General features: G+C 44.4%; 1 protein-coding gene across 1 annotated transcript; it reads right to left on the reverse strand.

Annotated features, from left to right (window-relative positions):
• Positions 1-11,919: 11,919 nt before the first annotated feature.
• LOC110592628 (POU domain, class 6, transcription factor 2) lies at positions 11,920-40,415 on the reverse strand. The gene is made up of 5 exons (XM_044920212.1): positions 40,395-40,415; positions 37,782-37,988; positions 21,136-21,217; positions 15,829-15,997; positions 11,920-12,424 (listed from the first exon to the last, which is right to left on the reverse strand). Exons 1-5 carry the CDS (start codon positions 40,413-40,415, stop codon positions 11,920-11,922), a joined length of 984 nt encoding a protein of 327 aa, XP_044776147.1.
• Positions 40,416-72,089: the final 31,674 nt, after the last annotated feature.

Genomic DNA, 72,089 nt, shown 5'->3' on the forward strand with positions numbered 1-72,089 from the left:
GGTTAGTGTTTCCTGTGAAACAGACATTTTCCGTTCTTGTCTTCTTGGAGCCTTCATTTTTCTCTTTTGGTTCCTCCCGAGAGGTCTGATAGCTCTAGAAGCAGGCATAAAGAATACATACAATCATACATGGCAAGTGCTTGAGCCACATTCGTTTTTGGGAAGACAAGTTATACTCTCACCTTCCAGAAGGAGGGCCAGGAGCCTGGGCAGAATTTCTCCCTCCATTTAAAGCAGAAGTAGGAGCTGAGCATTGATGGCATAGTGGGAGTTGGAAGGTAAGCATGAAGCTTGTGTCATTGGAAAGAAACAATTAAAAATATTTGATGTGTGTGTGTTGGGGTGTGTGTTGTTAAATCAGACGTCAGGGAATGGGTTTGGTGGGTTTAAGTTGTCTTTCTATGCTGTTACAGCTTAGACTGGCTCCCCATGGGGTGCATGATATGGTCTTCCAAAGTGTTGATATGGTTTGGACTTGTTTGAAGATAAAACCTTTTTTTTTTTTTTTTAAATATAAGGCAGAGGGTCTCATCCTATGAAGGAATTCATGATGTTAGCTACTACAGTCCTGCCAATACCTGGGGACACCTGCTTTTCTTCACGACCACCACTTGACTGGTTAGTAAAGCCTGCTCGGAGATGGCCTCAGGTATCACATCTCCCAGACAACCAGGGGCTGTTGTGTTTTCCTCCCAGATGAGCTGCGTGATAGGTCTAGTTAAAATTCTGGGTGAAGAATGACTAAGTTTGGACAACTCATACAGCTGCAGTGTTTAACACAGAGATGGGATTTTAAGATACATGAGTTCTATTTTTGATTTCCTAATTTGCCCTCTGTCTCTGTAGTTCAAGACAATCATGTAAAGAAGTTCATACATGTGAAAATAGAGCAATATAAAGATAATCAGTTGACAATGGAAGTATCTTTGTTTCTTGGGATTTTCTGATTTTCCTCCAACAAACAGATTAACTTACAAAATATAAGATATCAACAACAAGAAAAACTGGAAGCAAAACCAACAAAAATGTTTCCCAATTGGCATCTTGTCCTTCATCTGTAGTCATGATGTGGTGACCAGAACCACTGGATCCAAAGTCAACTTGTCTGAGGGCACCTGGATGGCTCCATTGTTGGGCGTCTGCCTTCGGCTCGGGTCATGATCCCGGGGTCCTGGGATCGAGCCCCGCATCGGGCTCCCTGCTCGGCGGGAAGCCTGCTTCTCCCTCTCCCACTCTTCTGCTTGTGTTCCCTCTCTCGCTGTGTCTCTCTCTGTCAAATAAATAAATAAATAAATAAATAAATGAATAAATAAATAAATAAAATCTTAAAAAAAAAAGAATTTAGTCAGTCTGGATGTAAGTAAGTCTTGATAGATCTTCCTCTATGAGAATGTTTATTGGTAGCATAAGTAAGTCTAAGCAAGACTGCGAATCTCAGATAAGCGTGCATAGTTATATGGTAGGAATCTAAGAAATGCTGTCTCTTTTCTGCTTATATCCAGCATCTTAGTAAGAGCATCTGTGAAGGACATCACACCTGTGAAGTACAGCTCACCACTACTGTTGTCATGGCATACGGGGGGTGTCTTACTCTTGCACTAAAGTTCCATTTTTGGAACTACTTCCCTTCTGGATCTGTGTGATTATATTGGCCTCCCTACCATGGTATATGTGCAAATGGCCCAACATCCTAGACACATGGCCAATTTCAGAGATCATGCCCCTGATAATGAAGCCCATTAACACATACAAAGGCTGCCACACAGATGCCAGACTGTAGTGATACAAATAAAGCAGAGAGTGTGACTTGCTCCTGAAGGACCAATCAGCACGTCTGGGGAAGTTAGAAGCACTTAACAGCTGGGAGCACAACCAGAATTCTTAAGGGTAACAACGGGGGTATCAAAGAAAATTCTGGAGTGGACTCCCTGCCCTAGGTCCGAGGCCAGCTTCCTGATTCTACACTTATTCCACGTTCTTCACTTGCTGATGGGATTAGTTAAACAACATGCGGGATTTAGAAACTTTCTCTTTCACTTTTCAATTGGTTTCAACACCTTTGCCTTTGGAACAATTAGAATTCTGTATTCTTACCTGGAGCCCCTGACTCTCGGTGATAATGGAACGGCACAACATATAGAGGCATTTCTAATTTCCCTTTATGTATCTTACTGTGTCTGCCAAGCAGCAGTAATCATTCAGGCTATATTCACCTGAATCATAGTGGACTTGGTAATGAGATCTTTGGAATTTATTTTCAACACAGCCTTTCCTGAGCTATACCAGAGATCAGACACTGGACACTGGTGGGTTAGGGACATGGTCGTGTCAGATGCTGTTTCACTGGGGTTCAGTGTGTACCCACCTTGGTGAATACTCCAATTCCCAATACATTTAAATGCTAGCTCTGCTCATGAAGTCTGGGGTCTTGGTCAAGCCCATTAACTTTTACGATTCTTAGTTCTCACCTATAAAATAGGAATTACTACACTTTCAATGGCTTATGTTAGGAGCAAATGAAAAAAAACATACAGTAATCTCCTCTTCTCCACGGTTTTGCTTTTTGTGGTTTCTGTTGCCCGTGGTCAACCATGGTCTGGAAGCAGATGAGCCTCCTTCTGACGTGTCTTCAGAAGGTCAGGAGTAGCTCAATGCTATGTCACGTAGGCATTCTATCATCTGTCATCATCACAAGAAGAAGGGTGACTACCAAACAATAAGATATTTTGAGAGAGACCCATTCATATAACTTTTATTACAGTATATTGCGCTAATTGTTGTACTTTATTGTTATTGTTACTAATCTCTTACCATGCCTAGTTTGTAAATTAAGCTTTATTATAGCTATGTATGTATAGGAAAAAACATAGTATATATGTAAGATTCAGTACTCTCCACGGTTTCAGGCATCCAAGGGGGGGGTGTCTTGGACCATCTCCCCTGCGGATAAGGGGGGACTGGTGTACATGAAGGAACTTTGAAAATTATACAAATATAAAATTATTGTTACTCTTATCAGACAGGAAGATCTGTCACATACAAATGACAGCTGGCTAAAAGAATATATTGCCAAACTACAAGTCCATAGATCAGCCAGATCTGTAGGCATTTGAAGGTCCCTGTCAGTGATTCTGTAGCATGTAAGTGGTGACTGATAAATACGCAGACTCAGGGCATGCTCTGATGAAGGCAGCACAATGCCCAGCATACAGTAGAATAACTATTTGTGGAATTGAATAGAATTGAGTCTTAAAGAGTGAGTAGAAGTTGGATAGGCTGACGGTGCAGGGGATGGACATATGCCAAGCAGAAGCACAAAATGTTCCTTGGGTATTGGAGAAATTGGTTTGAGAGTTGATGAGAGATGAGACCAAAGAAGTAAACAAGGGGGCTGGGTCCTGAAAGGCCTTGTATGCTGGGCTAGATTTCCTTGTCCACTCTGAAGGCAATGGCAAACATTGGGAAGATTTTATTTTATTATTTATCTATTTACTTTTTAAGATTTTATTTATTTGTTCATGAGAGACAGAAAAAGAGAGAGAGAGGCAGAGGCAGAGGGAGAGGGAGAAGCAGGCTCCCTGCTGAGCCAGGAGCCCAACGTGGGGCTCGATCCCAGGATCCCGGGATCATGACTTGAGCCGAAGGCAGACGCTTAACCATCTGAGCCACCCAGGTGTCCTGGGAAGATTTTAAATAAAAGAGAAATATGTTCATATTGGCCTTGTAGAATGATTTCTTTGGTGGCACACGTATGATGGGTAGGAGCAGCATGTCATGGTGGTCCGGGTGAGAGGTGGGCAGGTGTGAGCTGCGTAGTGGCAGTGAGGCATGAGAGCAGGAGACAGAGTCGTGAAGAATTGACATGACTGGAGCCATTTTTAAATAGACCGGAAGTGGCCGCTGCAGAGAAACTGCCTTACCTGTCTGTTTGGCCTGGGCGAAATGGCAGTTGTTGAAGCAATTGCTTGAGAAGTCAGTGGAAGAATGGACATCCTGATCACAAGACCGGTGGTTGTGGATTTTCTGAAGATAGAATGTTTAACCCAAGCAGCTTAGCTTGTTAACACCTATAGAAAACCTTTTTCGACCCCCCTGCACTCATGTAATTGCCCCCATCCCTCGTAATAACCCCTTGGCTTCATCCTAAAAGCGGGACACCATCTGGGTTTCTATCTGTATCTATGCTCCCCGAATTGCAATTCTCTGACAACAAATAAGTGCTCATTTGCTTCTTATAGCTCTTCATTTTCGGGTTAACAGAGTCAAAAGGGATTCTTGAGGTGCAATTGCCAGCATTTTTGGTGACTTGGGGGTGTGTATGTGGGTGTGTACAGGGGTCAGGGTAAATTCCAGACCTCTGCTTTGGATGGCTGATGGATGAAACCATTAATAAGGATAAAGCAAATAGATGGAGAGTGTCCATAAAGAAGAGCGTAAATTATGTCCACCATCTGCTTTAAGAAAACACAGCAATATTTCATCTGTTCACCTAACATCCAAAAACCCTCCATAGGTGTCTTCTTCCTTTGACCATGACTTTCTTCGTGGTATTGCAGATAAGCTGAATGGTTCTCAAGGGCTGTCTGCTCAGACTCCTTTCAAAGGGCCGAAGAATGAATAAGGAGCCCAGACCTGTGTGTGTTAGTGAGGAGCTGGTTTCATCTACTTTGTGACAGCCTCCTTCTGAACTCTTTCCAACCATGGATTTTTGATTACATTCATCAGCCATAGTCCTGCTACAGTTGCCATTGAACAGATTATGTGCATATGTTTGGCTTAGTGGAAAATTTTATTGCAATAGCTTTTGGAATTGTTTAAAACAGATACTGGTGATTGTCTTGTAACAGAGGCGTGGTCTACCCATTCATTTACTGTTTCAAAGGCAGCCTCAGAACTGTGTTTCATCATTTTAATTCTGAAATTTATTTTATTTGTGAAATATTATAATACAAGAAACATGGGATGATTCTGGTTTCTGGAGAAGTATTACTGGTTTTTGCATGATAAATATGAGTTTCTTGAAAGCAAGGATTCATTTTGTTCATTTCTGAGTTTTCGCAACAAAAAGTTTCTGGCACATATGAAGTGTTTAGTACATATTTGTGGAATATGGAATGATTGAATTTAAGTGACGGGTATCTTTATTTTTTCTTTTCTTTTAAATTATTTTGTTGTCTCTTTTATTATATTTTGTTACATAAATTCTTTTTTTAAAAGATTCATTTATTTATTTGAGAGAGAGAGGATGGGGGTAGGGGCAAAAGGAGGGGGAGAGAGAATCTCAAGCAGATTCCCCACTGAGTGCAGAGCCAGATGTGGGGCTCGATCTCACGACTGAGATCATGACCTGAGCTGAAATCAAGAGTCGGATGCCTGACCGACTGAACCACACAGGTACCCTGTCATATGACTTCTAATAGGTAAAGTTTATTGGTACAATGATTCAGATATATAGTTACAATGTAATTATACTTATATCAGTGGTTGTTGCCCAAATATTGTATTATTATGTCCTTATTTTTTTTTAAAGATTTTATTTATTTATTTGAGAGAGAGAATGAGACAGAGAGCATGAGAGAGGGGAGGGTCAGAGGGAGAAGCAGACTCCCTGCCGAGCAGGGAGCCCGATGCGGGACTCAATCCCGGGACTCCAGGATCATGACCTGAGCCGAAGGCAGCCGCTTAACTGACTGAGCTACCCAGGCGCCCCTTATTATGTCCTTATTAAGAATGGAGACAATTGGGGCACCTGGGTGGCTCAGTTGTTAAGCATCTGCCTTCGGCTCAGGTCATGATCCCAGGGTCCTGGGATCGAGCTCCACATCGGGCTCCCTGCTCAGCGGGAAGCCCGCTTCTCCCTCTCCCACTCCCCCTGCTTGTGTTCCCTCTCTCACTGTGTCTCTCTCTGTCAAATAAATAAAATCTTAAAAAAAAAAAAAGAATGGAGACAATTATGACCCTGAGTTGCTATTATGCTGGTGTTTCTCTTCGGTCCAGCATGACAGTAGAACCCAGCTTTGCTGAAGGTGCAGAGGTTGGGTGGTGGAAACTATTAGATTTTTATTTTGACAGTTGAAATAACTGTGTCCTTTATAAATAACAAATTATTTATTTATTTATTTTAAAGATTTTATTTATTTATTTGAGACAGAGAGAAAGAGAGCACAAGCAGGGAGGAGGGTCGGAGGCAGAGGGAGAAGCAGACTCTCCACTGAGCAGGGAGCCCGATGTGGGGCTCGATCCCAGGACCCTGGGATCATGACCTGAGTGGAAGGCAGCCACTTAACTGAATGAGCCACCCTGGTGCCCAAACTGTGTCTCTTTAGGATATTAAGCATTCTTATAATGAACAAAGGGACAACACAGTTTATTTTTTATATCTTGGCTACTGTGAACGGTGCCATAATGAAGATGGAAATCCAAATATCTCTTTGAGATACTTATTTTATTTTTAATTTGAGTATAGTTGAGATGGCTACCTTTTTAAAGATATGTTATCCAACATATTTTATAATAATAGGTTTAATGATGGGCATGGCCTTTGCCCAGAGTATTTTTAGATGACTTTACGTGGAAAGAGAGCTTGACAAGGACTGTATTTTATCTTTCTCTACCCATGAGGGCAGAAGCATCAGCATCCTTTTGCTCTTCTTAAAAATCCATCCCGGAGCTTCCTGGCCACTTTCATTGCCTATTTATAATGTATGGGCCCTCCAATTTTTGGTTCTGTTGCTTGTCCTAAAGCACTTTTTTTTTTTTTTAAAGATTTTATTTATTTATTTGAGAGAGAGCATGAGAGGGGGGAGTGTCAGAGGGAGAAGCAGACCCCCCGCTGAGCAGGGAGCCCGATGTGGGACTCGATCCCAGGACTCCGGGATCATGACCTGAGCCGAAGGCAGTCGCTTAACCAACTGAGCCACCCAGGCGCCCCCTAAAGCACTTCTTATCAATCACAACGTGAAGTTGATATATGGACCTCCATGTAGCCTAAGAAATGTTTGCTGAAGGTCACTAAAAGTATGCAGATTGTGATTCTAATTAAAAAAACCTTTTACTGGCATTTTAGCAAGATATTCCCATCTTCCTTTTGATTAAGTAAATTATAAAACGACGTTAACTCACCTCTCGTTCTTCCATTACACTTCATCAGGAGCATATGCTAAATGCCTAAATGTTCCAGAACATGCAATGATAGGCGTTGCTTAGGAGCAGCAAAAGCTCTTTACCAGCAGAATCCTCTGCAGTACCTGGCACACGGCTGGGTATTCGTAGGAGACTCGGGGGGCTGTGGGTTCTTCTGTCTGCCTGCTATGATTTGCCATCTTCCGTCTTCAGGTTCTTGTAGAGACTTCCTCCTTCATCCTCGGGGGCCCCACGGGGTTGTCATCATGAAGCCCCATCCCCTGACCACAGACAGGGTGGGTCTGTGACCCTTAGTGGCCGATTCCAGAACATCATCCCCCAACATGGCGCCTCATTTAGAGACAGGTGCAAGACTCCACATCTGGGGTCTCCGTCTTGGAAGGAAGCGGAACAGGGGCAGGCTGGTGACGTCCTTGGAACCATCGTATCCAGCGGTGCTTGAGGTCCCCAGCAGGACTTCAGCGTCAGGTCAAATACCATTGGCTTTTTTTGTCTCCACAAGTTTAAGTTGGATTTCTGTAACCTGCAACCAATGGAGTCCTAATTTATCTAGTATTTTATTTGAAAAGTTAACCAGATATTAACCAGTCTGCCTGGAACCCTTTCCTTTTCTTAACACCTGGGGTTATAACACACGCTCATTTACATGCTTACAATTTCAATGACATATCTGAGTTCAAGACACACTTAGCCTAGAAGCTCATGTCAAACAATTCTTTATTTTTTACGGTACAAATTAAAAGTGACAGATCTGAAGCTGTTAAGAAATACACAAAGTGCAGCTTTACTGACCATACAGATATTGCTCTAGATTAAGTACAGTTTTGTCAGTTTTTTTTTTTTAAACGTTAAGCAACCTGTGCAGATAAATCAGCTTTGGTTTCAATGTCAGAGCAAGTAAGGAGCTTTTAAATATCCAGTTTGGCTTCTCGGTCACAAGTCCATCATATCAACTTCTCATCATGATGATTTTTTTTTCAAAACAACCCAGTAGGTTTTCCTGCCCTCCTTCCTGCTGCCTCCCCCATGCGGGGAGCAGGCAGCTCTCTGTGGGGCCTCATCAGTGACCCTGGTGACCAGTCTAGATCACAGCACGTAGGACAAAAAGAAAAAAAAAAATCACTTTCTTAACAACAAATAAAACAAATGTGCCTCACATAATTTCAAGTTGAAGACAAGCAAACCACATGACGAAAGCTCATTACAAAATGTTATCCAAACAGATTTTACACTCAAACATTGAAATGAAAATCAATTTCCTTTTTCTCCATTTTTTTAAGCTTGGTCATTAACTGGGTACAAGTAGAGTGCTGAGGTAAAACATTGATGAACAGTTTGTATTTCTTTTTTTTTTTTCTTAAAATAGGAACAGTTTAGTATTGCGAGATTGTCAGCAACATTTAAGCCGTATCTATACAATGTGCATATACCTACAAATATTGAGCTTTGGTCCAGCGTAGAGAAGATGAGCAAAGGCATTTTACAATTTCTTTTTGGTTATAGCTTGAGTTCTTTGATACGCCTCTACTTGGTTTTCTTTTTTCCTAGCTCCTTTTGCTTTTTTGTTCTCTCTCTTGTGGGGTGTGTGTGCGTGTGTTTGTGTGTGTGTGTGTTATGTGTGTGTATGCGTGTGTATGCGTGGTAGTGTTGGGTGATTACAACATATAGAAACCAAAACCTTGCAATACAACTAAAACCCTCAGTTGTTCAATATGGTTTTTGGTTGAAAAAAAGCCTACAAACAAGGGTGAAACAGAACATCAGTCCTTTCGCTTTTTCATCAGACAATGAAGGAAATGAACATGACCATAATTTAAGACTACGTAAGAAAAATATTGAAGCTTGAAATACAATCACATATACCCGAAGTGGCTTTTATTTTTTGTTAGTGGCAACTTTATCCTTCAGTTCATGGAAACATAAAAGACACTTAAGAGTTACTGGCATATACGAAGTTGTTTACAAGTGGAAATAAGAAATGTCATAATAAAATTAAGCAGTAGGTGAGGTCCCGAAGACTTACAAGTCACACAGTATAATTTATATTCCTAAGAATTTGTTCAGGCACCTTTTTATGCCTTGTAGCAAAAAATTTATCTGTAAAAAATTAATATAAGAAGCATTACACCACCTTATAAATAATTTATAAAACAATACAAAATTATAAAACTATAAAAAAAATCACTGCACATGAATGGTTTTACGACTGTGGGATGAATATATTTCTGTTTTATTCCACTCTGGAAGATTACTTTTCTTTTATATTTTCACTGTCCTAGTCATACCCTCCCAATTATAGATCTCCGAACGGAGCAGGCCTTATGTAACTGTTGCTGGCGTATGTTTAAACATTTAGCATCCATCATATGTCCTCTGGTTAACTTCTCTTCCTGGGGAGCCTCTCTTGATGGAATTTAGAGCAGGTCCGAGGGGAATACAAAATCTGTCTAATCGATACATTTTTGGATTTCTGGGTTGTTGGTCTTTGTGTGCAGTTTTGGAGGTGGTGAAATGTGTACCATGATGTCATTGGCATTGAAGATCAAGTTAGCTGTGGTCCAGTTAGCCTCAGACTGGTGGAGTGGAAATGCCTTTATAAGCAAATAATTCCACCCGCCGCATTTCCTTTTGAGTTTCCTTGCCGGTGGTCTCCTGATTGGCGCAGGAACCGTCCGGCGGGGGGGTGGGGGGGGGCAGGTGGGTGGGTGGGGACAGTCCTGCCATCGCACTGACACCTGCAAAGGGCCCCACAGAAGAAGAAACTCACACTCCCGGGGGGAGGGAGAGCATTAGGGGAGGAAGATGACATTTCTATTCAGCTGGGCAACTTGAGGGTTTAGTTTTTTTCTTTCTTTCACAATTTACTTCTAGAGAGGATGTGAGCGTGATTAGTAACTAGTGACTCGAGAATATTTGCATTGAGACAGCCGGCAGATCGGTGGTTCCCTTTGCCGGCTCCTTAGACCAAACGCATTGTGCCTGGCTCTGGGGGAACCGCTTGGCCACCTGCCCGGCCATCCTCATGTCTCACCTTTTCCTTCTGGCTCATCAGGTGATTCTGGCCCAAGTACCTTTCGAGTAAGTTATTTTGAAAACAGATCTAATCCCCTCATTCTAATGGTGAAGGCTACTCTGACGTGTTAGATAAGCCGCTTCTAGAATTTTCCTTCCGGTGGAGGTACTTCACTGTTACAACTTCTGTTCCCCTCAAGAACCCAGCCCCCAATCCCAATCATTTAAATTCATCTTCCAACTTTCTGCTCCATTTGTAAATGTATATCCCAAGAACAATGGCTCCCCCTGCCCTGAAAAAAGTCTGCCATCCCTACTGGAATGAAAAGAGTAGCCGAAAAGATGGGACTTACGGGATACATGATGGCCTCGAAGGATCCAGTTACCACCCCTTTCTTTTTGGCCTGTTGTCTTTGTGTGCGTGCATGTGAGTGTGTGCGTGCTATGTGTGTGTTTTGACTGAAATCTTGAGACATTTCTTTGGCTATCAGACTTCTGAGAGAAATTGCTTTGCACAGAAGCATAACATAGATGTAAGTATTGAACCAAATGTGCAGTTTATGTTTATATTACAAAACTAGTTTTGGTCAGCTCTCCATGTACATGGCCAGCAGACTGAGAAAAATCCCAAGCTCTGGTGTGGACAGTGAGTACAATTACAGCTTCTGCCAGTGTTGACAGTTCATCGAGCAAAGCCCTAGATATTTTGGAGTCTCTCCTGCATTTCGCTGGGATCTGAGTGGAAAAGACACCGTTCCCACTCGGTGGCCCCCCTGCAGACCCTGGAGGCCGCACCCGAGGGAGATGGAGAAATGGAGGAAGAATGAGAAATGCGAGCTCCATTTTCTTTTCTCAAACCCACAAGTCATAGTGAGAAGAAAGCAATGGATGCTTTGGCACACGATCCAGGATGCCCCCTCCCCCCCCCCAAAACAAAACCAAGACAAAGAGAAAAGAACCCCCCACCCCAAATGAAAACCAACAGTGAGCCTCAGAGGATGGCTTCAGCAATGACACCCACCTCACAGATGAGGACAGAGATGGGTAAGACAGGAGAAATCAGGCTTCGTAATTTTCCTTTACATACAAATGTAAAAATTCGTAACACAACTTTACACGCAGAGAAGAGTAGACCAACGATCGCGTTTGCAATGCCATGTTTCTGACTTTGGTTAATAGGGTTTCAGAGTGAATCAGCACTTAGAACCTGAAAGAACGCAGTTCCTCCTCCAGGTGGCAGGCTTGTATTCGCTTGGAACAGATGCAAGTTTTTTGTTTTGTTGTTGGGTTTATTATTTTTTTCTTTCTTTCTTTCTTCCTTTTTTGTTTGTTTTTTTGGTTTAGTTGTTTTTCTTTTTCCTTAAAATGTGTTCATATTTTCATAATATACAGAAAAAAGTATGTGGTTATTTGGTTTGCTTTAAGTCCATTAGAAAATTGGCTTTGGGGAGACGGGCGGACCAGGCGACTATCCTACCACACACACCTGCAGGTGCGGTGTGTGCCTTGTTTAAAAATTTTCAAAAATGTTTTTTTTTTTTCATTTTTGGAAAACCAAAGGACACGTATAAACCATTCTGTCCACTTGGTAGTTTTCTTAGTCTCTTTACTTACAAGGGTGACGACTGGGGCTCTCTTTTGACTTTGTTTTCAATGTAGTCTTTTTCTTCTTCTTCTTCTTGTCATGAATTCTGATTTGTGGCGTCCGAGGGCGGAGTTTAAGTTTCTGTGGGTTTTGCTTCTGCTTGCAGGCTAGGTGTCTCTTTAGGAGTTTTCTTCCAGAGAGTCTGTCAAGGGCTCCAGGGGGACCGCCGTGGCCGGCTCGTGCTGTTTTAAGCGCTTAATTGTGTTCTTCAGGGCTTGCCTCTTATTGCAGAACCAAACTCTAACTACTTCCCGGTCATAGTTCAGCTTCTCGGCAATCTCGGTCATTTCCTGCCCAGAGGGGTGTGTGTTCTTCTCAAAGTGGGCATTGAGGATCTCAAGGGCCTGGGGTGTGAAGGAGGTGCGCCGCTTGCGCTTTTTGGATGGCTCACTCCCGATAAACTCGGTCAGGTTCTGCATACCTGCTCGATGGCGGGCCTCAGCCTCAGCCATCCACCGCTCAAGCACCGGCTTGATCTTCTGGGCACTTTTAGGGGTGATGTCCAGCTTTTCAAACCTGGCAGGATACAAAAGGCCAGGGTTCAGTTTGGCTGTCAGACTGCTAGCTATAGTGTTCTCTTGGGCTTCCTGTGGTAGGAAAAAGTGGCTTCTCAGGATGGTGTGTCTGGGGGGAGAATTGAGAAAGAACAGTCTTACACTGAGTCCTCTGCCAGGGTGGGCCTCCTGCCTGCCTGCCTGCCTGACCGCCTGGCAGAGCGAATTCACTCCGGATGAGCAGCCAGCTGCAAGGCAGCCGTCCCCCCCCCCTCCCCGCGCTCAAGCCAGCGCCCCCCGCCCCCATGCATGTTCATGCCCCGCATGCAGCCCGCACAGCCACACGGATGGGGGTGGGGAAGGGTGCAGACGGCAGGACCCGCGAGCCACCACGATGGAAACAGAAACGACCCGCCCAAGGGGCGTCGGAGACAGCAGCTGTCACGTTCTTTCATTTAAAACGACTCTGTTGTATGGCTTCCGTTTGGTTTTCCCGAAACCCCTCCCATGGACTCCATTATGAAAATGTTGTAAGTTACCAGTCGAGTCAGGGATGACGCTGGGTCGCAGTTCTTTTCATCTCTGTTTAGTGTCTCATTTTAATCCCTCCCTCCCTCTCTCTTTCTCCGTCTGTCTGTCTCTCCCCCCCACCCCTGCTCTCTCTCTGGTAACAAACAATTTGCACCATATGTCAGTTAACAACTTGCCCGCTTTCCAGGTAAAACACGGCCTGTTGCTACTTTACTGGGGGGACTCAGCAGCTGGACACCTTGTAATTGCTAGGAATAACCCCCTCCCCGGATGTGCGAAGGCCACCTCATGCCTTTCAAACGCTGTCCAGCGTAATGGGGTACTTTGGCACCAGGGCATCAAGCTGTGATTAATGTGTGATATCTGCAAACAGTACTCCCATGATATCATTTTCTGTAAATGAGGTCTTCTATGTATCAATCGCCATCAGCAATTCTTTGCTACACTAATTTTAAAAAATATGAAGCATCTCGGGACAAAATTACATGGAGTGTTTTAAGAGGTCATCCTGGTATCCAGTTCAGCCTCACGCTCAATGAAATACACAGAAGTGCCAGTTGCTTTTATTCCTTCGTTTGTTTATCCTAAATCCAAATTCACGGCCCTCCCGTATGATGACTTCAGATACACAGATCTCCTCTTTGGATATACTCTTTTTAAGTGTTCAGTGTATCGGAAGACAACCGTCTGACTGCAGAGTGCATCTTATAGAGCTAAAATGAACCTGCTCTAGCCAGAATATGCTTTGTAAGGACGCTTGCAGAAGGACACAAAAGGATAGGCTTCCTTTATGGGCCATAATCTTATCTTTGACACAGCATTTTAGATATTGCGATAAGCAGTGCAAACAGTATCAAGTTTTAATGTGATTTCCATAGCATTGCCTTCCCTGTAGAGTTCAAGGGGTTATTTTTTTTATAAAACCCAACTTCCACTACTGATCAAAGGGGGAAGAAGTACATTTCGCTTTCAATAGAAAATGAACTAATCGTCTAATTTCATTTAATGAGCTTGCCACAAAGCTCTAACTGTGGTGGTAATTTGCTACCTACCACATTTTACCATAAAAGCTACAGAGCTTAAACTCTGGATAGTGTGACAACAGGCTTCACAGTGCCTCGGTGTGAGGGACAAAGCTTGCAATAGGGATGGTCAGCGTGTTGGTGGTGTTTCCTTCTCTGCATCTCTGTTAAGGAGGCACTTGTCGGAGCCGTGCCTGGAAGTCACCATCGCTCATAAGTGACACCTGGGTGTGCAGGCTCAAATGCAGATTCCTTCCCTCCCCTTCAATAAACGTGAATCGTTCCAACGTCAGATCTCCATCTCTTTCAAGACTTTCATTTTTTTTCTCTTGGTCGTTAGCTCCTAAAACTAGCTCACCCAGACCCTAGCAGCTAGAGAAAGGCTGTAAAGTCAAGGCTTCTGGCACATTCTGGCATACGGTGAATTCCCAGGGTCTCTCTCTCTCCATTTCAGCCATAGCTTTCTTGGCTTCCCCTGGGGGAGACTTTAGAAATCTACATATTTGATTGGGAATGCCTTAGACACTCTATGGGTGTTGGTGAAAACATTAGATGGCACTTAAGCCAATAAAAGGAAATCACGTTTTAGGACTAAAAATAAGTCAGAGAGGACATTAGCAAAAATAACAAATGGACAACTTAAAAAAACCTGTGGCTGCCTTCATCACAAGGCTGTCAAGATGAAACAAAATTAATGTTTCCCAGCAGGGAGCAATGGTATTCATATCATTGATGCTGCTTGTTAGTGTTGATGTTCCATCGGTGTTGTTGGGAATAACATATACAAGCCTTGAAACAAATTTCCCAGCAGTAGTATCCTTGTATAGACTGAATAAAGGTTATTTTCTACAGGGAGGTATCTTATAAGAAAAAACAGTAGGGGAGACCATAGAAGTGAGAGGATCCTATGGTGCTTTTTGTATTTAACAACAATCAATGGGTTTTATGGAAAATCATTGAGCAAAATGTGAGCTGCAAGCTACTACCCCATACTGATGTTATTTATAACCTTAGTCTTAAACTGCAGGAAAAGTACACTTCCGTCCTTTGGGGAATACATTAAAAGTATAAAGAGCAGATAAAAAGACAGCATTTCATGGATCACCAAGAACAAAATCCACTTAAATGAGTTTAGAGTTGGTTTCTTGGCTTTTCCTGATGGAGGAGGACTCATAAGGCATTGCCCAAGAGGAAAAAGCTCTTACAGAAGTGCCTTTGTTACCTCATGCATAAACATGGGATTAGTGCAACACACACACACATACACACATGCACGGGATCTGCTGCTGGCGGCTTGACCCAGATCAACTTGAACACAACCAAGGCTGGATTCTGTCATTTATGTATTTATTTAGTTTTTTTTTTTTTTTTTTGGAGGGGTGGGGACAGGGTAAGCCAGATTCTCACTACCCCTTTCTGAGCCATGTAAAGCAGCTGCTTCTTTGAAAAAAAAAAAAAAGGGGAGGGCCTTTAGCGTTGCGTCTGGGAAGGCAGTGTTAAAGCATTCCTTTGCGGTCACGAGATGGTTAATTTTCTTTTTAAGGTGTATTTCCTTGGAAAAATCCCGATAGCCGTCCCTGGGCTGAAATGCGGGGAGTGTTAACACCCGTTGGGACAGGCAGCTTTATGGCTTTTGCTCAGGATACCTGTCTGCAGACAGGAGAAGGGGCGGGGGGGTCTCAGCTGCGTAGGAGGGGGGGTCCAGAAGGAAACTTCTGGCCCGCGGTGGGGGATTTCCAATGACACTGCCTTCTTTGTGAGTTGACAGGAGTTATCAAGCCAGGCCCCCGCATCTGCTTTAGCACCTTCGTTTCTGTCCATGTCACCGATTCCAACGTATAAGCCCCCCCAACCCCCCCCAAACTTAGTTCCCATACTCTACCCCTCCAGCTCTGCCCACCCGAAGAAGAAAAGCTGAGCCATGAGGACAAACGAGGCCCAGGCCGGCCAGGAGAGGTGACAGCATGTGGGCACGGGTTACCTGCAGATGGCCGACTGGCTGTACGCGGGGCCCTCTGTAGCACTGAGAGCCTGTCCCACCTGAGTCTGGGTCAGGCCAAGGGACAGGCGCCGGATTTTAAAAGCTTTGGCAAATTCTCGGATCTCCTCCAGATTAACCCCATCCACCTCACCCGCTGCCGTTTGAGGATCTGTGGAGATGTTTTTAAAAATAGGATCAATACGTCAACACACACCCAAGCAATATCTGTTTATTACGGCTTCTAAGAAAGTGGCTCTCTTTAACAGCAGATGGTGGGGAAACTGACATTGTAGAATGTTCTTTTTGTCTCCCGAGTGAGGCACTCAGGGCCCCATCCTCAAGGTGTTACACCTCCACAAATCACCCCTGGGGATGTTTCTATCCTAGATAAAACCACAGGTAGTTCACACACAGCCACTTCCAAGATACAAGAGCGTGTTCCCCTGGGCTTAACCTGTCACAACCAGGGCAGGGACGCGTGAGCTAGGGGATGCGACTCCATTTTGCCCATCGATAGGCTCAAATATTGTGCAAAAACATAAATAGGGTAAGGTTTCAATTTGAAATGTCTTAATTGGGTTCTTTAGGGCTAAAAATTGCCCTTGAGAAAAAGAGGATTTTGTTTTGTCCTTCACCAGATCACTGAGGCAGGCAGGCTAACAGATGGTAATGTTGTCTAATTTCTTACGTTCCTGTTAGCCCCTCGGAAGAGCATGCTTATGAAGCTGTGAGAATAATATTGTATCCCCGCCCCCCCCCGCCCCCGCCCATACCAGTTTACTGACACGATGTCTTTGTCCCCTAAAAGGGCACATAATAAAAAATGCCTACTGCAGGAAGGCTCCTTTGGTCCCGGATAACACGGTCAATTTAGGACTTATCAAGGGAAATGACACAACAGCTGGAGAAGGAACCCCCCCCCCCTTCCCGCTACTGATCCCCGGATAAATGATAAATGAAAGCATAAACCAAGCTGGAGACAGCATGGGTTGGGGATAGGGGAAGATTTCAAAGTGCTGCTCGCTCCTGCCTGGAGCGAAGCCCTTCTCCCTGCGAGCTGACTCTATTGTTCTCCACCTCATTCCTCGGACTTCGGTGAAAAGTTTCTCGCTTCCTCTTTCTGCACAATAATCCATCAATTTCAGTAAATTCAAGTGCTTGTCTAGGGACTCTGGTGGACTAGATTCGTCTTCCGGGCTCAGGGCTACAGAAACTCCTGTTGTCGGAAGAGAAATAAACATTTGCATTTCAAGGGCCAATTGTTCAAAGACTTTTGAATAAACATGTTAGTATCTGTGGGAGGCTTGGAGCTTCCAGTCCAGGTCTTCTCATTACGGGGGAAATGGACTCTGTCAGTAGGATCTGCAATACACTTATGCACGGTACCTTCTTTATCTTCACGTTAAAAAATGTCCTGTAGAATTTTTGCATGTCATTCGTTGTAAGTTTGTCGAGGAAAGATTGAAAAGTGGTACAACCACTGGGACCCTGTGAGTATTTCTTAAGTGACTCCTGGGTGTCCTACTGAGTGTTAAGGGGGAACAAGAGAACTGGGTGGGGGGGGAGTTCCAGCCTCTATGGAGTTTACAGTCTATGGGGGCTTGGGGCTCAATATTATGAATGAGAATCAATTCCTGAAAAATACCAGGCTGAGCATAATCAAGAACTAACGGTGTCCAACCCCCACAGCAGAATTTACAGAGAAGGGAGAGGTGACAGTGGGTCCTGCCCAATGGGCAGCTGTCGCAGAATGGAGGGGCCACATCTGGCCTGTGGGAGCAGCGTGCACATAGGCAGGAGCAAAGCACTGTGGGGGTGCCTGCAAGCCGTTGAGCAGGCTGGACTGGGGAGCTTGTGCTAGGAGTGGAGGATATTTCAGTGTAGGACATCGAGAATCTGTGTCCGTGCGCACGGGCAGAGTGTGACTACAAAACTGATTAAGATTAATTACAATCTTGCTTTTTCCCCCCTCCAAATTCCCCCCAGAGGGCTGGCAACCCTGGTTAAAGAAAGACTTGTTTGGGTTGTCCTTGGGAGAGGCTGCCCTCTGGATCTTAAGTCCCCCCGTGCAGCAGCCTGGAAGAAACTTGAAGGGTTTGCTAAGGATTCTGGGAAGTCACGTCCACGCACACGGCAGCCTGGAGCCTCTTCTCTCATTTCTTCCTTCAAACATCCCTAGAGCAGAAGTTGCAAATGAGCAGCTTGCACATACAACTCAGCTTTCCTAGAGCTTACAAGTTTTTGGAATTGCCAACATTTAAACATTGGGAGGTTTCTCAAGAAAAACATTTCCTTTTTTTTTTTTTTTAGGTTCTTTTGAAATGTTTAGAAGGTTTGGCTGCACCAGGCCTCCGTTGGCACTTACTTGGGAACGATCAGTCAGCTAGAACTGGTTCTGGCTGCCTGTTCAGCTCCTCATCGGCAGCCCTCCTGAGACCTGCTGCCTGGCTCAGCCTGTTTTGGGGACTCTGCGTTCAGAGTGTGCATTCCCAACGGGGTGGTTCTGGACCCCCCCTCCCCCCCGCCCCCCCGCAGAGGGCTGCAGCACATAAACAGTACAGATGTGCAGTAGATCTGTGATATTAACGTTTCACGGGGGAAGGAGGGTAACAGGGATTTTAAAAAAGCATAAAAGGGCTTCTTGTGGGGGAAGGAGGTGATGATAAAATAGTAGTCGAGAAGCTCTGATTTGGAACAGAGCTGGCCACTTGGTACAGACGGACACGGGGAGGCCTGGCCTCCTGCTGGGAGAGAAGGCTGAGAGCCTTTCCAGCGTGGGCAGGGGAGATGCAAAACCCAGGGTGAAAAATTGGAAACTGGAGACTTTCCTTATAACGACATGGCTTTTAGGATGGTGCTTTTCTTCCTTTGGCAGGACTAGGAGTCACCTGATGGGGCCCAGGACATGCATTCTGAACAAGTGCCCCAGGTGATTCTGAAGCAAGGGATCCCTTGACCCCACAGACAGGGGCCTTCTCTATGTTTCTGGCCTGCCCGAGTCTAGGCATGGCCCCCTCTGCAAACTGCTGTCTTCTCTCCACTCTTTACTGTCCTTATTCACCAGGTTCCACTACACAGAAAAGTTGCTGTACCACCTGTGTAAGAGTGATGAGCCAAAGAGGCGCTGTGAGGGGGGACCCCTGGGCAGGCACCCCATCCCATACCCTTCCCCAACCCCAACTCCACCATTTATGGCAAGTGGCAAATGCCTGGGTGTCAGCGGGCTGGGGCTGCCAGTGTAGTCTGGAGCTAGGGGGAGAGTTTGTCTCTGAGCAAAGCTAAGTAGCCCTTGCGGGAAGTAAATTTGTTGCCTTCTATTAGCTCCACCTCTAGATCAACAGGAATCAACTGAGTTACGCAGCACGTGCGGGGCAGGTCTTTGATCTCGAAGAATACTGTGTTCTGCTTCAGCCCTGTGGCCTGTTCAGGTTTCTGACTTGGGTGGCAATTTTATGTAAATCCGTTCTATCTTACTTCTTCCCTTCCCCTGCTGCCTTTAATGCTTATGTCGTCTTCCTGGTTCCCTGAGACTAGCAACTAAATCTTGCTTGGGCCAGATTACTGACAATAACCAGAGTTGAACTGAAAGCTGTGAACTCTTACTCCCTGCACTGACTGACTGTCGAAGCTTTCACTCTAAAGCTCAGAGAGGTGGCTCCCTGCCCCACTGAGCCCAGGGTCTTCCATGGGGCTCCAGACAAACACTCGTCACACCAGGAAGCTGAGTTCCTTCTTCCTCTTCTCACACGTTTCCCTTCTTGTCTTTTCCCTCGTTCTACTTAGAGAGCTGATGAGATAGGAATTCTGTGAAATTTAAACAGGTTGATGATCTGCTGGATAAAGGCCCAGGGAAGGGAAATCGGTATCTCCTTCTTTGCACAATTTGTTAATTGCTGGAGATGAGCTTCCTGGTTTTCCTTATATTGTTTTTCTTACCCATAAAATCAGGTGGTAAAATGTCTTACTACAGTTTTCTCCATGAGTCCCAAGACTACAAAGGCCCCCAGCCCCATGCAAAGAAGGGGCCCACCCATGAACAAAAATCAGTTTCACCCTGCTTACACCATGTGGGACTTGTTTTCACACTTTGGGAGAATTCATGAGGTGGTGTCCGTAAGGTGTTTTTGAATTGATAAAAAAAATTTATGCTTTTTTTTTTTTGATCCTAAAGTTTCTGTCTTAAACTCTTGAGGATTCCGCCCCTCCCACTGTTGGAACAATAGCCCTTCCTTAAGGGATATATGCTTTTCTATCTGAGGAGGGGAAACGAAATGGGAGCCTCTTCCCTGGGATGTGACTTCAGCTCTCAGTCTGGCTCAGAGGTTGACATTCCATCCTGGGATAGCTCAGTCTGGTCTTCCCTTATCCAGTCTCCTGGCTCAGGGAGGTTGGGTTAATTTCAAGGAGGATTCTGAGGCCACCTTGATGGGGACGGGGACCTCAGAGGGATCTCTCAGATCCCCTACTGGGTCGATCCAGCACTAGGGCAACCCGGTCTGGGATTTCTCTGCATTGAGGAGGAAGTGACACCTTTCAGAGAAATTTGCTCCAGATGAAGTCAGCCCAATATATTAAGTACAGGTTCAGGAAGCCACAAGAAGGATGGCCAGGATCTGCCCCAAATCTGACCCTTGCTAGAGAAGCCAGAAGATCAACCTATATAGAGATTAACTGGCCCAGAGATTTAGAATCAACTGGCATTGAAAATTGGCAGGATTTCATAAGCATGACGTTTCCCAAACCAAATCTGGAATGCAAGGGCTGAGAAATAAAAGATTTTTTATGGGAACTAAATGCAAATTGGGTGAAAACAATCCTGTTCTGCAGAATCTGGTTGTATGGTCACTGGGTCCATACCGAACTGAGCGCTGAGGATGGACCGGCACAGATGTTTTGTTTTGTTTACTTTTTAAAATTTAGCTCCTTCCACCAGTTGACGTGGACATCAGTATAAGGGGTTGCTAACTGGGTCGAACCGTCACCATCCATCAACATCATCCTTCTACAACCTCTGCTTGTGGGATTTTTCTATGAAAAACATGCAACTTTAAAGAAGCTGCCAAGTATGAATTAACGGTCTTATGTAAACACCCATCTGCTTTTTTATGCTATTCTCACAGCAAATAATAGGCATATTTACCAAATATTTCTGAGAAATAAGAAACCACTTAAGAATGTGCAGTGTAATTTGGGAGAACAGTTTACTTGCAATATGGTGACTTCATTGTGGAAAATAGTGTGAGTTGTGATCATGGGAATCAGGGGTACCATAAGCTATCACCATGCATCTTTATGTTCACTTTATGCCTTGTTTTTTCTGGTAGTAGCCAGCGGTCCTTTGCTGTCTGAAAAAATCAAGTTTACTGGCCAGGGGTTTAAAGAGGGTGTACTGAAAAACAAAACAAAACCAAACTCAGCAAAGAATTAAAAACCCCCAAATCTACCTGTTTTTAAACAATACTGTGTAAATCTTGAGCCAATTTGGGACATTTCTCAAGTCACTTGTTTGACTCTGTTAGACTTTCCAAAAGCCCTGCTTATAGAAACTATATTTACTTCTGATGACTGTGGCAACCGAGCAAGGTATAACACAGGGCAAGCTGTGTGGGAACAGCGAACAGGTACCTACAGCAGGTGTTCTTGGGAGTAAGGAGTGTGCTTATTTGGTAACACTGAACTCAGATGTGGTGTTCTTTGCACATGAAGATCCCGTTATCATTGCTAAGGCATTAACTCTGTGTTCTTTTGCCTGGAGTGGGAAGATTTGGGGGTGACTTTTGGTTCCATTTTCTCTGGAACAGTGGCAAGTTGCGCAGCACTATGGTGCCAATATTTGACCATGGATGTGGGAGGGTTCATTGACCAAGGTCTTGACCACAAGTTCAAGTCCAGGTTGACCTGGCCTTGGTTTCTTGGAGGGATTTGTTGATTAACCATCCAACTCAATTCAAGAATTATTTATTCTAGCAAGTCTTTCTGTTCTGTCTCAACCTCTAAAACCAAGTTAACTATCAACTGTATTGCCATAGTCCCTGTTCATGTGTTGATCATAGCGTTCATTTCCCTTTATTGTAACTGTGTTTCTTTGTTACCAGTTCATGACTTCCCCCAGGGCAGGGAGCCCATCTTGCTTATTTTTGCTTTCTTAATTTCTATTCCTGTGCTTGGCATATACATGGCACTGTGTTTTTATTTTTAAGTTGACAGCCTCTGACGAAACCACCCTTTTGTTCCCCTGTAATTTCATCTGTATCACAACTATATCTGAAGTAGGGGTTTGGTCTCCCCATATTATCCTATCTGCAGATTTGGTGAAGTTTCATCTCAGACAAAAATAATTTTAAATGGATATTTCATGCTTGACTATGACTTCAATATATGCACAATGTTTAGTTTTTCTCTTTATATTAGCTCAGGGAAAACCCTGTGCTTTAATTGTAAGGCATAGGTCCAGGCTTTTAAAGAATTATTTGAGGAATATTTAGGTGATTTGACATATACTGTCATTCAAATGTCACTGGATAAAATTCAGGGGTAAGCATCCGATTTTTGAAGGCTGCTGTGCTGTGTAGCCTGTGTATGACCCATTGGGTTATCATCTTGGTCCTGCCACCCATTAGATTTGTCACACAGAGTGTCACAGCCTCTCAACCAAGATGGGATGTGGTCCCTCTGACAGAAGACAGCCAAAATGGGTAGTACTTTCAGGATCTAACCGATGTCAGTTTCAAGATCTGCAAATGAGGATTTCTATGACCTCACTGTATTAAAATGGGCACAGTATTGAAGTGCTCTGAAAACCTTTCTTTACAAATCAAGTCTTAAACAGAGATTGGTTGGGAGAATCAGCATCAGAGAAATGCTCTGTGTATCATTCATTGTGTAGTTGGGTTTTGAGACAGAAGGAAATCAATTAAACAACATGCTCAAAATCGGTAACAATTTTAAGCCCAGGAGTGGGTTTGTATAAAGTCTGACCCCCAGGGGGACTGCTTGCACCTCCCCTATATCTGCTGGAGAAGGCTCCTCATTCAGGCTCTGCATATGAGTTTGGAGTTTCCTGCCTCAAGTGCATATGGTAAAGGAGTCTCTGTCCCCATTCTTTATATTTCATATCAGGATATGTAATATGGTTCACTCATTATACACCCGGAACTTAGATGCCCCATTGGCAACCGTGCAGTTGAAATTCCATCTGTCCCATTAAGTAGCTCTGTGATGGATTTCTGAAAAAGGCTGCTCCTTTCCTGACCAGTTCGAGACAAGTGACTAGAGGGAACCCGGTATCATCCATCTGTCTGTCTGTGTGTTCAGCCACTCATTCATCTCCAACATGGACTGGTTACATTGTGTAAAATACTGTATTTGTGGGATGATTTGTACTTTATTTCGTATTTACCTTATTTCTTCTCTATAAGATATTTGATCTCAGTTCCTTTTCTTACAGGACCAAAGCTTAAAGCCTATCCTAAATTTATGACTGTGCTGCTATTTATAACTAGAGTATTTTGTGGAAACTTATGCAGAATATCGAATTGGAATGATGTTGAAATCTTTCCTAACACCCCTATGAGGAGTGTCTTTCTTGGGGAAAATCTGGCTATAATTAAATTAACTTTGTTTATGATTTTATTCTAGTAAAACTAGAGTTTCTAGCCCAAACGAGAGGGGTTGTATATCTAAACAACCTATAATAACTGGTTGATGGCAAACTCCAATATGTACCCTGAAACTCTGTTTGGTGCTGACCCATCTTTGGGGTCAGGAACCTCCAGGCTAGTTGAGATAGTTGGGCATTTTCATATCTTCCCATAAGTCCTCATTCTCTTCTCCATTCCAAATCCTTCTTGCCTGAATTATCCATATAATTGAACTTATATGTAGGTATGCATACACATATATATTCTTTTTTGGGGGGGTTGCTTGCATGGGGAGGGCATGGCAACCCTCCATTTTGCTTCTCATTACAGATGATACGTGAGGATCCCTGCTGTTCCTGTTATAACAAGTTATTCATGACACTTGATCAAACACAGATATTCAGATGTGTCTTTATTTTATGGCACAGATATCTATGCAGTGCTTTAGCCCTTTAAACCTGTAATTACTGGATTTTCGGTTCCTGGAGAATTATAATCGAAGTGCGCATTCTGTGATTTTATTTATGGGTAAAAATTGCACCCGAAGGTGAACGACTAACCTGAAATCAGACCATTGTCCCATTCATCTCCACATGTTCTGATTTGCATGTGATACACACGCTGTCTTTACGTGGGGCCACATACCGTTTCTAAACGTTACATATATATGTGGCCCACTCAGGGAAGCAGACCCGCAGGCTTATTTTAGTTTATGAATGGTGGTTCAGAGATTTCCCATCCTGTTCCAGCCCGTGCAGCTTTCCCCACGTGCCCCTGGAGGCGGCTCATTGTGCACACACACCCACCCGCCCACGGGCACGGTCTCTTTTATTTCCTCTGACACCTACAAATAGAAGGCAGAGGACTTCAAACGCACGGAAAAGCAGCTTGACCTGCTGGCTGAGTACCTGTTGTTGGCGATTTCAGTTCTGAGCTCTGTGGCTTATGGCCTGCAAGCTGATCAGCTTCTCCCTCCTGAAAGCGGCAGGACTGACTCAGCATGGCAGAAAGCTCTTGAGATAGAGACCAGCCCCTGCGCGCACCCATGAAGGGGGCGTGCTTCGGGGGCCTGTTTCCCTAAGGAACCATCTGGCCCTGGGCAGAGACCTTATTCCGGTATTGGCCTAGAAAGGCCGGGAAATTCCTCTTTGATGTTGAAAGAACGAGAGAAAGAAGGACGGAGGGATGGTGGGGAGAGAGAAAGGGAGGGGAGAGAGAGAGGAGGGAAGGCATTGCAGATAGGCAACAAGAAGACCACCATGATTTCACCGAGCCAGAAAGGATACTTACTGCTGACTAACTGGCCCACGCTCAAAGCTGAAGAAGAGGAGGATGAGGAGGAAGAAGAGGAAGCCTGCCGGATGGGGCTTTGAGACATGGATGCTTGGCTGTGAGCCAGGTGCAGAAGGCTGCTTTGGGAGGCTGCTTGACCCACTGACGTCTGCGAGGCTTGATGGAGCTACATGGAAGGGGGATGTAAAAAATACACACGAGTGAGAAACCGGAGGGTGGAAATGCCAGGGGATAGAAGTTTCATCTGGGGTTAAAGCATTGTATTTCCAAGAACATTATACTGCTCAGGAACAATGCAAACTCTATACACAACTGGCGGGATTTTTTTTTTTTTTAAGTATATAATATGTTGCAGCTTGCTTGACAGGCATTTTATTAGTAATCCTAAATATATTATTAATTCCCTACTTGGCTTGCGGGAGCACCCAATTTTCTACCTTTCTCGAGCACAGCATGTGGCTGGACTCTTTTCTGCCTGTTCACGCAATTACAGCGCACGTGACCGGCGGCCCAAGAGGTACAGATAAAATACAGCGCTTGCCGTCACCTCAGAGTGTGCAACTCAAGCTCACGGGTGTGGCTGCGCCCGACCAATTTGGCTTCTGTAACTGGTATTTTTAGGAAAGTTCCCATTTAGGCTGAGTGTGAATTGAGTTTGGGAACTTTCTGCTCTCCCCTCCCCCCTTGCCCCCCATCAAAGAGTCTGGCTGGATTACTGTAAAGTGGGGAAGAACGTTCTCTGATGTCCTACAGGAAACGGAGAGAGAAGCTGGGGCAGCCGGGACAAAAATATCCAGTAGTATTTGTAGCTTTCAGTTGTCGCTTTCTTACTCCGTGCCACCCTGTGTTAAGGACTTTGATGCCCTTGCTCATTTCTTGTATCGGCCTGTGAAGTGGGTGCTATTTTAACCTCTCTTTTGCAGACAAAGAAGTGGAAGCTCTGAGAAGTTAAAGGGTTTTGTGGGTTCATCCGGTAGGTGTAGGGGGGCTGGTGTCTGGACACGTGTAGTCTGACCTGGAGGCCCGAGCTCTTAATCACCATGCCAGAAGCAAGAATTAACCTAATTTTCAAAATTCAGTGTGCCTCGAGAAAGGTTGTCTTTATGTCCATTTATTCATGACTCCTTTAGAGGTTCTCAAAGGCCTGTTGTTCTGGGTGGTGAGGGAAGCCCAGCACAGGAGAGGAAGGTTGGAGGAAAGGGAAGTGATTGCAAGTACCAGGTCCCCTTGGAGGCCCAGGAGGGATCCTTCTCAATCTGTGCTTGCCCCCCCCCCCCCCATGCCCGGAAGCTGACACAAAGGGGGCAGCTCCAGACCCTGGACAGGTGCACGATCAGCCTTAGCCATTGCGCCCTTTGTGATTGGAGATAGCCCTCCTTGGTTTACAAACTGCTTTCGTGGCCATTGTCACATTCACACAGGTATAGCAGAGTCTGTATAAAAGGAAGTCAGCCTGGGAGTAGAATCAGGTCAGGCCCTGAACTTTGGTGGGCTCTCCCACCAAAGTTCACGGCCTGACCTGATCTCTGACCACTTGCTCAGGATCTGACGGTCAGCCTGGGACATGTCAACTTCACATTTGTCACTGCCTTCCCTGTGTGTGTGTGTGTGTTCATTTTTTCATTCAACTTTATCGAGAGATCATTTATACATAATAAAATACACCCATTTCAAGCATGCAGTTTGATGAGTTTTGTCAAATAGATACATCTGTGGAACGAGCATCGTCATCAAGACATAGGACCTTCCTTCCCATCATTCTGTAAAGTTCCCTCATCCCCTTCGCAATCAATTTCCCCCCAAGGCCCAGCCCCAGACAGCCACAATGGACCTTCTGTCACAATGGCCTCATTTGGCACGATTCTAAAAATGGAACCGTACAGTATGTGCTCTTCTTTTATCTGGCTTTTTCTGCTGGGATACTGGTTTTAAGATTCGTTTTGTTGCATGCGTCAGCAGCATCATCCCTTTTTATTGCTGAGTAGTACGTACAGTATGTATTTGTAGCGTACCTCTCTATGCTTACATAGATATCTATGCCGCAGGTTATTTATCCATTCATCTGTTGATGGACACTTGGGTTCTTTCCAGCCTGGGACCATTATGAATAGAGCAGTCATAAACACTTACGTACAAGTGCTTGTGTATACCTGTGCTTTCATTGCTCTTCTGTAAACGCCTGGGAGTGGAATTGTGGAATTCCTTCATCCTACTATAAATGCACGTTGAACTTTTTAAAGAAACTACCAGACTGATTTCCAATGTGGCTGTAGCATTTCATATTCCCATAAGAAATGTATGAAAATTCCAGTTGCTCTCTGTCCTTACCAATGCTTGGGATTTGTCAGTCCTTTAAATTCCCTAACGTGTTTTAACCATCAATTAACATTTTACCTGCAAACAACTGTTAGTAAAATGCTACTTTGGAAATGCATAAGGAGCTCTCTCTCCTTCTGGTCCCTCGTGGTAATGCTTTTGCTCCCCCGGGTTCACATGACATCCCTATGCAGCAGATATACACCTAGCATGATTATGAGGAGTAAATGACTGGCCCAAGATCATGTGGTTCGGAGCACATTAGAATCCGGGCTCTCATTCATAGCTCAGGGCTCCTTCCAGGATGCCATTTTGTCCCCCTTCAGAATTGCTTGAAGTTACCTTTCAAGTGCACATCCTTATAGTTACCAAACTGTGCTAAGCGGAGGCTATATTGTGAATAAAAGATAGTGATAATTGACACGGAACCCAAATTAATATGCATCAAGCATCTGCCCCAAAGTAATTAGCCAATCTGCCGAGCACATAATCAACAATTGAATCCAGTAAATTTTATTCTGTAGGGACACATATTAAAGATTAAATCTATTTTTAATTTACTTAATAAAAGGTGATGGATATTTGCATGTCAGTCTACCCCTTCTAACTTATTGAGTTGTCCTTCTAAATATTGTTACTTGACAAAAGCTTTTCACAGTTTTGAGTCACTGAATCATGAGATAGCCTTCCGTTTTACCATTCCATCAATATTTTATTGGCCCTGGGTGTGGTAAAGTACCATCAAGGAACTGGGTAAGACAATAATCAATTGAAATTTTTCTTCCTCAGATACAACTCAGTAGAGAAACAAATTAATGGGCTGCAGTCTCACTAAGGACACAAAAAAGCAAACTAGGGCTTATGCCTTAAGCTATGCAGCAGAAAGAAATTCAAGAGGAAAGTAAAATAGTTCTTTTAAGAGCTTGTCCTGTGTCCACACAGTGAGAGAATGAGATGACTCTAAGATACCTAAGTATCTAAGAAAGATACATTTCTTCCAAAGTAAATACACATTTTTTTTAGGACATTGGGGTTCTGCTTTCCCTCCAGAGTTTAACCAGACAATATGGAATAACCAAGAAAAATTCTGAAAAGTTTTTACTTGTCAAGAATCGAGATTATATAAGCAGTAGCTTCCTCACTGGAGCCCGTATGTCTCATTCCAATGTAGGGAATTATAGACATGTATCTGTTAATTCTAGAATCACTTGTAAGTCCAGATGGAATAGCCTTTTGTACATATCAAAACGAGCCCAGAGACTGACCCTCTTTTATCACTTCTTCCCTCAGAAGAAGAGGATGTTAGAGTAATACTTCTCTTACTTCCCATCCCTAGCACTGTAATTCTTTCAGGTAAATGACAAAAAAAAAAAAAAAATAGCCTTATCTGTGCTGTTCTTAGTTTAATGAGAAATATGCTTAAAAATACATGTATCATCGGAAAAATGAAGGGGGGGAAATCGGAGGGGGAGACGAACCATGAGAGACTATGGACTCTGAGAAACAAACTGAGGGTTCTAGAGGGGAGGGGGGTGGGAGGATGGGTTAGCCTGGTGATGGGTATTAAGGAGGGCACGTACTGCTTGGAGCACTGGGTGTTACACGCAAACAATGAATCGTGGAACACTACATCAAAAACTAATGATGTAATGTGTGGTGACTAACATAACATAATAAAATTTAAAAATATATATATGTATCAAATAAAGAAAGGGAAAGCAGAGATTTAAGCTACTTCATGAAAGAACTTTGGGTTTCAATATAGAAATTTCAAAGACTTTAAATAAGCAACATTAGAATTAGATTTAATTCTGTTGTTTTTCAGACCCTGACTTAAATCTGAAAATCTTGTATTACTTATACTGTGTAATTACTGGCAAAAGAAATAGGTGTGTAAATGCCTCATACATAACTGGCCATAAAAAGTGGCATAGTTCACCAAAAGATAGTGCAGGGTATTAGGGAATAAGGAGAAGCCTGAACGAAAGGCTTCTTTCCTTTTCCTTCCTGGAGAGAAAGGGGGACTTAGAAGCTTCTGTGAAGGCAGATGTTTTATTACATTGGCTTGATCTTGAGAGGCCAACTGTATGGATACCATTGATGAGATGCTTCCCACGGGTCTTTACGTAGACTTTTAAATCTTGGTATTAGCCCTCTTGGTTGGTATTGGTGTTGTCCTTACAGAAGAGGAAACAGACTTAAGATGGCTTATCTGGGGTCACACAGCTGATATAACTGAGTTTTGAGGCCAGGGGAGTCTGACTCAGGAGCCAGCGCTCCTTCCAGCAGGCACACCACTGCCCCACTCCTGTCTACCCCTGGAGACAGGTATGAGTCAGGAAGATGGCAGGAAGCTCTAGCTGGATGGTGTGGGAACACATGAGATGTGTTCAAATTGGTCACGGTGAGCTACACACTAGAGTTGATCAGCGCAAGCGTAGATCATGGTCTATCATTTTGAACATATCTCATCTGTTTCACTAAATATGACAATTTAAGTATTTTTCTAGTTTAGGATTATTTTCTATAGGTCCTGAAGTATTTAAAAATGTCAGATTTTTTAGGAAAACATGGTAGTCAGAGATGGCCAGAGCACTATTATTTTGGTGTCGTCAGGGACACATCTTGGATGGAGTCGCCTATAGATTGTCCTTTGCTTAATGTAATGAGCCCCAGTTATTTGTTGTACCTCAAATTTACTTTTCTCAGTATCCTGTTTATATGATCATATTTTCTATTTATTCACTATACCCCCACTGCACTGCCTTAAGGAGCTGGAATTTGTTTCCATCTAAGTTCGGGGAATCACTTTCTTGCCTTTTATTGAGCTGTAAGTCAGATGTAAATAGGCTGTGTTATGGGCTGAAATGTGTCCCACCCCAAATTCATATGATAAAGTCCTAACCTCCAGTATCTCAGAATGGGACTATAATTGGAGATTGGGTCTTCAAAGAGGTAATGAAGTTAAAACGAGGTCCTTAGGGCAGGGCTTCATCCAGTATGACTGATGTCTTTCAAAGAAGAGATTAGCACACAGACTGGTAGACGGGGGAGACCACATGAGGACACAGGAAGGAGGTGACCACCTGCAAACCCAGGAGAGGGGCCTCAGGGGAAGGCATCCCTGCCTGACACAGTGATCTTGGACTTCTAGCTTCCAGAACTGTGAGACAATAAACTTCACCCTATCTATGGCACTCTGTCAGCCCCAAGCAGACTCATACAGGCTGAGAGCACAGAGCCAACAAAACAAGAGAGGGAAGGGGCAGTTCATGTTAGCCTGGGGCTTTGCATTACCCAGGGAAGGAGGGAGGAATGTCCATCTCTTCCAGGAAATGACAAACAGGGAAGGACAGGATTCAGGGTCTGAAAATCTTCTCCCTTCCTGTGGCCTGTGAGAGACTGGCTGCGTTGGTTTGTTTGTGTTGGTTGGAATTGCTGGGTGTTTAATATATTCAACAAAAGTAAATTCAAGTACAAGCACGCTTTACAGACGTTCTTGATTTTCTATGCCCTGGCTCCTTGTATAGCTTCCATGTGTAACACAGTATATCTTTAATAATGTTTTAGTTTCTGGAATAAAGCATCTTCCAATTGAATCCATAATTGCTACAAAAATAAGTGGAGGTGACAAGTGTCTTGGAAAGTGGGATAAAATGCAGAATGTGCTAGACAAGTTGGAAAAATGAATGCATATAAACAGTATAATTCAAATGGAATTAAATATAGAGAGATTAATTTGGGGAAGGAAAAACTCTCCAATTATGCCAAGGCAAAATGGAGGAGGTCTGGCCTTTTACAAGTATGTCAGGGAGCCATAATGAACTGCAGACTGAATCCCCAGGTGGTGCGATGAGAACGTGAACATGACCGCAAGAGTTCTAGCAGGAGCAAGAGCATGCAGGAGGACATCGTGATTCTCCGTCCCTGCACTGGCTGACATTTTTCTGAGTACCTACTGTGTACCTTATAATAGCTCGAAGAGAAACGAAGTCAGTGGGTCTCAAGATTTAGCTTTCATCAGGGCTGTTAAAACACAGATCATACCCCCCACCCTTGCCCGGGGGGGTCTGATGCATCTGGGATGGGGCTCAAGAATTTGCATTTCTAACGAGTTCCTACGTGATGCTGATGGTTGGGGGCCCACACAAGGGTTTTGAAGGAGCTTCTCTTCAAAAAAGGGTAAAGGAAGAGGATTTATTATGTCCAGATGAGAGAAGCCATAGCCCAGATTTAATAAGAACCTTCAAGAATGAGGAGGACATAATGACTGCCTGAGAGTTACTGAGCTGCTCGTTCTACTGTGGGTAGGACAGGAGCCCAGATCTTAGATTTGCTAAGATTTAGGGTTTATATCAGGACAAGCTAGCTTGAAAAATTTTGAGGACCTGAAACATGACATTTAGTGGAGATTTGAATTATCTTTTGTAAGGCTTGAAAAAAGCAAGGAGGGAGCTGTCCTTTTGGCAGGGTCCAGGAGACTCTCTGGATTTTCTTTTTTTTTTTTTAAGATTTTATTTATTTGACAGAGAGAGACACAGCGAAAGAGGGAACACAAGCAGGGGGAGTGGGAGAGGGAGAAGCAGGTTCCCCACTGAGCAGGGAGCCTGATGCAGGGCTCCATCCCAGGACCCCGGGACCATGACCTGAGCCAAAGGCAGACGCTTAATGATGGAGCCACCCAGGCTCTCCGACTCCCTGGATTTTCCTTCTAGTTCTCTCCATGACTGGGAAATGGCTCTTTAACCCGGGCAGGAAGAAGAGCCCCAGCTGTAAGACTCCCTCAGACACTTCCTGTCTGCAAGGGAGTGAAGCCCTGGAAGCAGAAATGCCAGTGGGCTCAAGAAAGAGAGCAGTCACACCAGGCACTCGAGGCTGGGGGGAAGTGAGGAGAAGCAGCGTGGGGGCAGGATTAGGGAAGACGCTGCACACGGGCAGGCAAGGCCAGTGGCAGTCCTAAAAAGCACTAGGAACACAGAATGAGGGGACAGAGCAGGGCAGAAAACCAGGGATTACATGCAGTTGAGGAAGTAAGGTGGGAGAGTGCGGTGGGCAAGAGGAACGGGTTAACATTCACAAATGAGATGAACAGAGAAGGCAGTGCTCTGTGGGAGCCCTTCTCAAGCTGCGGGCCCTGACTTGGGAACATACTGCAAACTGACAGAAGGCACAGAATTGGAAAGGCACAGGAAGCCCTGGGCTGGGCTGCTCTGGAAGCACGGCTCTGGGATGCTGGTGCCGGTAACTGGGCAGTGATTCAACCGAACACCGTTGACTGAGCCCCCACCGTGGGCGGGGCCCTGAGCCAGGCTGAGTCAGCCAGCTCCCTGTCTTTTGGGTATAGATACCCAGTGACAGCCCAGGTGATGAAAAGGAATGGAGCAGGGGGGAAAGCAGAGAGGAGGGAGCTTGTAGGGAAGCTTCTAGAAGGAGGGATCCTGGACAGAGGGACGGTGGCCAGTTTGCCAGACAGAGACGGTGGGAAAGGCATTCCAGGCCAGGGCACTGTCGGCCGGGCTCGGCAGGGAGGGACAAGGGGAGACCAGAAGGGCGAGACGCCCAGTTGTGCGGCTGCAAGGTCAAAGGGCTATTTTGTGTTGGAGTTGCTGATACACGTTGCATCCATCTAGGAAAACTATGCTATTTCAGATCCCCTGTGGGTGGAAATGCCTCATTTATGTCTCATTGTGGGCGGCTCTAAGAAAGAGATGGGGAGGGGCGCCTGGGTGGCTCAGTTGGTTAAGCGACTGCCTTCGGCTCAGGTCATGATCCTGGAGTCCCGGGATCGAGTCCCACATCGGGCTCCCTGCTCGGCAGGGAGTCTGCTTCTCCCTCTGACCCTCCCCCCTCTCGTGTACTCTCTCTCATTCTCACTCTCTCAAATAAATAAATAAATCTTTAAAAAAAAAAAAGAAAGAGATGGGGAACCACTGTGATAGGCAGGCAGGGGCTGGGAAAGGCAGTTGATTTTCAAAAACAGGTAAGGGAGTACATTTTGTATTTACTTGAAAAACAAATGAATGGATTTGGATAATCAGATGGCATTTTGAGGAGCCGATTTAAATGAACTACCTTCCTTTGGTTTCCTATAAAGGCCAAGATTACTCTTTGAAGGGAAGTTGCGTGCCTTCATAGAGGGCAGTCCAAGGATTAGAGCTACAGCCTTTAGTTTCTGAAAAATTTCATTGCTTTGATTTTACAAATTGCAACACTTTCCCTTTCAAGTGTCTCCACCCTCTTAATGGTGCTACAAACTCCCGCTAGCTTTTGTTGGAATTTAGTCAAAGGGAGAAAAAATATACACAAAAATGATGTCTGTGCTGTTACGGAGAAATCATTAATTCACGGTCACGGGGTTATAAGGGCAAACTAGGGGATGTGAGGCCCTCTCACTTTGGTGGGGAATTCTCCATAATCCACAGTAGCTGCAGAGTCTCATGGAGGGAACAGAAGCTTACTTTCAAAATCCACCAAATATTTTTGTATTAGGTAGCTTTTTTTTTTCATGCCCAGAAAGATACTTCTATCTTTCTCTGTTTCTTTTTTTTTATCTAGTCTTTTTCTGACTTTTATTCTCTTGCATTGCTTACCAAGAATCTCTGATGTGATACTGTGAAGGCTAGATCTAGTGCCATTGAGTCTTGATATGTATTTTAAAAATATATTGCTTGCATTCCAGATGATAACTTTGCAGGTTCTCAATCTTTTATCATTGGAATAAATCATCATCAAGAGTAGTTGAGGGTCCACTCTTAGATTTTATTCAGATTCCTTTAATTAATGCTAGGCAGATGTAAAAATGAAGTTAAAGATGTAATTGTTTTCATTAAATTAAAACAAGTCACCCCAGGTAATCTGGTCCAAGGTACTTCACTACATGAAAGTGAACTCCCTTCTGAGTGTGAGTTAGGGAACTTTTTGCTCCTGTAATTTATGATGTATTTTACTGTTGGAACTATGCTCTTATGAGATCAGGCATTTGTCATAAATCACATGAAAAAATAAATTGAGAAACTTCTCTACTGTATGATAGAAATCCTTTATTTTTTAGTGGTTGTGTGTATTATATTTCTTCAATGTAAAGGGTAATATTTAAAGAAAAAAATTGAAGACTACTATCCTTATACCTTCAGCTCTGGGCTTTTTACTTTTGGACTCTTGGGCATTTTATGATCAGGATCCCAGCTTTTATATCCAGGACTCAGACTTACGCATCTCCTGTCAATTCACCCAACTTGTTAACTCTACTATATGTTCCGGGGTGTTTCAAGGTGTTTCAGAGCTGGTGCCAAGAAATAGCAATAGCCATTCGTTTCTTTCCACCGTTTCCTGATATTTCTTTTTTTTTTTTTTTAAAGATTTTATTTATTTATTTGACAGAGAGAGACACAGCAAGAGAGGGAGTACAAGCAGGGGGAGTGGGAGAGGGAGAAGCAGGCTTCCCGCCGAGCAGGGAGCCCGGTGCGGGGCTCGATCCCAGGACCTGGAATCATGACCTGAGCCGAAGGCAGACGCTTAATGACTGAGCCACCCAGGCGCCCCCGGTTTCCTGATATTTCTAACCAGGTTCCCCATTCGTTCCCTCGATCTTTCGGGACTAGAATAGACCATGTGCACATGGCTGGAACAAGAAGGACGGGCCGGGGGGCACTTGCTGTGACTTGGACATTCAGGAAGGTTCGTATGCCACTCTTCTCCAGCTGTGTTCATGTGTCCTCTCAGCATGCACGTACACCATCCAGGACAGTCCTGCTCTCTGGGATGCTGGTCATAACTGACACGAAGTGGACTTGCAAGGCACACCCCCAAGGGGCTGGCTGTTTCTTACCAGTTGCTAGCTCTCCAGTTCTACTGTGAAGAAGACAGTCATGGTCGTCAGAGCAGCAGAGGACCAGGTGTTCCCAGAGTGGCGGAAATGGATCAATGATGTTTAATTTGGACAAAGAGTGGAGGAATGGCACCATATCTGCCTTTTTTTTTTTGCCATTTCTTGGCTAGGTCCTTCTCCTGGATTAAAACCATCCTACCTCAAATCTAGAGCTGTAATTTTATGTAACTGGAATCGTCTCTCACCTACACGCCCTCCTCTGAAATCCAAGGTGAGAATGAGAGCTGTTTTGTATTAAATGTTGATGATTTCTAATTAATTCATCACCTTTGTGGCAATTTACAACTTGGCTTTGCTGACAGAAATAGTTTTTAGCAGATTGAATGAAAAGAGGCTGATCTCATTTTTCCCCCTAGAGATAATTTTAGCATAAGTTTGAACAGATAGAAATAGGTCTTAAAAAGCCAATAAAAGATAGAGGCTCTTGCCTTATTTAGGGAACCATTTAGAAGGCAGAGAGTCCAATGGCATCTTGTAAATAGTAAAAGAAATAATCTAGCTGAGAGATAGGGGTGAGGAGAGGGGAGGGAAGTCCTCAGTGATATATCTGGCAGGGAGTGAGCCACTGGGTATGATTAAGCTGAGGAAGAAGAGGGGTGCTGGGAGCCTTGGCTCTCCAGGCAGTGGTTTAGATTTGGAGGGAGAACCGAAGGGCATAAGACCAGAGTCTCCATCTCTGGGAAGTGTGTTCAGATCTGACCTGGTTTTTCCTAGTGTTCACCCCTCAATGGAAGAGGTATCCTTGCTTGACCCACTCATAGATCCCCTCACTGCTCCCTCATGACATTTACTATAGATCTCAGGTACATATTTGTGCAAGTCTTTGATGAATGTCCATCTTCCTTGCTAGACCGTGAACTCCATGAAGGAAGGGCTCATGGTATCTGTCATGTCTACCAGCCTAGCTTCCATGTACAGTGCCTGACAAATAGCAGGTGGTCAATAAATATATATACTAAACAGATTTTTAAAAATATTTATTGAACAGGCGACTGGATTTTGCAAGCATAGTCTTTGAGTGCCACCAAGAGTGGGCTGTATGCATGGTTGGATCAGAAGCCAAATGGCTGAGATCTCTGGGAAGACACTTCTACTTTGTTACAGATGAATGATGAAGAACTGAGCAGTGCGTTCTTCTTCGTTTTTCCTTCGTATTTTACTTCCTTGCTAGATGCTTTACATTATAGTTTTCCAACAACCCGTGAGGCCATCTACTCAGTCACGTACTCACTGTTAATATTTGTCTTCTCCTCCCACCACCTTTCCTGTTAGTGCACCCTCTAGCTGCAAATCTGGGTCTTAGCCCTTCCAACTTTTGCTTCTTGACTCACCCAGCTGCTGGTTTCAAAATGTTTCAAACAGAGCAGCTCCAGACTTTAAAGAGTTACAACAAAGAAAGAGAGGAATTGATGTTTCTCCATTGCTTTACCCGATTTCATCTCTGTAGCATTTGACACTGTGTCCACTTCCTACTTTTAAAAAACTCTTGGATGCTAGATTGTGACCCTCTGGATTCCTCTCCTCCTTAACCGGCCACTTCTTCCATCTCTCCCTTCCTCTTCCATTCCTTAAAAGCTAATGTTTCCCCAAGTGACTCCTTCATCTTCCTTCCTTTTCTCGCTCCTGCTGATTTTTTCTGGATGTTGGATTTGTTCTCAGCTACACCGTATGCACTTGTTGACTCTCAGATCCTGTCCTGGATGCTACTACAATTCCAGACCCTTCGTTTCAGTTATCCAGCACATGCTTTCATAAATTCCTCTTTGTGTTTTGCTATAGTCTCCTAAATGGTTTGTTTACAATAGATGTTTCACCACTTCAGCTCAGCCTCCATCTGCTCCCCGAGTTAGAGTTGTTTTCTTGAAAAATGAAGCTGAGCATGTCATTCCTCCCTCGGAATACCTCTCACAGATTCCCAAGGCTGCAGAGTAGACGGTATCACCATCATCATGACTATGTAAGGGCTTACTGTGTGCCAGGCACCAACCACTTCATATAGATTGACTCATTGAATCCTCACAACCACTCTGAGTCAGGTACTGGTTATCCCCATTTTACAGATGAGGACATGGGCATAGAGATGATGCATGATTCATTCAAGATCACACAAAGACGAAGTCCATCCTTTCCAGCTTGATTATAGAGCCCTTTCCATGACTGTCCTCAGCCTCCCCCTGCGCTCCAATCACATGAGCCTTTCTTCTGTTTCACAACACTCCATCCTCCTTCATATTCCCCTGGCTTTGCACCTGCTGTTCCCGTGGCCTGGCATACTGTGATCCCATCATTGCTCCATCTTCATCCATCAAGACTCAGTCCCCAAACCATTTTATCTGTGAGAACTCAAAATTCTTCAGACAAAGTTGGCCACTCCCACCTCTGTGATGATATTAAACTTTGTACACACCTGCCCTCTTACGGGATATTCCCTGCTTTATTGTGCAATGGAGTAATTTTTTTTCTCATTTACAGTTAAGGCATAAATGGTCTTAGTTTCTTCTTGGACCCTTTTAAAATTGTCTGAAAATTAAGTATCATCAGTGTCAAAGTAAGGGCACATCCCTATTGAATTGTAGGCTATTATTTGTTTATAACTTAATATACTCATATTTTTGGATTAGAGACCTAGCTCTTACCCGTATTCTCTAAGAATGAAAAAAGAACTACTTGCCTTTTGAAATTATTGATATGTTAGGATTCAGGTTGGAATATTTTGTGATTTAAAAATTACTCTTCATTGATTGAGACCAAACAGAAGATGAGCGGTAAGGAGGGGGGTCCAGGTAGCCACGGCTGCCTGGACGTGGGGCCATTACCTGCTGGCCGGGCTTGATGGGTGAGAGTGTGATGCCCTGGGTGTTGATCACTGGGAGAATCTGGTTCCCGATGACCGTGGCAATGATCTGGCCCTGGGCGTTGGTCAGGAGCTGGGGGGTGATGGGCTGCACTTGAAGGCCCTGAGTGCCACTCGCCGCTTGGCTTGATGGCCCCGGATTCGGCATCAGAGGAATGGTCCCAATAATCTGCAAGAGACGGGCCCAAAGGTGAGGTGCTGGGCTCTGCTCTGGGTCTGCACATGCAACTAAAGACCACTCATGCCTTGCTCTGTGCAGGAGCCTCCCGAGAGCCCATCGAGAGACCATGGTGACCAGATCTGGAGATGTGGGTGTGGAAGACAGTGGCAGGGCATGAGCATCTGCAGGAGAGATAAGCACACATGAATGGGGTGCATGGAAAGGCAGGGGAAAGCATCTTACTTGAAAGTAAAATCAAGCTTCAGTGAGGACACAAACCTGGGATTTCACAGACATCTGCTTTGTTGTCTCAGAACCAGCTAGAAGATGGACTTCTCATGGCACCCAAGAGCCTCGTCTAGCAGGAGAGCCATATCCCTTCCCCAGAGGAGCCCCTCAGACCCAGCGTGCTCCCTCACATCCTTCCCCCTGCCTTGTTCTCCTCTACTCTCTCCATCCCTGCATCCTTTCACCTTTCATCCTACTCCTCCCTCAAGGTCCTTGGCACCCCAGCAGGAGTGCGCCTCACCACCCTGGTTCTGGCATCAGGGAGACGGGATTCCATTCCCAGCTCTGCCACCTACCAGCTCTAGGAGTCTCAGCTTTCTGAAGGCTTGAGAGAATTGGGATCACAAACAAATGCTTGAAACTAAAATAGAGTTGGAATGGCAACCGAAGATGGAAATTTTGAAAATGTGCCTTTTAGACAATGTGTTTGAAACTGGGTCTTAAGGGTTAGAAGTTCAGGGTTTCTGTGGCAGGTGGCAGATAAGGTTTCTAATTGCATCTAGTAGCTTCTGGCTTCAGTGAAGGGATCAGGCGGCGTGTTGCAGGAGGGACCTGGCTGGACCCAGTCACGGTGCTAAGGAGGAAGGGAGCATGGGCAGGACAGCAAATGGTCAGGGTGTCTCCGAGACCCGGAAACATAGATCACATTCATATGTTGCTAGTACAGAATGAAAAGATGATGTGTCTTCCAAAGTTATGGACTCTTCTAGGGGAGTCACAGAGCTGGCGGTTGGATGCTTCCCCCTCCACACAGCACGGGATGGTTCAGCAGCGCTGCTCTTTGAGTCACCTTCCAGGGTCCCCTCCCAGATGCGAACTGTGGTAACGCGGCCTCGGGGCCACCAAGACATATTCCTAATACCGTCTTCGGAAGTGCTTTTATGTCCACGGTTTCATTTCCTTCCACGTTCTTACGTCCGCTAACAAGTGCGCATTAGTCCCGCCCCCTTTAAGTGGGTAAGACCGCGTAGGCTCAGCTGTCACTTGATGGAGGCGTTGGTGAGTGACAGAGCTGGAGTCCAGGTCCGCTGAGCCCCAGATGGTGGCTCTTCCATCATGTCATCTGGTTCCCACCGCATGGAGGACATAGGCGAGGACCCACTCTTAGGGAGGGCACTGCCTCCCGTTTGCAATTTCCCTCCAGACAACACGCTGCTTGCAGTCTGAGTTTATAAATGCTTCTGTTTTCTGCCCCCGCAGCACTCCAGAGGGGGCTTTATCACAGGTTCTCCACACATGTCTTTTGAATGAATGGTTTCTAGACTCCGCTATCACCGGGATTCCAGAAGCAACAAGAACCGCAGGAGAACCCCAAGAGCACACCATTCGGTGCGGAGGATCGCGACGGAGGGAGCGCCCCCTCTTCATTAGGCCGTTGCTTCCACCGCAGAAGCCCCCGTGGGATGGCGCTGCTGGAAGAGCTGTGTGCATGCTAAGTATCGGGGGCAGGTGTCCGTGGATGCCGATCGGGGGCAGTTGTCCGTGGATGCTGATGAAGGTCACGTAATGACTGCGAGAGCGGTCAGCAGGCCCTTAGGGAGTCCGTAGCTCTGCGGGTCTCCCTGAGCAAGCCTGCAGGGTCTGGCCCGCAGCATCAGCAGTGAGCCTGTCCCAGCAGGGCCAGCCAGCAAGATCAGGAGGAGTCCACATCGATAGATGAGAGCACGTAAGTACTGCATTGATGAGTGGCCTTGCAGGAAACAGCTCAGGCTCCAAAGGCTCTTCCTCTGACCCCACAGGCAGTGTGGAGAGGCCTGGAGAGCAGGGGCCTCGTCCCATACCCACACTGACCGGTCCACTCTGGCCTCCCCGTGTCTTCCGCCTGAGAAGCCCCACTCCATTGGATTGGCCTGAGTTGAAAGCCGAGAGAGGCCGGATTCGTTTAGGTGGCAGGGTTGTGGGTTCTATTTTAGGCAGCATGTCAGCGTGTTTAGGAGCCCCTGTGAGTAAGTAAGCTGGGAGAAGTCTTCCGCTGAGGCACAGCGCTGACAGCTACAGAGCTCGCTGTGATGCTGGGAGGCATTCTGCTCCGAGAAGATTGACACGAGTCTCTGCTCCCCTCGCAGTAATGAGATGCTTGGCCTGCTTTCCCGCTGGAAAGAGGAAAGGCAAATGCAAACGACTCACCAGCCTTTCCCGTAAGTGCATCCTCGCTCCAAACACTGTGCTTGACATTACTAAAACATGGGGCCACTTACGTCTCCTTCCCCACTAGCTCCTCTCGTCTTTTGGGGGCCCCAGCATCACTTGCGGAGGGCAGGTCAGCACTCTTGTCGGAGCCAGAGGGATCTGGGACTACACGGCTGGAGGGACCCTTTAACAAGGAGGGTTTTTCTGCCAGTTGGGGGGGTGGGGTCGGACAGTTCCAAGGTCTGGAAGCCTTCTGTGAAGCTGTGCATTTCTCATTCTTGTTCCCCTTAGCAGGGGAGTTGGGATGACCCTCTGGGCACATCATGAACTTGGCAGTGCACTATGGGGGTTTCCTAACATCCCCCAGCGTGCTCCCATTCATCGAGGGTAGAGATGATCACACACTGTGTTGTCTACAAATTCCCAGATGTGCCTGTTTTGCTTCGGTTGGCCCCGACTCCTCTCAACACTTCCACAGACCTCACCAAAACGCTTCCTCGGATCCTGATGCCAGAGAGATCTCAACAAGGAAGCCAGAGATGCCGGGGCAGCCATGATGTGAGGCTCTTGGCACTTGTGTAAAGTTGGCAGTTTTACTTGTGGAAATTGTATTTGAAATTAGAGGCCTTTTGATATTCAAGGGAAGGATTTACATCTACACATATTCCAAGGAAATCAGAAAGTTAAAACTGACCTTTGATGTTGGGAGAACCCTGACTGGAGGGCAAAGAGAGAGAGGATGCTTCTGAGACATCTGTAGCCCAAAGACTAGCCTTTGGAGTTTGCGTTTCTGGCTCCCAGAGCTCAGGATTTGCTGCTAGGAGAGTCCTGATGGAAAGACGTGTTGCTGAGCGAACAAGGCCAGCCAGTAGGCTGTGACTCCTGGTCAAGGCATTAACTACACGAGAGAACTGACTTTGGCAGAGCAGCCTGCTGCCTGCAGGCTCTTCTCTGCGGGGAGTGTGGCATCACACGCCATGGAGAAGACCAAGAAGATGCAACTGGGGGCAGAGGAGGGGGCAACGAGACAGGCACATTGCATGCCAAGATTCTGTCAGTTCAACAGAGAAATGATATGTACCAAACAAGTGGCAAGCACTACCTGATAAGAATCTCTATATCCATGTGATGAGTACTCCAAGGCATACTGGGAATGAATGAGCGCTATCAGAGGAAGAACGATGAGGGTGGTTAAGGGAGACTTGATGGAAGAAAAGGGGGCAGAGCAGAGTCTCAAGCATTGGGTGGGATTCAGCAAGGCAGAGAAATCATTACAAACAAGAGACTAGCTGGATATGAAAAACACGGGGGATGGTGCATTGACTAGTTTTCAAGCAAGAGGGTTGAGACAGCGGAGCAGGGACAGGTCAGCGTGGAAGGTGTCAAATCCCATCCAGGCAAGGGGATTCAAGGATGGTTTTTGAGGGGGTGGAAAGGAGCACTGAAATGGAGCTATTTCTGGGGTGAAGACAAAGGTGTGGATAGAAAAGACTGAAGCGGTGAGAGACTCTGGACAGGAGCTCAGTTGCCAGGATGCTATTGTAGTTGGCCAAGGGTGAAGCAAAGTGCCTCCAGGAATCCTTGACGGAGGGGTTGCTGGATTCGTTGACTTCCATTGCAATTCAAATCGCATGGCCTACTTTATGCCTTGGTTGCAACATTAGAAATTTTTGGGTGAAGTTATTGCCCCATCAATCCCACAGCAAATAGCTCAGGCATCATTTGCAATGATCCTAGATGTCTTTGCCCTGGCCCTAACAGTGATGACTCATCTTCTGATGAATGCTATAACCAGGCCTGGGCCCTTACTCGTATTGTAATAACTTGTGACCTAAAAGAGTTCTGGCCTCTCCGACAGGGGACTTCCTTGGTGTTGTTGCTCGCGTCCACCTGTCTTTTTCCTTAGGGGAGTTACGAGCATAAACCACAACCGAAAATGAAGTCCGTGTCGCAAGAGCAACTAAAAAATATAGTTAAAATGACTACTAATGTTCATTAGCACATGTATCCCTGTTTCTGTAAAAGTTTGGGTCACTTACACATAAAAGTGACTGTTGTTCATTCAGTGGCAATTAGGACTTTAGCCATCATAAAGATTATCTTGGGACTGTAGCAAATCTCAGCAATTTGGGGTCACCGGGTTATCATCACTGTGCCTTTATGGACTTCGTGCTAGTTGAGGTGCTCAGTAGGGACGAATTAGGACTGATGGAGGATAACGTGCACTGAATTTATTCACTGCCCACATGTGGTGTCCTCAGCAGCAGCGGATGCTGGCATCACTGAAGCCCAGGGCACCCAGACAAGTCATCTGATGGGCCACATGTCGTAATTGTCTATGACATGCTGTTAAACTCTGCCTCGGAGAATGTGTTTGCAGATGTCAGAATGACAAGTAATTTTGTTGCACATATCTTTAAGAAAAGGAAATCCATCCATACTGTAAATCGGTGACTTTCTCAGCATGTTCAATCCATCAGCAGAGACAATTCTTTGTCAAATATTTGTGTAACCTCAGCATTTTTTGGTCAAGAGGCTTTTGTTAACACTAGTATCGAACAAAGAGCGCCAGAGAGCCAGGGAGCGGGTGTGAGCGATCCCCAGGACGGAAGCAGCCCATCACCTTCCCCTTCCTCTGTGGTTTGGCAACAGCCATTCTCTCTCTTTCTCCGAGGGAGGATTTTGTCTTCTTTATATAACACATTCAGTGATCTCACTTGCCTCCAGTTGTAAGGTTAAACCCACTTAGAATTATTTTGGCAGCTCTGGTTAGGATGTTGATTCCAGGAAAGGTAGGAGAATACAATTATTCCCCAAACAAAATTTATTTTTCCGAGATGCAGTCGTGCCTTCTTGCATTTGGCTCTGTCCAAGATGGGGAAAAAGAGAGGCGTGGATGTTGAGAGGGGCTTTAGCAGAGAATCTGAACCAGAGAAGAGTAAAAGGATGAAGATAAGCAGATGATGGAGCTCAAAGAGGGAGATGCTCAATTAAGGACCCTTGCATTTAATCTTGGAGGCAATGCCAATCAGTTGGGCGTGGCTTCCCTGAACTCTGGAGGTCTCAGGGTTTGGGAAAAATACAGCACCACGAGTGATTAACAATGCCTGGCTTGGGTATGGGCATCGGGAATGGCAGCGCCTAAAAATGGCATCACCGAAGCCCAGGAGATGAGACAAATTATCTTAGACCATTTTGCAAGAAATGGATGACACGTAGCTCTTTAATGAGCAACTGTGAAACAGAATTTCTTAAGGTGTACGTTTTGACGCTTGTGTTATGGGTATTGAGAGGTGCTCTACCCCTGGGAATATCTACCTACTCAATGTTTCCCGCTGTCAGTTAGAATTAGGATCCCCGTTGGATGCTCCGCTATTGGTTTTCGACTTTGGAAACACACTCACAGACAAGAGTAAAGAATTAGAGGTGCCAGGATCTTCACAGTGTCACTTGTGGTCACATTAGGAGAAGGATAATTTGCATGAAAGCCGGATGTTGTAAAGACAGCAATAACATCAATAGAAACAATCCTCTTCTCTGAAATCTTCTTAAGAGCCATTAAGGATCATTCTCCTTAATAGAATTTAGGATAGGTCTATAGAGGAATAAAATTCTCCACTGGCCAGGTTCAAGCCCAGGCTTTGCCACTAACCCGTGGGAGATCGTTGGCAAATTACTTCACTTCTAGAACCTCAGGGTATTCATCTGTAAAATGGGAATAACGACGCCCACTTCATAAGGATATTGTGAGGATGAAATAAGATAATGTACACAAAGCACCGAACACTGCTTCACCAACCAAACAGGTGTTCAATGAATGTTCGTTCATAATGTAATTTTGCTTACGTGCCTGTGTGGTAACTCCTGGCATTTGTACTAATTTGTAAAAGCTCCTTTGTGTTATTCTGAGTATTATGATGTCACCATGAAAATAGTTTACCATGAAGAACAGAAAACAGTAGTTCACCGTGAAAAATAATTAAATCCTCCCTGTCTTGTAACAGAATGCTAAGCTGGAAGTTTCCTTCGAAGCGCCAAGATTCAGTAGATGTTGCATTCCAAGGGAGGGACTAGACTATGCTGCTGAAAACCAGTAAGACAATTCAGAACTCAGAGGGCAGACACAGAAAAATTTTGAAATTCTGTGTGTCTTCCTCACTCCCAGGGATGGGGCATGGGGAGTTTCTCCTCATCTCCAGGTAGTAAAGGTGGTGGGGCAAGTATCGTCTCCTCCAATTTGGGGAACATACACCTAAGGAAGCTAAAGGTGAGAGGCTGTGGTTTTTGAGCTGAGGAGGGAGGAGAGAAAAAGCCAGAAGGGCAAAGAAAAGGAAGAGAAAGGAGAGGGATGAGAGACAGAAAGAGAGGCAGAGAGAGAGGGCTATATCGCATTGCCCCTTGCCCGTCGCACTGTGCCCTTGGAAGGTCCCAGCTGGGCCTCAGACAACCTCCTGAGAGAGCTGGCTTGAGCCATCTGCTGGCCCAGAGGGCAGAGGCCGTCTCTTAGCAGTTCAACAGAGGGCCACTTTTATGCCCATCTGTCCTTCCCCAACCTCAGCCTGCCCTGTCAGGAACGGAGTTAGCAAGGTGAAGAAAGGAGAATCATTCCACCAGGGGAAGACTACCCTTTCCCACAGCAGCAGCCGGAAGGAGGCCCGCCTGGGGACGCTGCTGGGGGCTGTGGGAAGTTTAAGTTAGGTTCTAAGTGTTGATTATTGTCAGGGAACAGGGCATCTTGTTGGCACCTTGAGGTCACTCTGGAAGACTGAGTTTCCCTGAGTGCCTACGAGAAGTCGTGGGGCAAGAGCCTGAGCTTTAATCCAAGGGGAGGGGAGGGCCTGTGGCCCCCGAGCAGGTTGGCAGGGATAGTGAGAGGCTCTGAGGATTATACCCTGCTGGGTATCACTTCTGTCCTGTTTCCCCACTTTCGGGGCTTGATAACTGTCAATTATGTGACCAAGAGATTTAAGCTTGTCATTCTCTCCCGACTATCTCTCATCACTGCATGTGAGGGGGGCAAGTGTGAGCCGAAGGTACCATCTCTTTATGTTTTTCTTAGAATGTTAGCATTTTGGGCCCATAGTTCAGTGGGTTTTTAATAAATTAAACATGACTTAATCGTGAATATTCGCGAGTATTTTCTAAGCCATTCCCATCTGTAATTTTAAAAACAGGTAAAGATAGGGACTGCCTTTATCTCAGTCATAAGGTCAATAATACTAAAAAAGGAGTACCTGTGGGTCATGGGACTTTGTTCACCGAGAACACTTGCAAAGTAGAGGAGAAATGAATGCAAAAGGAGACTTGGGGGACGCCTGGGTGGCTCAGTCAGTTAAGCACCTGCCTTCAGCTCAGGTCATGATCCCAGGGTCCTGGGATCAAGTTCTGCATCGGGCTCCCTACTCGGCGGGGAGCCTGCTTCTCCCTCTGCCTGCCGCTCCCCCTGCTTGTGCTCTCTCTCTCTTTCTCACTCTCACTCTCTCTGATAGATAGATAAATAAATAAATAAACAAACAAACAAATAAATAAATAAGAAAGAAAGAAAGGAGACTTGGAAGAGAAGAGAGAATTTGACGAGTTACCAGAGGAAGAATTTAAAACTGTGAGCACAATATATACCTTCCCATAGACTATGAACTTGGTTTAGTTCTGAGAGCTGGTGGCTGCTATTTCTCACGCTGATTGTGGGCATGTCAGCCGGTGAATTACTGAACCCTACATCTGAAACTCATGAGGTACTCTATGTTGGCTACTTGAATTTAAATTAAAAAAAGAAAAAAGAAAAAAATGTCAGCCGACTTAAAAATGGATACTATGGCAATGCTTTCGTTCCTGAAATGCTACTGAAGCTCTTGAAAACCTGAAAGTTGCACCAGGGAAAGCCAGTGCCCGCCAAAGGAGAAAACAGTGACAATACCCAAGGGAAGGTCAGAGGAGTCAGGAGGAATTTTGACCTGGTCATTTGGCAGTTATCTTAGCAAGACTGTTCTTATCAGCAACAGCACTATTTATAAAGTACAGTAAAGATGTGCATATGGGTCTTCACTTCTTGTCTTATCTTTAATCAGACATATGATTAAAGAGCACAAGACTACCCCAAACTCCCAAATGCTCTCTCAGACACGGTCTTTTATTTGTTTAATTGTTGAGAAAGAAGAAGTCTAATGTACATGTGTTTGTTTTCCAATTCCAAATGATGAGGCAGCGGGAAAGGGATCCCACTCGATCTTCATGATCTAAGATAGGATAAGTCATGTCAGTTCCACAGGTGTTTGATAGGAATTATTTGCTTATAAAGCATGGCCTGAACCCGGGTTCCGAGGCCCATTAGCAGCAAACATTGTGGAAGAAACGCCACATATCAGGGAACTGACAGGTCTCCCAGATAAGAGTCAACCCAACTGATACAATGATCATTCTTATTGGACCTGAATCTTTCTTGAGTCCCTTGGCAAAATGAAGTTAGCAGCTGCGACCACAGTCTGAACTGTTGACAGTTCCTATTATAATAACACTACAGCTGAATCGGGCACACTCAACACTGCATGCAGGTGTTTTTGGTTTTTTCCTTAATTTTTAAATTTTAAGATGCATCGCAGTATCTGTTCTTACATATTATACTGTAAATGTGAGATTTTTCTATCCTCTCTTTTATTTGGGTTTCCACTCAAGCATTAGGAAACATTGGCAGAGGAAAAGTTTCGATCCAGAGTATAGTCTAAAGATTAAATTAAATGTACACAAGATGATCCTATGTTGAGATAGGAGTTAAGTGGGGAGTCATTGTAATTGCCTGCCTGGCTTATTTGTGGAGTGACTGGTGGGCAGGGATCAGTGTCCAGGACACAAATCCTTTTCCTGAACACAGTAGCGGTGCCCACCATCAACACGAGTTTTTTTTTAAACATTTTATTTATTTATTTGACAGAGAGAGACACAGCGAGAGAGGGAACACAAGCAGGGGGAGTGGGAGAGGGAGAGAAGCAGGCTTCCCGCCGAGCAGGGAGCCCGATGCGGGGCTCGATCCCAGGACCCTGGGATCATGACCTGAGCTGAAGGCAGACACTTTAACCACTGAGCCACTCCTCAACACAAGTTTTAAAATTGTATCTGAATTATAAATCTACTCTACTGAAAGGCATATTGGTAAGCTCTGGATTATTTAGGAGTTCTTTATTTCTCTATGGTGCTATTTTCCCTCTACCACTCTGCTTTTACTTAACTAGAAAGTGGGATGAGGAAGACAGAGGAGGGAGGGTGAATTTTGCAAAATATTAGCTCAAGGTTTGATTGGGCCTGATGTGGAATCCAAAGTTGACTGGCTTCATCTGGGACTCGACAGAAATACCCAGTGATACAGAAAAGGTTCTCCCAGCAAAGCTTAAATAAACAAGACTCTCAGCACTAAATGCAATTTTCTTTGGGCAAGGGAAGTGGAATTTGGAGAGATTCTTCTGGAAATGGAAGGAGAAATTGCCACTTTGTTCCATGCCCAACTTTCCCTTGGAAATTTATCACTTATGGTTGGCAATTGGTTTGTTTGGTTGTTTATATGAATATTAATATTTACATATTAAAAGTATTTTTATATGAAGAGATAATACAGACATATTAGCAACTCTTTCACTGTCAGAAAGAGTAGGGGATTGGAGTGACTGTAGATGATTCTAGCAAAGGAACAAAAATCTCTTCAACCTTATCTGGAAAAGCCAGTAATTGAACATCTTTGCTTTATTCTGAATGGCTTCAAAATTAAGAGTGGGTGGGTTTTTTTTGTTTTGTTTTTTTAGATTTTTATTTATTCATTAGAGAGAGAGAGAGGCAGAGAGAGCACCAGCAGGGAGAGAGGCAGAGGGAGGGAGAAACAGACTCCCCGCTGAGCTGGGAGCCTGATGTGGGCCTCAATCCCAGGACCTGGAGATCATGATCTGAGCCGAAGGCAGACGCTTAAGCATCTGAGCCACCCAGGTGCCCCAAAGAGTGTTGTTTTATTCATACATTTGCTTCATGCACAAATTAATCCCTTATATATTCACTCACTTACTCACTCACTCAGCAAATCCTTTCGGGGCTCTGCTGTGCACCCAGCCCTACCACCTGCTCTCATTCTTACTGTAGAAGACCGGGAAATTGCCCAGCCATCTGAATTCATGAAAATCCTTTCTTTTGGATTAACAAGAGCATTCTGTAAATCTTGCTGTCTATGGAACCAGCAACCGGCCAATGAAGAAGAAATCCTAGGTTTCCAGTAAGCAGGATGGTCAAGATGGCAGCAATTACATAACGCTACAGCCCCTTCTCTTGACGAGTTCCTGTAGGCTCTTTTCTCCTTCTGGGAAACTGCTGCATTTGTCAGTGGCTTGAGGTGATCTCCCGTGGTCCCTCCTTTTGAGGACTGACTGCCCACTCACATGCGTACCTGGATAGCTGAATTCACCCTTCATTGAAATAGATTCTTATTTTCTCTTGAAAAGTAGCAGGTTTTTTTTGTTTAATCTTTGAAGAAGGCCACTAGGTGCTAGGCACCGTTCTAGATTTTGGGAGTCTGAGAAATATCTGATGACCCTCACTTTTGTTTTAAAATCACTTTGATTGTAAAAAAAAGAAAAAAGAAGAAACTGGTTTTGATGCCTGGAGAAGTCAGGTGGCAATCAGGTAACCATCAGGGAGGTAGGTAGAGGTAGATCCATTGGGACCTCTGGTCCCCAAGAACATAAACAGAAACTGCTGGTTTCCCACTAGAGAGAGGAAGGACAGGCGTATGGTGGGGAACTCCCTTCAGTTTGCACAGAACCATGTTCCTCCTCAGCGACCACACGGCCGTCATAAGACCTCTGTCTTCTTGATTCCACTACAAGGACCTATATGAATTCATTTTGTAGTAAACAAGGGCTCAGTCCCACCGTGCTCTCACGCAGCTCCCCCCTCTTCATCTATGAATGTATTATAACTTTCCTATAGAGAACCTGAATTGGAATTTAAAGAATGCATATTTTAGCCCGTGGTTAATTCATAACAAGGGCAAGTGGGGACGTCTCGTACAAAAGCAAATTCCTTCAAGCCATTGTGGCCCGGGGTTTCAATTTCTGGCTTCTCACTTGATTTTCAGTGGTAGGGAATGAAAATGTTTGTAAATATGATCTAATGCTCCAGTTTCCAATTCTCTGCAGAGGCTTTACATTTTCGTTTTAATAGTAGTTATATTTGTCCAGTAGGATGTTCCACGTACCAGATAGCAAAGACAAATTCTCAAGGATGAACTGGCAACATTCGTTATTCACCATCTTTCCCTTCCTCCCCAATGACTACAAATTAAACTCTGAGTACTATTTATTTTCTTTGCAGCTGCTAACACTGTGGAATTCCGAAAACATTATTTTTCCCTTCCAAAGAGGATCATAACTGTAGTGAAGCCATCATTTTGCAGAAAGACCAACTTTGTAAGATTTTATATGGCTTTGCCTAAGACTTTAAGTTTTAATACCAGCAAAAAATACCTAGAATGTGGGGAAGTATTTCTGCTTCTGCCTGCTGATGCCAGATTAAGTGACTAAATCAGATTAATGTTATTTATTGCTTGGGAGAACACCTTTTAGTTTGACTCAGCCTTGGTCCTTAGAAGCTTTAGTAAACATCCCTAGATGAAGCTCTGGACCTAGGAACTGTATATTTTATATTTTTTCCCAGATGGAAGAAAAAAAAAAAAGCGATAGCAATGACCTCAAACAAAACAAAAAAACAAAAAACCACCCCAAGTCAGGGACCGGTGAGCTCCAACATTCTAGGTCCTTTGGTCCCAGTGAAGGAAATGTTTGGCAATTGCTCAAGGAAAGTGCTGCACATATTTAGCATTACCTAGTTCTCTGAGGGCATCCAGCCTGCAAAGCCAAATTTAAATTAATATAAACAGCAAAACAAGCATCTAAAAAAAAAAAGAAAGGTGGGGAATGAAACCACTCCAAGCATCATTAAAGATGTATCTATTTATCACCACCCAGTTTCATGAGTCCAAGGTGATTCATATGCTTTTTGTCAAGAGAATATCCATTGTTGTGGCAAAATTAAATGTATTTTGATACTTGCTTGCCATATTTATCTATCTGGTCAATCAGAAAAAAGTTGCCTCATCACTCCAACATATATTACTTTTTCAATTTCCTCTTAGTAATGTTTTTTTAATGTTCTTTAGGGTGAGACCACAGAGGTTCTCATTTCTCACAACAAAGACCGTAACTCATTAGAATTATGCTGATGAGTATTTCTCATAAAAGTGCATCCTCATTTTCAGAGGTGACCAATCTGCACCCTTACCCCTAACCATCGGGCAGGTGTTGATGGATGTGATTGAAGAGGGCCACTGCACTTGTCCTAGTGTGGTTTCTCATAGTTTCGTGCTTCCTATTTTAAATGTCTGTGTGTGTGTGTGTGTGTGTGTGTATCGACTCTGGTACTTCAAATGTGGTCCTGAAAAAATGTAATTTATCATAAAGAATAAGCCACCACTGTAATGATTTTTCAACTGTCCCATTGTAAGCTCAATAATTTAGAATTTATACCAATGGTATGAATTTTGGAATTTTTAATTTCAAAAGCTATTTTTGAAGTATAGCCTTATCAGGAATATGTTTTGTTTTTTTTAAGATTGTATTTATTTATTTGAGAGAGAGCATGAGCTAGAGAGAGCACCAGCCAGGGGAGGGGCAGAGGGAGAGGGAGTAGCAGATGCCCTGCTGAGCAGGGAGCCCGATGTGGGACTTGATGTAGGACTCGATCCCAGGACCCTGGGATCATGACCTGAACTGAAGGCAGCTGCTTAACGGACTGAGCCACCCAGGCTCCCCAAGGGTGTCACCTTTTATATTAAAAACCATAAATAGTTGCTTTATAATTCAATGACACTGAGAAGATCCTACATTAAAATCCATCCATAACTTGCAATGAAATCCTCAAATTCCGTGTGAGTTTAAAACAGAGTTTTGTTTTTCTAGCTATCCATATCACTAAATCTCTTCCTTTTGGTTGCCTGGGAGAGCTTGCTAACAGCACCTAGAGGTTTAGTGAAGGTAGATGGATATGTTTTCTATTCCAGAGCATCAGGGAAACCAGCAGTAGTTAAATGAACCTAGCAAGTAATATTCCTGTGCCCCTGCCTTTTGATTAAATCAAGTCCAGCAACCACATAGTCATGTTAGAGAGGCAAACTACACATTGCCTAGCCTACTGTTGTTGACAATCGAGAGAAAATGAGGCAGTCAGCTTAACCTGTTAATAACGGTGTGGGCAGTGGACTCAAAATCCTCTGCCTAGTCCTCCACGTGCTGGAGTGACCGTGGCTTCCAAGACGCACGTGGTCAAGGGAACAAGATGGCAGGGGCGGGGTTTGCTTGCTATGCACTAAGTGCCGGGGCTGGGGCAAGCATTTAACATCCTTTCTCCCTTTTACTCCTTACAGCAGCCCCGAAACGTTAGTAGTTTAAAAAACTGAAGAAAGTTAAGTAAACGGATAATGCCATTTTCATCAGGTACAGTAATGCTCGATGCTTAAAAGCATTTCCCCGTAAAACCTCAATATATTTAACAGACTCTACTTTAGATCAGCCACCTTAAGTGGATTAAAATATATGTGGGTGAGGAGCTCGAGATATTCAAGGAAAGGCTGTCGTATGGCAGGCTGCGTATTAGGCAGTCATTCCCGAGGCGCTGAAAGCAGTTTCACTCAGAGGAAAGCTGAGCTTCGAAGAAACCAGATCTGCCCTCAAATCCAGACTCTTTCCCTTACTAACTGTGTGGCCCTGGGAAGCTGGTTCACTTTTCTGAACCCATGTGTGCTTAGCTGTAAATTAGAGATATTAGGGCAAGAGCAATGTAAGAATGAAATGAAATGATGAATTTATGTAAAATGCTTATCAAATAGCAGATTAGCTTATATGAATGCTCTATTTATTCACTCCACAGATTTTATTACTGTGTTTATGCTTACTGTGGGCCAGATGTCATTCTAGCCTCTTGGGATACATCAGTGAATAAGACAAAAAGTTTTAAATTCTTATCAGAGCACAGCGATTAAGAGCCATCTCTGACCGAGGACAAGACTGAGTTTGGATTCTGCCGTTTGCAGCTGGGTGATCTTGGCAGTTTGTTAATCCGTACAATAGGGATAAGCCATATTCCATGATTGTGGTAAAGATGAAATGAAATAATAGAATCTATTGAATGTTAAGCACTCTTTGGTATGTAGAAAGTGCTCAATAGTGGCGCCTGCGTGGCTCAGTCGGTTGAGCGTCTGCCTTCGGCTCAGGTCATGATCCCAGGGTCCTGGGATCGAGCCCTGTGTGGGGCTCCCTGCTCGGCGAGGAGCCTGCTTCTCCTTTCCCCTCTACTGCCCCGCTGCTTGTGCTCTCTCACTCTCTCTCTCTCAAATAAATAATAAAGTCTTTTTTTTAAAAAAAAAAAGAAAAGAAATTGCTCAATAGATGGCAGGAATTTAGGAATTTTATTACTGTTAGTACTATTCCCTCTAACAACCCAGAGAGGAAGAGACTGTCGTCAGTGGGCAGGAGAGAAGACTGCGGCTGAGTTAGACTAGCTGCCTTGCCTGGGGTCGCAGAGCTGCCTGGGGATGGTGTCTAACTCGGGGGCCTGTGCTCCTGACCGGGGGCGCCTTCCATGGGACCACGTGGACCTTGGTACTGTCTGCCTCTGTAACTCTGAGACACCGTGTTCTCGTGAATATCTATCAATAAGCATCAGAGCCAGGGAGTGTGTAATGTGTTTTCTTTGTGCATCAGGGTGCTGCGTGATTGATGCCAGTCACTTCAAAGTAGAAAGCTGTATCACATCTCCACTTTATATTATTACTTTTGCAAGATGGAAAAGGTTAGTTGATGAGATGATTCGCAATTTGGAGCAATGTTCTATGCGAATGCATTAAATTCAATTGGATCGTGCAAAGTAGTTCTTACGTTTGAACTTGAACCTGGCTCCTCCTGCTGTTTTGAGTTGTGACTTTTCCATTCCTACCTATTTCCGATCTAGTTCTCATTTCTCTCTTATTGGCCTGTGAGTTGAGGACATGTTGCCCACGTCTTTAAGAAGAATGCGTCATGTCAACAACTGATGGGCCAACAAGGAAGTTGGGTGCGTCATTGGGCATATGGTGCAGTAAAAGGCCCAGTGAACATTTATTTGGAGTTTGAATGCATCTCATGTGTGAGTTTCATGTTTTCCCCTCTTTAGGAATGTTCTGCTTAACTATAAAAATTGTTCACTGAAATTGCACTAATGGGTATTTACCCTAAAGACACAGATGTAGTGAAAAGAAGGGCCATATGCACCCCAACGTTCATAGCAGCAATGTCTGCAATAGCCAAAATGTGGAAAGAGCCGAGATGCTCTTCAAGAGGTGAATGGATAAAGAAGATGTGGTCCATATATACAATGGAATATTACTCAGCCATCAGAAAGGATGATTACCCAACTTTTACATCAACATGGATGGAACTGGAAGAGATTATGCTAAGTGAAATAAGTCAAGCAGAGAAAGTCAATTATCATATGGTTTCACTTATTTGTGGAACATAAAGAATAACATGGAGGACATTAGGAGAAGGAAGGGAAAAATGAAGGGGGGAATCGGAGGGGGAGACGAACCATGAGAGATGATGGATTCTGAGAAACAAACTGAGGGTTCTAGAGGGGAGGGGGCTGGGGGGATGGGTTAGCCTGGTGATGGGTATTAAAGAGGGCACGTACTGAATGGAGCACTGGGTGTTATATGCAAACAATGAATCATGGAACACTACATCAAAAATTAATGATGTACTGTATGGTGACAAACATAACATAATAAAAAAATTTTTAAAAATTGTTTGCTGAAAAAACTGGTGTTGATCTAGGGATGCTAAGTCAGAATTCAGTACTTCCTCTCTTTCCACGCCTTCAGACCCAAATCAAGTTGGGAAAACTGAGACATAAGTAGCTTCCGCTCCCATCCTTGAGTTTTTACTAAAACCTAATTACTGAAAGAGAGTCATCGTCAACAGCCCAGAGTACGGTCTTTTGGGTACTGGGTTTGGTTAAGGCTGTTTATCAAATAAATAACACACTTCCTCAATCATAAGACTCCCATATTTTTTCTATTTTTAATACTTGTGAAATCAGGTTGCCCTAACAGTTGATTTATCTGTTTAATGTGGTAGTATTTTCTTCCATTCTGAAAAAAGCTGTTCTTAAATTGATGGTAAAACTTATTATCAGTGGTTTCTTAGACTCAGAATACAGTATTAGATATTTCTCTTTTTCTTTGGAAGGGCTTACTTCCTTAGAGGGGCAGCTTCCAAAGGGAAGGATATAGAAATGTATAGTACCTTGCCATTCTGGGAGCTTCCTCAATTCCAAAATCATTTTGCTGTGTGATACTACAAAAAGCCCCAACCCAAGATTCACTGAGATAGAGTTTCCTATTAACTCTGAAAGGCTCACCTTGGTGAGCGCTCATATCAAGCACACACCACGTACTCTTCCCGCCTGGCTAGGATGCCTGGCTGGAAGGCAGGGGACCCACAGTCCCCCAGACCCTGATGCCTTGAGCCTGATTTTTCCCGCCAAGATAAAGTGGAGACCTGAGGTCATTTTTTTCAAGATTATCTCATTGCTTTAGAGATTTCCCTGAATCTTCTCTGGTTCCTTTGATCAGCAAAAATAAAACTGGTGAGAATATTGATTAAAATAACCATGAGAGACGATGGACTCTGAAAAACAAACTGAGGGTTCTAGAGGGGAGGGGGGTGGGAGGTTGGGTCAGCCTGGTGGTGGGTATTGAGGAGGGCACGTTCTGCATGGAGCACTGGGTGTTATGCACAAACAATGAATCATGGAACACTTCATCTAAAACTAATGATGTAATGTATGGGGATTAACATAACAATAAAAATGAAAAAAATAACATATTTATTTTGGCAAGGTTTACAGCCTTTTATAGTTATCAAGTGTGTGCATTTATATATCTTCAAGAGAAGTCTTTGAGGTTGATAGGGCAAGAATTACAGTTCCCATTTGCAGATGGAGTGAGAAAGTTTCCAGAGTCTGTGACCTGTCTAATGGAGCATCCAGAAAATGAACCTAGGTCTTTAAACCCAAGAAAGTGAAGGTGGTACGGGAGGATGCGTGTGGACTTTGCGCTCAGATCTCAGTTCTGCCAGTCCCTAAAGGTGTCATCCCAAGAGTCTGCTCTTGTGCACAGCTGGGGTAATCAAACTACGGTCAAGTCCTCTGGGAGGATGACAGATGATACCAGCCCCATGGTGAAGGCTCACTGCCTGGGAGGTAGCATTAATTCCATTATTCTTTTGTAGAAATCACTTCGCCTGAACCTAGTGCTTTTCTAAGAACATGGTTCTAGAACTTTGCCACTGAAATGAGCTACACAAACATGGGTTAGTGATACTATTTTGCAGTCAGTGTGCACTAACTGGAATGTGAACTCTGCTAGTCAAACAAAGATGTGAGAAGTCGGATCAGTTCTGAAGGAGCTGTCTGTGAATAGTGCCTTGTAACTTATTACCTGTTTGTTAATTAGGTTGCTTCATTAGTTAATTGGCCCCTTTCCTATTTACCCAGAAAGGATGTGCCCAGTCTCCATGCAGGAGCCTATGCAAGAACACATTTCCCTATTCCCAGGAAAACGAAATACTCATAGATGAAGAATTAAAAGAAAAAAAATAATTGCAGTGGTCAGAGATTTAAAAAAAAGTGTAACAGCACCGCAATCCAAAGTTCTGCTTTAGATAGGAGAGACCTTGGTTCTCTCTGGCTCGATCTACAGGGTAAATCCCCTAAAACGAGACTTTTTTTTTTTTAATTGTGTATTTCTGGCCACTCCTTTAATTGCGCACGACAGGTTGCACTTAGGGGTGGAGCGTAGGAAGAAAGATTTCAGAGGGTGCTTTATTTCTAGCTCAAGTTGGCCCGCTCTCGGGCTGTTGGCATTAATGGGATTAACCCTCTCATTTCCGAAATGGTGGAGGTAAGGAGGAGCCACGGGGCGGGGAGGGAGGGGCGACCTCTGGCCGGGCAGCCAAGGTGTGGGCTGAACCGTTGGCTGTCAGGATGAGGGACAGGGCGTGCTTCTGCTGCTGGCGTTGACCGGCTCAAAGACCCCATTACGTCCCGCGTGTCAGCAGCTGAGCCTCTGCAGAGGCAAGGCCTCCGATCAAATCCATCTCCCGCGAAATCACTGCGGAGCCCAGGGCCATCAGGGCTCATTAGCGCCGTTTACCATCAAGGGCGCCCCACTCCTCAGAAGGGCGAGGACCCAGGACCCGAGGGCCAGGCCCGGGGTCACTCCACCAGCAGGCTCCCCTCCACTCCGGCCCTGACCAGGGGCTCGGGGCAGCGCGTCCCAGCTGGGCTTGGGGTTGGCCCTGCGCGCTCGAGGTGCAGCCCCGGGGTCGGAGCTGCGCTCCCCGCAAACGTGCTCCCAGATGTGCGCGCCCTCAAAATCACAGTGCGCAAATCCCGGGAGGGGGCTCCTTTGGGACTGAAATCATTATCTCGCAATCGAAAACGTGGATAGGAACGATCGTGAACGACTCCCCGCAGCATTTCCCAAAGCGTGCTCTGCCGAGGTCGATTCTGCGAAATGTGGGGTGGACAGGAAGTTTTGGGGAAAGCGGGGTCAGAAAAGTTAAAGGGGGTCTGTGGCGCGTCAGGGCCCAGCCGCCCCGCTCCGGTCGGAGCTCATCTGCCGCGAAGCCAGCGCCTCCCCGCCTCCCGCCCGGGAACCCTCGTTTGCGCACCGCCCCGAGGGGCTCATTCATTTCCAAGGCGCACACGTAAGGAAACGGGGCTTTAATGCAATGGCCTCTCCTGAAATGAGGAAATAAAGCTCTCAATCGGGCTCAAAGGGGAAATTTGATATGTTAGTAGAAAGACTGAGGTTGTTTATTGTTGTTATTGTCTCATCTTTATTACTCAGATGAAGCCAGGGTAAAATTCTTATAATATTACTAACCCCATGAACATTTATTTCCCAGTCTCTGGAAAGAGCTGATTTTAAGTGTTAAAAAATGAGATTAAGGGGCGCCTGCTGGCTCAGTCTGTTGAGCCTCCGACTCTTGGTTTAGGCTCGGGTCAGGATCTCAGGGTCCTGAGCTAGAGCCCCCTGACCGGCTTGCCCTGGGTGTGGAGCCTGCTTGGGATTCTCTCTCTCCCTCCGCCCCTGACCTCGCTCGTGCATGCTCTCTCACCCTCTCAAAAAAAAAAAGATGCGATTAACAAAATGCATATTTGATATGTATTCTACTGCATGTGATTGAATTTTTACACCTTTTTAAGACTTCATATAATATTTGCAAATGAGAAAAGAAAATCTTTTGTCAGACTGCTTTGAGTTTTGGTTTAGAAAACATGGCCAAAACCATTATCTAAATAGATTGTTCTGTTCATATTTAGGGAAAAATATACAGACACCAACTCTGAATTTTTAGATATCTACTCTGAATTTTCAACAAAACATGTTTGATTCTTAGTTATGCAACATGTCTAAGCAAATATGCTCTATTTTTGTATTAAAAATGGTATTCTGTACATATGATTTTGTAGCTTTTTAAAAAGGTACCATTTTTTAGTAAAGATGCAAAATTTGCATGAAAGGAATTACCAGTGTTACACAGTATCTATCACCTTGGGGGTGAGGGGGCTAAGGGGAGAAGGTGTCAAGGCCTCAGATGTATCAGTAATGTTTTATTTCTTTTAAAAATGAGCAAGAGAACTGAAGCTTATATTATTATTTTATTTAAGTAGGCTCCATGCCCAACACGCAGCTCAACTTGGGGCTTGAACTCAAGACCTTGAGATCAAGACCTGAGCCAAAATTAAGAGTCAGATGCTTAATTGACTGAGCCACCCAGGCACCCCTGTAAAAAATTATATTTACTTTTTTATACATTTAATGTGTTTCCTTATAAAAAGTAAAATAAGAGGGGCTTGGGTGCTTCAGTCGGTTAAGCGTCTGCCTCCGGCTCAGGTCATGATCTTGGGGTCCTAGGACTGAGCCCCGCCTCGGGCTCCCTGCTCAGCGGAGAGTCTGCCTCTCCTCTTCCTCTGCCCCTACCTCCCCTACCCCGGTGCTTGCGCACTCTTTCGCAAATAAATAAATAAATAAATAATTTAAAAAAATAAAATAGTATGTGTGAACCTGCCTAAATTCCTGCTCCACTGATTTAGCTGGGTGTGTCTAATGCACCTCATTTGCTCTAGTCACACTGTTGGGAGTTACACACTTTACCTCCTTTGCACAGGGTTTGAAATTAGTTTTGCAATGTGGGCAGCTATGGCTTTATTTGTTCTCCTATGCAGATCTAATAAAACCCACAGAGAGGTTCAATGGATACTTACTGAATAAATGTATTATATCTCAATTCTCTGGCTGAGATTTGCATTTATTATAACTTCATCTTCGTTCATCTTGCAGTGATTTTCTCTAAAAGATTCTCATCTTTCTATTTAAATTATGTGTTGAATTACTTTAGCAACCCATAGTTCAGGGTCAATTGCTGGCTTTTCATTTAAAAAAGAATAGCTATAACATGAATTTATTGATAAATTAATATAATTTATTAAATACTTAAGACGTGTCGGGCACTGTGCTGAGCACATTGTCTGCTACTCTCATGTTTAACCCCACCACAAAGTATGTGAGATGTCTTACCACTCCCATTTTTACTGATGAGGAAACAGGGGCCCAGAAAAGTTCTGTAACTTCTCCAATGCCACATAGCTAGAAATGTGTGCCAAACAGACCTGTTTCCTTCAAAGCCCACGATCTAAGCAGCTCTACTGCTTTCTAGAAATGCTATTTAGCTTTTGATTGTTCTAATTCATAGGAATGTCCCAATGTAAGCATTGTGTTTCTTCAATTCTAAGACATGTATTTTTCACATATTCAAAAGTTACGGTATTAGGATGGTCTTCCAGTGGTGTGTACAAACGCGGGGCTGGTGGTGTTCCTGCCTTGGCACCTGCCCTTCTCCAGCCCAGGGTTGCTATGAATAGAGGCGACTCACCGTCCGTGGTTTTGCACAGTCGAGGGTGTCCTTTCTAAGCTACAATGCACAGGCTACTATTAGTATCAGCGGATTGCTTTTCTTTGATCGTGGCCCGTGGTCCTTTTAGAAGGCACCTCCTACCTACTGCAAATCCTTCTGTCTTGCCAAAGCAACTCTGCTTAGCCACTGTTTATTCATACAGTGCTGTGGGTATTCTTGAGTAATGAGTTGAATGAGTAAGTCTTTTTATTTTGTTTTGCTTTTTATACATTAAAAAACGTAGGGGTGCGTTGGTGGCTCAGTCGGTTAAGCATCTGCCTTCGGCTCAGGTCATGATCCCAGGGCCCTGGGATGGAGCCCCGCATCGGGCTCCCTGCTCAGCGGGGAGTCTGCTTCTCCCTCTGACCCTCCCCCCTCTCATGTGCTCTCTGTCTCTCTCATTCTCTCTGTCTCAAATAAATAAAATCTTTAAAAAAATAAAAAATAAAAAGAGTAATGTTGTTCAGTTGATTTTTTTTTTTTATTTGACTAGCTCTTTAAGGATGGGAGGGAAGGACTTTGGTTTGACTTGTTGCCACTTAAGAAAATTTCACAGCGGTGGAGAACTAATTTCATCAGGAAACATTGTGAGCTTCAGTTAAAATGTAAAATGCTTTCCTTAGCCCCAGGATAAAATGAAATTTCATTTGCTTTTACTTTTCTGCAATAATGCCAATAAGGAGATATTGCCAGGAGCAATAGGGAATCCAGTTCTATAGCTGAACAAATCGATGGTAAATCTACTTGCCAAACCCTGAGCATATCCACTGAAGGAGTGTTAAGAACACACACACACACACACACACACACACACCCCTACTGCACTATCCGGGGTAAGGATAGGATTTCCCTAAAATAACTTAGTGTTCTACTGCTAAGATTCTCACATTCTCAAACTCCTCACACACACAGTGGGTTCGTGTGCACAGTGTGAACTGGAAACACATAGCACCTTAATTAGTAATAACAGCATATACGGAATGCTAGCATTATTGAACGATGACTATGTGCCTGACTCCATGCTGAGCTCTTTAATCCTAGAAGCTGGTTCCCTTTTTTATCCCTATTTTTCTTTTTTAAGATTCTTTCTTTATTTATTTGAGAGACAGAGAGAGAGAGAGGGCATGAGTTGGGGCAGGAGCAGAGGGAGAAGCAGACTCCTCGCTGAGCAAGGAGCCTGACATGGACTCCATCCCAGGACCCTAGGATCATGACCTGAGACGAAGGTAGACATTTAACCGATGTAGCCACGTGGGCCCCCCTTATCCCCAGTTTTCAGATGAGGAAATTAAGGCATGAGAGAGGGAAGTCAATTGCCAGAGTTCTCACAGCTGATGAATGGCTGCCTGGTTCCAGAGCCCATTCTTTTTGCCTGTATGCTCTACTGCCTCTTGTTATACATCCAAACCAAAGACAGGTTTCCAGAAATGCCAGACCAAACTCTAAACCACGATGATGATGACGACGACGACGACGATGATGATGATGATGATGATTTTTGCAGCCGCTTACTACTACTGAGTCTCTAACTATACACTCAAGCACGATGGTGGGCTTTTTACACACCTTACCTCACTTAATCTTCATCATCTAGGGACTTAGATTTTATTATCCTTATTTCATAGTGAAACCAAAACTCAGAGAGCTCAAGTCATTTGCTTGAGGTCACAGAGCTAGCTGGGATTCAAACACATGTCTAGCTAGTGCTTATTCCTTTGTCTGGCTTCTGCACTCCTACAATCATGTTCCTGATTTGGTAAGCAAGGGGAATTAGAATGTTTTTCTCAGCACTGTGATAATCATTATAAATTTCATGATCACAAATTACCAAGAGGACACTTGCTACCTTGCCACCTCAGAGTGAAGTTGGGTATGATATCATTTTTAAAAACTTTAACAGTCCTGGGGTAAGATATGAGCTTTGTGACTTTAGAATATAGTATTTCTATGAAAACACATCACTCTTCGGAATAGTGTTTGGCTTTTGAATTAACCACTAATGAATGGAAGATGTAGAAAGGTAAAAGAATGACTGAACTGGTTAGGAAAAAAAAAAGAACAGAAAAAAAAGCCTTAAATATATGGAGATTTCCCATCCCTTTAAATTTACTGAAATCCAGCAAATGGAAACAATCAGATTCCAAGACAAGGAAACAAAACTACAAGTCCCAGATCAGGGGGGACTTTCTTCCTGTTGAGGTTGGGGCATGTCTCCCTCCCCATGTGGGGTGGGCATCTGTCTCATTGTGTAGGAAGACCTAGAGCCCCTTGCCTGGAGACCATGAGCCACTGGCCGGGGCCTCCTCACAGAGGTTACCTTAAACTTTCGAGGATGAGGCTCTGGTTTAGGAAGATTAAGTCATTGATTGCCCCAAGGTCTAAAATTAGAGGGGTGCTTGGGTAGCTCAGTCGTTAAGCATCTGCCTTCAGCTCAGGTCATGATCCCGGGGTCCTGGGGTCGAGCCCCGCGTTGGGCTCCCTGCGCAGCAGGAAGCCTGCTTCTCCCTCTCCCTGCCCCCCCCCAACTTGTGCTCTCTCTCTCTCTGTGTCAAATGAATAAATAAACTCTTTAAAAAACAAAAACAAAACAAAATTAGAAATATGTCGAGCTTGAACCCTATCCCAGGCAGGTCTGAATTTAGTCAGAGCTCTTTTCCTGGGTAAACCCATCTTGGTTTCCAAGTAGGCAAGAGAGAGAATCTTAGCAGTGGGGAGCAAGAATCAGGGGACCCCCACCAGTGCCTCCTCTGCAGCCTGACTTCCCCAAAGTATCAGCGGAGTAAAACATGCTTTCCAAACCTAGGTGTAGATTTTAATGTTATGACTTCTGGGCAGACTTTCAAATGTAAAAAAATAGTTGATGTCAAGAACTCAAATGGAAGGATCTATAAATATATTAAGAGTTTTCTCTTTGTACCTTTTCTGGGAAAGCTCTGGAGATTTTTTAAGGAATTGAAAATGGGCTGGATAAAGTAATTTTACACGGGTTTTTGAGCAAGGCTAATTATATTAACCTGATTCCAATGTAGGCTTATTTTTTGTACCACATTAATACAAGCCTAAGGAACACACACACACACACATACACACACACCCCAAATAATTTTTGCCCTTCTTTTTGGTGTAATCTGGCCACCTCATAACGTTCACACAAGTATCTTTGTGCCAAGAGGTACAAGGCATGCACTTTTTTCTGGGAAGATGATTGTGTTTATATTACAAAGATTTAAAACATCCCCCCCACCGACACACACAATGCTACAGGAATGTGGCCAGTTCATCGACCTTGGAAACATTAGTACCTCAGTCTTCCCCAGCACTAGGAGGAGTACCTGATGCCATTGGGCATGTTTCTAGAACTCTCAGACAAGACTTCACGAGTGGGCAATATCGATTCCTCTATGATGTAATTTTTTTTTTCACTTTAGGAGGTTTGTGTACCTTATCAAATCAACTATCATAGCACAGTTTCTAAAACAAAAGAATTTTAAAATTAAAATCAACTCTTATTCAATATATGCAGAGCGTCAATCAAGCTTTTAATTGGAAGCTCATTTTCCTGTGGGTACTCATGGGCCGGGAGAGCTATCCCTGGGGGTGGGGCTGGCAAAGGCCAAACAGAGCATAAAGGCTTAACTCTAGCCCCTGAGAAGGAGATGGATTTGTAACTGGCAAGATGATCTGCCATTAAATCACCGGAAGAATAAACTCCTAATAATTCCTTCTCAGCGATAAAGCATTTTCTCCATCACAAACTCTTAAGTGGTGGGGCAGAGTGGTACATTTTCCTTGGACACTGGAACCAGAAAAATCAGGGGGAAATACACATCAGAGGCTATGCTTTCTATCTTGAACTCTTAAAATTTACATCTCAAGGGCCAGCTGCCGGCAGGAATGAATCGGGTTGTTCTATTTTGGGCAGAACTCTGGGAGGGAGCTTCTAGGACCGACTTGATCTGAGTATGAGTTATAGATATTATAACCAACTTTTCCTCCATGCCAAAACCCCGTCGCTCCAGAAATCTTAATAGGCTTTTGAGAGCCTCCATTTAGAGCTGGCTGCATAAAATGATCCTTTGATGAAAAGGGATTGGAACAAGGGTTAAAGCCGACATTGAGAGGTGACTGTGGAGGGCACAGTGTTCATACAACCCTCCTTTAATATGTGTAGTGTGCACCTGTGATAAGATGATTCATTACCTGGGGCTGCTCTTTGACAAGCTCCATCGTTCAGCCCTCGGGGTTCTGATGGGACAATCCTGCACCCGCCCAGGAAATATAACAAGGTCAGCTTTTTTCCCTGGGATGTAGATTGAGACGGTTTAGCTTATAATGCATCTCTGTTTACTCTTTATGTAAAATAAAAACAGGGTTCAAGACATCGCAATTCCTGTTCTCCACAGAGCAGGCCAAGCAGGGATCCGTAAACTCACTGCTGAGTAAGTAAGCCTGGGAGAGAAAATCCTGGAGAGGGTGCAAGCTCCTTTTGCCTTGTGCTTCGTCCTCAGAAATGGCCACACTTGAGGTCGAGGTGCCCTAGCCACTGAGGAACAGTGTCAAGCCTTTGAATGGAGGGCACTTCTGATACCCTCAGCTTTAACTCTGGTTTGCTTTTCATGCAGCTTTTAGGTTTACTGGGGTCTTAAAGGGGGAGCCCCCCTCATCTGAGGCTCCGTCAGTGTCCTGGGGGCTGTGACACGGGCACATGAGGGGTGTAAGGGAACAGGCACGCTGCCCATGACATGAGGAAGGTTTGCTGGCCCCAGCTGACTGAAGTAAACCTGCAGACATACCAGAACCAGCCGAGCTTCCAGGAGAATCAGCAAGAGGCCCTCACCCCTTCCCTTTTCTGCTCTCTCAAGACTGCCCTGGTCTCTCCCATCAAGTCCCCACACATTGAGAAATTGGCTTGCTTAGGGCTACTGTAGAAATCTTAGAGCAACTAGGGAAGGAAACTTCCCAGTTTCCCCCATTGTCCAAGTTTATAACGAATGAATAAATCAAAGAGCAGAACTGAAATCTTACTTTTAAAATTAACCTTTTTTAAAAAAAAAAAAGAAAAGAAAAGAAAAAGAATGCCCGTTGTGAAAAGTATTTCCTTCAGTTAAGGTCAGAACACGAGCCATTATACAGAAATAAAAACAAAATAAAACTTAGCCATTCCAGGGGAAGGAAAAAAAAATCTTGCTTCTAAAAGAGAGAAACACCTCCCAACCCTTCTCCTATTCTTGACATTTCTAGTAAACATTATTTATTTGCCTCGAATGGATGCGGTTACATATCATGGTCATGCAAAAGAAATTCATTTCCTTTCCGAGTTCAATCTGCCATAAAAATTCACTCTTGTTCCCATCTCCCACTCACCTGTCCTTGTGCATTAGTAACTAGTTGACCTGTGACCCCCTGAAGACTGGAGAGAGCATTGCCAAAGGCCTGTGAGCTTGCTACGGAGCCCATGACTCCTGTTGCGGCAGCCTGACTTGCTAGTGGATTATTAACCAGCTGCAAAGAGAGAAAAGATCAGGGTGAAACCACCAAGAGAGGAACAGGCAGACCACACCGATACAACATTCACGTGGGGGAAGGATGTGCTCCCTCCAACTGGCTCATGCAAAGGGCCCCGAACCCACTGGAGGGAGCCTGCTGAGCAAGTCGTGGGCTCTTGGGGAGGCTGGACATGAGGCTGGGAAGAAAATAGGCTCCACTAACCCTGGGCTGCTTGGTGGAGCCCCAGGAGAGAGTGAGGTGGGCCCCCGGGTTGTGTGGGGCCGTTAGGGTCTTACCAGGTGGATGAACGATTTTGGAGAATCCCTGATTCTGTCCTCTAGCCTAAATAAAACTCTGGGGAAATGTCTCCTTTCCCTGAGGTGAGCAGACCGAATGTGGATGCAAATAGGTTGGGAGTAGGAGTGGAGGGGGGCAGAAAATGTTAAGGATTTCTGCGAATGAATTGATCAGTTTCATTTGTGAATTGCGTCATGGCAGTAAGGCAAGGTCATGGCATAAGGCAGGTGCCTCACCCCACTTTCTTCTCCAAGGAAGAAGGAAACCAAAGTCAGTAGAAATGGAAACCTCCAGCCTCTGTGATCTCAGAGGGGGAGTCTAGGTTTGGGACTTGGGGGGAGGGGCGGCTCACGCCAACCATGGGATTCAAGGCCAATGAGGAAGGTCCTCTGGTGATTGGCCAAGTTGACACCTATCTGCTTGCTGCTAAACTAATATGTGGTCTTCCCTTGGTCTCTTTCCTGGGACCAGAGTGAAATAGGGAGGAGAATTTGACTTGGGTGGGGGGACCCATTCAAGGAGGAGGTTATAGCTGCCAAAACCTGTTTTTCCATGGAGACCAATTCAATATTCTTTATCCTGCCAATTTTCCACGCCACGGGTTTTCAGGCCTTCTGACCATGAGGCAGAAGTGTAGCTCGAACTAAAATCTGCATTTAGGTTAATGACTAGATATAAATTCAAGAAACATTTAAACTACTTTCACAGTATTGGTTTTGATACATGAATTTCATTTGTATTTATTCTAGGGTGTTATTTTTTCCCATATAGTTCCTCTCAAGTACAACGATTGTTGTGTATAATAATGCATTTTCCATCACCAGTTCCCACATCCATGAAATTCCTGCATTTTAGCAGAAGCCTGCCAAGACTAAGACTTGGTGGGAAAAAAATTAATGCCATACTTATTTCAGGTCCCAGAAGCTCTTCTACTTTCTTCTTTACTTTCTCAATTCCCGTAGTCTCTTTTCTTTTTTCTCCTCCTTCACTCTTTCTTTCCCTCAAAACATATCTTATTGCTTACTTCCTTTGGAAATTTGCCTAGAGTTTTATATCATCTGGTGAGGACGGGAATACTAATTGTCAAGGAAAACATCAAAAGGGACAGGAATTTAAGAATTCTTTTTTCATTAATGTGATATCCTTATCTCTCTGGTTTCTTTATTCATCTATAACCGAATTTCACGTAACTAGTTCTACAGAAAAATCCCATTGACCTAGCGCATTTTTTTTTTAAGAAGTGACAATCCATTTTAAGCTCATTACTTTATGTGTCTTTTGCCTTTATCTCTCTCCTAAAAGACAGGAATGATTTTCTTTTTAAGGAGAAAAAAAAATTCTCATTCATCAACCTCAAAGAAACCTTGTCTTATCCCAGATTACCACCATGGGATTTAAAATTCAGGTTGGCCGTGTTCTTGGTTTTCTATTTTTTTTTTTTAGTGTAGATGAGGCAAATAGTGGTGGATGGTAAGTGAAAACTCTCCCTGTTTGGGGGTTGACTACCTTAGGTGAAAGAGTTTGTACTGTGTACCTTTTTTTTTTTTTTTCCCCACTCCTGAAGTGAGAAGATCTTTGGGAATACCTTCCCCAAACTGCCCGGACAGACCCTGCCTACTGGCACACCATCTCAGCTCATGTACCAGCTGCTATGTTTACCCTTCTTTTATGCCATACAAGTTAAAATCACAATGAAATGCCCCAGGTTCAGAGAGATCTCAAAATAAGCTTCTCAATCTCAAAGAAAAATGAAATCATGTGCCGTTTGGTGTTCGTGTTGAATATGCCATTTTGGCCCATGAGTTTTGGGTGCAAGATTTAAATCGGTATGTGCAGAATGTTTTCTGAAGAAGAGAGACAGTGATTCCTCTTTAATGGAGAGAAAATATTTTCAGAAGTTGTAGGACATTTCCCTAGCATCTAGGTCAATCAAAAATTCAAATAGGAAATTATGGAATTACTCTCTGGAGACAGTGGTGTATTGGAGAATTCCGTACACTTAGGACATGAGCGTATTGTTCAGCTATAGTCCCATGTATTTGCTGTAAATCCAGGCATATATGAAGGATAAACTATGGTTCTGAATATGAAACAAAGTAGCTACTTTAGCCTTCGTGTTATGGGGCCAGGAACGGGTATCCTTGCACTGTTCTGGAAGGTTGCCGAAGCAACCACAAATGTACAGATTTTGTTGATTTTTAATGTTTTCTTCCTCTCTGTCCTGGTCCTAGATTCCTCCCTTTGCTGCCTTTCCCTCTTAATGGGACAAATGTGAACTCGACGACTCTCTTCTTTACAGCATCCCTAGGTCTTTGGGAAAGGCGTGGGGGCTCTGGGGCCATGCCCCACTGGCCCCGCGAAGCACAGCTAGAACCGAAGGCAAGGGGACGTAGTACATACGGACAGCAGGGATGAGTCAGTCTGCATGCTGACAGCATTTCGGGTGGACCATTGGTGGTGTTGACGGATGCAGCTTCGTAAATATCTTTGGGCTTTTCTGTCTGTGACTGCCAAGGCAAGGATGTGATATGCATCGGGATGTGTGGCCGGGACGGGGAGGGGATTGTCGGGGAACCATACATAAGTGTTCCCTTCATCACCTCGGGTCATGTCACTCTGTATTGTCCCCAGTCACGTCATATTAGCAGTGTTCCTATCAGCCCTTCGTCTTGATTGGAGACTCAGGGCAGATTTGGACAGTGAGGAGCAATAAATGTACATAATGAGCATGTTGACATTCCAGGACCAACTGGATATTTTGAAGTCGCTGCCAAGTTTATGGCTTCAGATCTTTCATTGCCAGTGTACCTAAGCAGCTAAAGGATGGCCCAAATGAAGTCTGATTGTATTACATACTTGCATTTTCCATGGACCAACTCAAAAGTCAGGCTGAATTCCAGTGCGGGCTTGTTTATAAACGTGGATGCTCCCAAAGCAAGCGTGTGCAGAGCGCTCGAGTTACCTCCAAATGGAATCGAGCTATAGTTCTAGAATTCACAGATAATCTAAAACCCTTCTCATGGAAAAACGAATTTCTTAAGATAGTCCCCTGCCTCCCCACAGTGTTAAGAATAGCATAACAGAATAATTTTTTTAAAATAGTTTTTTACCGGGGGAGGGCATCAGCTCTCAAACCAGACTGTCTTGGCTTGAGACTTTAAGTAAATCAGGTCACATTGTTTCATAGGTAAAAAGGGTGTAAAGATGGTACCATCCACAGAGTTATGATGAGGATGAAATGAGCTAATACGTACAAGAGTTTTAGAACAATACTTGGCATATATCATGTTCTTAATACATGCTAGCTATCATTCTCACAGTTCATATTGTGCATGAGGATTTTGAACTCATCAGTATATCAGAATTAGGACTCACCTTTACAAATATCTTCTCCCTTTGGAAATAAATGTGGATGCAGGCAACTGTATTCTCTATTTTGATATTTTAACTGTATTCTCTGATTTTATTTGACTTATTTAAGATTTTATTTATTTATTTGAAGAGAGATAGAGAGCACAAGTAGGCAGAACGGCAGGCAGAGGGAAAGGGAGAAGCAGGTTCTCTGCTGAGCAGGGAGCCTGATGTGGGGCTCGATCTCAGGAACCTGGAATCATGACCTGAGCAGAAGGCAGCCGCTTAACCAACTGAGCCACCCAGTCGCCCTTATTTGACTTATTTTTAAAGAGTAGCTTGAAGGAAGCTATTAGCTAATTAACATGATTATTAGGTGAGGCGAGTTTCATGACTTAAAAGACAAATACGTCACTTGAAAATATTTCAGACTGGAAGACCTCAAAAAGAAGTACTGAAAACCTGACTTTACCTGTTTGTCTTGGGCTTCTCATAGTTGGTTATTTAGACAGAAATTTAGGGGGAAGGCAGTGTTTTGACTCGGAGCCCAGGGTTGGTCACGACGGACCAGCGGAAGGAGACCTTTCTAGCATGTTATCCTCATACTTTGTTAACAGCATTTGTTGGGTTTCCATAAGGACACCATTTTGGAGTTTAATTCCTGCCTCGTGTCAAAATATTGTGAATGAATCTATCCCACGCTTGCTGATTTGAGAGTGAAGGCGTGCAGGAAGATTTGTAAAAACTTTTCCTTAGGATTTGCAATGGTTTCTTTCTAAATGAGCATATCAACATGGATATTGGGTGTTCATCTCATAATAAGAAAGGATTCATATTCCCAGCTCTACAGAGCTTTGTGCGCATCTTTCTTATCTGAGAACACTAAAGGGTGATGAGAAGAAAAACTCTGATAGAGTCTCTTCCAGGAGCACTAGATGACATCCTATGTATGCCACCATATAAATGTCACCATAAATTATATCACTTCATGATGGAGGGCTATCTTTCTCCAAGTCTTGCCCCATCTTCTCTTTCTCTGAAACACTCACAGCCTATAGCCTGGTAAAGAATTCAGGTTTCTTGAATCTAAGCATTAGCAGTCATAACACTTTTCATGAGACATTGCTGATTATAGTATTCTGTTTTCATGAATCTTATTTATGAAAATACAGCAGCATGATGAAGCAACTGACCTATGGTGTTCTATTCTGCTTATGCCTTTATTCCAAGAGGGACTTGTGGATGCAGCAGGCTCAAAACCTTTCTTTGGAGCATAATTGCCCATGATCTATAGTTTTATCATTCTCCTCATGAGCTATGTGGATTTCATAGAGTATGGATTTTGGAGCAGCTCTTTTTGCTACTAACTTTTCAATTTAGAACCCTGAAACTGTGGTGCCATTTGTTTTTAAATGAGGATGTTGATAAATGCATTCATCACAGTTCACTCCCATGGAAGGTCCGAGTGACTGTCTGGACACACGATGGCAAATAAGGCTGTCCGAGTTCATTTACATGCATTAGGTCCTTGCTTTTCTTATACTGTAGATGTGACACATGTGTCTCTTGGTCCCTTTGGATTCTTTTAACCAAATCAGTGCTTGCATCTATTACCCTCAAGTCTTCTCTTAAAAGGTCAAGAAAATACCCTAGACACGTGTTGGAAGGTTGGCCATGTTTATCTCAGCAGCCTATTTGATGTGGGTTTTGTTCTACTAGGCATTCCCCCTAGGTCTCATGATTGTTCTGTGATACAAACATAACAGTTAGAAATCAGTTTTGTGAGTTTCAATATCAAGCCCAGCTCTGTCGCTCGCTGTCTGCCCACTTCTCTGCAGAGATGGTGAAGTGTTAGATGCTGACCATCCAACCCTCTGCCCATCAGAAGTCTCCGGTTGGAGTGCCTGAGGTTTCCGGGGTGACACAGGCACTACCACATCCTAAAATATCTTTGGTTCATCAATGTCAAATCACATCGATTCCCTATAGCTTTAGAATAAACTTGATTTTATTTTTATTTTTTGACAGAACTCTAAGTATAGTAACTTCCTAATAATGCTCTACCACCCAACCATATTCACTAACAGAGAAATTTTTATTTTATTTTATTTTATTTTTTTAAGATTTTATTTATTTATATGAGAGAGAGCACAAGCAGGAGGAGCAGCAGAGGGAGAGGGAGAAGCAGGCTCCCCACTGAACAGTGAGCCCGATGCAGAACCTGGGAACCTGGAATCACCCTGGGATCATGACCTGAGCTGAAGGCAGCCACTTCACTGACTGAGCCACCCAGGTGCCCCTAACAGAGAAATTTTTTAAATGATCTAATGTCGGAGGTTCGGTTTCCCAGAACCAGGGTGGGGAGGGGAAGGACTCTGATCTTGTAAGGGCTGTGGAGTGTGACTGAGCCTTCAGAGCTGTCCCACCCCAAGGCAAGGAAGTTGAATGCTCTCCCTTGGCACTTGATGCTCCCAGTTGACAGACAGCTCCTAGGGTCAAGGAAGGGTTGGAAATCAAATCCTGGCACTGTTGGCTCTTTGCTCTTGGGGTAAAGTGTATACTGGGGGCCTGAAGGATGGAAAAAGAACTGCAGGTGCTGGTTGTTGAAAGCCCCCCAGAGGGGTAAAGGCAACTCACAGAAAAGAGCAATTCCAGGGGAACTAGGTGGGACATTATCATTACCTGCTCCAGTGCAAACATCACTTCCTTCCACTCATTAATGTCTTCAGCCCACAAACATTGATTCAGTACCCACTGTGTTGTGGGCACAGTATGAGGGGAAACAGTGTGATGATTGATTGACCTGCTCCCTACCCTCATGGGGCTTTAAACAGGGAAGAGACTTTGGTGGAGAGGGAAGGGAAGCAGGAGAAGATGAGCTCACTAAGGAGCAGTATCCAGACCTGGAGAGGGCGGTGGTCTGGGGTGGGGGGCCCTGAGAGGGGTGGTGGGTCCAAAGAGACCTGGAAGGGGCAGCTCTGAGTCTTTGCACCTTTACTTCCACCGAGTTACACAGAAATGTGCCTGACAAGAGATGAGCCGTTCTACCTGAAAGGATTAAGAGGTGGAATTCTGGACCCAGATTGCCTGGGTTCTAATTCTGAGGCTGCTAGTAACTACTGGTGACTAGCAGCACCTCTCTGCTACAGTCCAGATGTTTGTGCCCCTCTCCTCCTGCTTCATATATTGACATCTTAACCCCCAAAGAAGATGGAATTAGGGGGCCGGGCTTTGGGGAGGCGCTTAAATCACGAGGGTGGAGCCCTCATGAACGGGATTAGTGCCTCAAAATGGAGGCCCTGTAGACATCCTCAGCCCCTTCCACCATGTGAGGGCATGGTGAGAAGGTGCTGTGAACCAGGAAGAGGGCTCTCACCAGAGCCTGGCCATGCTGGTCCCTTGCTTGTGGACTTCCTAGCCGCCAGAGCTGTGAGAAAGAAATTTCCGTTGTTTATAAGCCGCCCAAATGGAC

This window comes from Neomonachus schauinslandi, chromosome 12, assembly GCF_002201575.2.
Source record: "Neomonachus schauinslandi chromosome 12, ASM220157v2, whole genome shotgun sequence".
NCBI classification, from domain to species: Eukaryota; Metazoa; Chordata; class Mammalia; order Carnivora; family Phocidae; genus Neomonachus; species Neomonachus schauinslandi.

Bases quoted from the DNA above. Each gene is read 5' to 3' on its own strand.
- LOC110592628 (XM_044920212.1), bottom strand. From the start codon at position 40,415: ATGCACTTACGGGAAAGGCTG. The intron at 15,998-21,135 runs GCATAAAGTGAA...ACATCTCCACAG, and splicing joins CTACTACCAGAAAAAACAAG to ATCCTCAAACGGCAGCGGGT. The intron at 12,425-15,828 runs GTAACCCGTGCC...TTCTCCCCCCAG, and splicing joins AGCCAGTCGGCCATCTGCAG to ACACACCATCCTGAGAAGCC.